This window comes from Amblyomma mixtum, chromosome 8 (assembly GCF_055824585.1).
Source record: "Amblyomma mixtum isolate Tamu chromosome 8, ASM5582458v1, whole genome shotgun sequence".
Lineage (NCBI taxonomy): Eukaryota > Metazoa > Arthropoda > Arachnida > Ixodida > Ixodidae > Amblyomma > Amblyomma mixtum.
This window is the reverse complement of record NC_143019.1, coordinates 79,230,936-79,302,516: the sequence shown is the minus strand read 5'-3', so window position 1 is coordinate 79,302,516 and position 71,581 is coordinate 79,230,936. Positions and strand designations below refer to the sequence as shown.

The 71,581-nt window shown below is 46.1% G+C and overlaps 3 protein-coding genes across 3 annotated transcripts in view; all 3 read left to right on the top strand.

Moving 5' to 3' along the window:
- LOC149333141 (aspartic protease 4-like) overlaps positions 1 to 2,823 on the top strand; it is a 14,034-nt gene extending 11,211 nt beyond the window's left edge. Inside the window, exons 6-7 of the mRNA XM_089557656.1 lie at positions 905 to 1,003; positions 2,653 to 2,823. Coding sequence (XP_089413782.1) covers positions 905 to 1,003; positions 2,653 to 2,823 — 270 coding nt within the window. The remainder of the gene's footprint in view (positions 1 to 904; positions 1,004 to 2,652) is intronic.
- A 7,287-nt stretch (positions 2,824 to 10,110) lies between these two features.
- On the top strand, positions 10,111 to 22,458 carry LOC149333140 (uncharacterized). Its single transcript, XM_089557655.1, has 3 exons — positions 10,111 to 10,189; positions 15,899 to 16,368; positions 20,059 to 22,458. The coding sequence occupies exons 1-3, from the start codon at positions 10,111 to 10,113 to the stop codon at positions 22,456 to 22,458; spliced, it is 2,949 nt and encodes a 982-aa protein (XP_089413781.1).
- A 6,924-nt stretch (positions 22,459 to 29,382) lies between these two features.
- On the top strand, positions 29,383 to 58,891 carry LOC149333139 (lysosomal aspartic protease-like). The gene is made up of 8 exons (XM_089557654.1): positions 29,383 to 29,420; positions 32,757 to 32,850; positions 35,225 to 35,339; positions 38,316 to 38,476; positions 49,455 to 49,717; positions 52,402 to 52,546; positions 55,942 to 56,040; positions 58,718 to 58,891. Exons 1-8 carry the CDS (start codon positions 29,383 to 29,385, stop codon positions 58,889 to 58,891), a joined length of 1,089 nt encoding a protein of 362 aa, XP_089413780.1.
- Positions 58,892 to 71,581: the final 12,690 nt, after the last annotated feature.

Here is a 71,581-nt window from a genome sequence, read left to right as displayed (position 1 = left end):
GGCCTTGCGCAGCTGTATTGCAAACGCGCGGAAAGGGTATCCTCCCTCCACCCACACACGTGCACGCCTGCAAAACTGCGCGTCCCCTATCTACGCGCGCCGCTGGCAGTAGGGGCTGACGATAAGATTTTGCATGCAGTTTCTTTCAGGCGGTGTTGTCTGAAGTGCTTTTGCACGTCCAACTAATTTTAACTACCTTATAACCTTAACATGGCATGTGTGTGTGCTGAATCTCATGCGGCGGAGGTGTGGAACGCCGAGCTCAGCTGCGAAAATGTCGAAAGGTTGGTTGGTTTATGGGGTTTAACGTCCCAAAGCGACTAAGGCTATGAGAGACGCCGTAGTGGAGGGCTCCGGAAATTTCGACCACCTGGGGTTCTTTAACGTGCACTGACATCGTACAGTACACGGGCCTCCAGAATTTCTGCTCCAAAGAAATTCAAGCGCCGCGGCCGGTATCGAACCCACGTCTTTCGGGTCAGCAGCCGAGCACCATAGCCACTGAGCCACCGCGGCGGCTAAAATGTCGAAAGGTGTCCACTTTTAGCGTTTATGTCACTCTATGGGTCCGGCTCCTAGCACAGTGGTCGGTTGCTTTTGAAAGATGATAGGTTCGTTGATGGTGTCCTCAGTGCTAGCTGTGCTCTAACTCGTTGATGGGGCTGTATAATTCGATAGCCAGCAAGGACATTCAGATCTCACGCCCTAGTCCGCGGTTGACACCAGGTGACGACAGCACTTGAACGATCAGCAACTCCGGTTTCCTGTAGCCACATGCCATGATGGATAACGGGGAAGGCTCATTCGCTTTCCACTGTCCGTCTATAATTCGAACGCGCACACGTTCATAATCATAGAACCGTCGATAATCATGAAATTAACTTTTTTACTTCCTTTTCTGCAGTGGATGGTTAACTGCGAAAGGATACGGCAGCTTCACGATATCAAATTCTCTATCAACAACCGCATATTCATCCTGAAGCCAGAATACTACATAGTGCAGGTATGTTTGAACTATGCATGCCTTCATTAAAAATGTCGATTATGAAAATATAGGTCACGTCGCCTAACGAGTGCCATTGATAATGCATTTCGAAATGTTCTCACGTTTTTGCCTAAATCTAATGAAATACGTTGTAGCGCCTCCACTACCGAAAACTGAAAGGCGAGTGAAACGTTTTTCTGTTCATAAAAAGGAACCGGCAGTCATTCTACCACATCCCTTTAAATGATGCACAAAGCTGCTCAATGACTAAAATAGAGCACGGTCCGTGTTCTAACTGCAATCACACAAGGAACGGGACCCCTCGAAAGACTCAAAGTGTTCAACAGCTCATTGAAGCAACGGATTCGCTATCAGAGTACTAAAAATCTATTGACAAAACAAGAAATTATCTACTGCAAATAAAATCCTGCATACCGGGATAAAATATGTCGGCAATGCTGCGTTGCTGATCACCCAAAACAACCTACTTTTAAGCCATTGCGCCTGATCGAAGTTGCTACGCAACTACTTTGAATTCAAAGTTACTTAAATACCATGACCCTTCTAAAATTTGTGGGGCCCCTATACCATCGACACCAACACGAGTGTCGCAAGTGACGACGTGTATCTTCGCGTATGCTACGAAAAAAACTGTTTTCCAGCTCAATGAAATAACCACTACGGGAATATGAGCCCTGTGAGATCCTCAGCGGCTAATGCCTCGTTCCCTTTAAAATAAACCGAAGCTGTTCGAGGCCTATCAAGGCTTGTATACTACAAAACAATCCCATTCTTAGCTGAGCGCTCAAAACGTAACCTTATACCAGCCTCTTGAGTTCAACGTACCACTGCAGACAAAATATGCCATCGAGTTTCTACTGAACACCTGAGCCGTTAATAAGAAAGCCTTCACTTTGCTAAAACCACGTTTGTCGCTGTTGCATAAGAATGATCGCTTTAGAAACAATAAGAAAATTAAGGGCACAGCTGCTGCAAACTATACTCTACGCAAACCAGCATCTCAGAACCACTGCCTTCCAAAGTCCATCTGAGATTGTAGTCACTTAAGGGATCGCAGCTTGACAAAGCCAATACCTTGACAAAGTCTTGTGACATCGTATTCCGCGTATCTACCTACGGATGGATTACTTGAGAATCGTGGCGAATGGCATCAGTTCACACAGTATTTCGCGGAAAAGAAGTGGACTGAAAAAACAACAGAATGAGGAAAGGTGCGCGAAACAAAGCAATTTGCATTTGCTTGAAACCTTCACTGTGTATATGAATATTCGTATAGTTTCAGTGAAGATATTGCTCCTCTGCGTAACGACTAACTCCTTGTTGCGCTGCGCATTTGTAGAGCACAAACATGCAAACTATATATTCACACTTATATTCACTATAAAGAACCAGGTCACTAGGAAAGCTTCTTTTAGTATCGGAACAAATTTTCATGCGTTTTTTTTTTCTTTTGCGCCTAAAAGTGCATTGAAATATGAAAATAAATTAGAGCGCGGAAGTGTTATTTGCTATTAAAATTGTTCAGATGCGCCTGAACCATGATAGCGAGATGGACCGGGACACTAACTTGTCCCCGCATGACTGCCAATATCCTGAGCACTGTTTTTTTTTTCTGGTAAGCATCCTATGTCACCTCTCTCTTGCAGCGAGACACACCAAATGGGAAACGCTGCTACAGCGGCTTCATCGAGGCCGTCGAGAAAGGAGGCGTCACTTGGCACCTGGGTCACGTGTTTCTGAGGCGTGTCTACACGGTCCTGGAGTGGCCATCCGGCAGCTCAGAGTTTGGACAGATTGGATTGGCCTACTCGCGGTGACTAAGGAACGCTGTGCCCACTTCGCCGGCTTGCGCTCGCTGCGTGTGGCAACGAATTTGTTCATCGTAGATATTTAGGGGACGCTTTCAAAGGAACAGTGCGTAAGCTTGCACTCGGATCCGAACAAGACTACTTGCTTGAAGTCGAGATGTAAAAAGAAAAGATATCCCCAAGGCCTTCAACTATCAATAATGGCAGGGGGAAAAGTCGCTGAAGTTCCAGCGATAAAAGCATAAGTTTTCTATTATCCTAGTGGGGCGTGTGTTTCGGCGTAACATGTCTTGCGCTTAGCATTTGCTTTCAAACTACCAAACATTGTTTTTGTGAGAAGGAGGGTTCAGTAAAATAATGTAATATATTCAATATCTTTTCTTTTTGCTTGCAACGAAGTGGGACGAGCAAGAGAAACAATTTTACCATTTCTCCAACAACAAACATCTTTTTTTTGTTATCCTCGACTTTCTTCTGGGCAGGGCAGACTTTGAAACCCATAGCTCGTCAACGTTATTCTGTTAAAAAAATTATTAGATTTGAAACGTTGCCGCTGTTTAATTATAATATCAATCATAATATCAGAGTACATGTTTAACTCTTTATTCAGCGCAAAACAACATTCTTCCCATGTGCGCGAATAAATAAAGCGTGTCCAAAATATGTGTGCGTAATATTTTTATTTTGCATTCCAGTAACTTTACCATGAACTTTGCCTTGGCTGTAGTATATATATATAAGGCATATTGGGCGGTTTCAGTTTAACCATCCTTTTCGAGGCTTTGATCAGCTCTTGTGAGCTTTCCTCGTTAACCTTCACGAGTCTGTCTGCATAGTCGAGAAAAAACCCCACTATTAGACACGTACTGCTTTTTATTTATTTTGATTCGTTTCTTCTGTTATCTCCTATACATTTTCAAAGAAATTAGATGGAGTTTATTTTTGTCAAAAGTGCATGTTATCTAACGTTTCTATTGTTGCTTTTGCCGTTTGCTTATGCTGATATCTTTCTTCAATTCTGAATGTGCATGGGAGGCGCTATTTTTATTTTACATGTCGTCTTCACTAACGTACAGTCATGAAGGAAACGTTGCGGGAGAGGGATTCATATGGAAAATTATTAATGCAAGATGATTTATAGGGAAAATGTTGCGACAAACAGAGAATTGCGGCCATAGGAATGTGGCCCTGCACTCCGGATTGTGAGCAAACTGCCCACGTTGCGTGTGGCGATTACATTATAGATTGGTCGCATGAAGAGGTCCGGGAAGAGGAACCTATAATACAACATTTTGGGCGAGTTGGTTACCTACATTCATTATTACAGCGCAAAGACGGCACAGAACAAGAAGGGGACACAACAGAGCTGGCTGTCAACTAAGTTTTATTCGAGACCAGTAGGGTTTTTATACCACTTGGCGATCAGAACGGGAAAACAAACATACAAGAATAGCTGTAGGCACGCGCAAGGGTACAGTAACGGCGGTTATCCGGCACGTGTAAAATTTCACATTCTAGATACTTCATCTCTTTCTGGGACAATGCCACTGATGGTGCGCTTATGCACTCGTCCTGCAGTCTAATAATCATAGCAGCTTCTATTATTTCTCTTGTTAATGTGTCTCGGTGTTTCCCTATGACACTGCATTGCCTCTACATCGGTTCACATTTATCGTCGCTATCATCTTCTGTGCTGCAGTCCCTGCAATGTTTGACAATGTCAGTGACAATGTCGCACGTGTGGCTACCACAGGCCACGTAGCCAAACATTGCAGGGACTGCAGCACAGAAGATGACAGCGACGATAAATGTGAACCGATGTACAGGCAATGCAGTGTCATAAGGAAACACCGAGACACATTAACAAGAGAAATAATAGAAGCTGCTATGATTATTAGACTGCAGGACGAGTGCATAAGCGCACCATCAGTGGCATTGTCCCAGAAAGAGATGAAGTATCTAGAATGTGAAATTTGACACGTGCCGGATAACCGCCGTTACTGTACCCTTGCGCGTGCCTACAGCTATTCTTGTATGTTTGTTTTCCCGTTCTGATCGCCAGGTGGTATAAAAACAATACTGGTCTCGAATAAAACTTAGTTGACAGTCAGCGCTGTTGTGTCCCCTTCTTGTTCTGTGCCGTCTTTGCGCTGTAATAATGAAAGAGGAACCTGTATCGCACAAGCCGCACCAATGGCAGCACCTATCATTGCAGAACAGTGGCGCATCGCGTAATCGCTGCACCACTGCGCCTGGAGTGGCAGGAAAACTGGCAGGGATCTATGAATGTAAACGTAAATAAGAGAATGGGCGATGTCCTGGTGTTAAAAGGAGATGACCAGAACGAAGGCGCCAGGAAAGCAACGATAAAGAAATTGAAAACTAATCTGTTTGCGGTCAATGAGCGCGGTTCGTAACGGCGACCACTCACGCATTTCCATCGTGTCGCCTAAGGAAGCGCTATGAAGTTTTTCTGCGTTACTTCGCTAGCAAGTCCCCTGGTACTGGTTCGGGTGCAGCAACCACGTATGTTTCCTCTTGCATCTATGCTTTCAGTCACTTTGTTAACTTGACCCCGCAGAAAGAATTTTGTTGACGCATCCGCACATCGAAAACTATCGTCAAAAGCAGCGCACTACACCATTGAATCTTGATAACCTGTCTCTTCTTAAACATTGATTGCCAGCATATTTAGATATATATTTTGCTGCGGCACATAATTTGGCGTGGGTAATTTCAATTCGCATACAACAACTTCGCAGTTGACAAAGGTTTGCTTCTCAGCTGTTGGCCGTTCAAGCTTTCAGGAGCAGTGGCGGCATTTGGTCTCTCTGGCCTTCGTAGTGAAAATCTTATAGCCTTGTAGCTTACATCAGCCACTTCGTTAATGGGCTGTGGACCACAGCTTTTACTTCACTGCCCATCCTGCAGGAATTTTCCTTTTAAACATTGACGTCGGAGGCACTCAGTCGCCGTAGGGTATTAGGGACCCGTGTGGCGCTTCTCTTTGTTAAAGAATCAGCTTGGTCGGGCTGTTAAGTTCATACACTTCGGAACGCCCCTACTTATTCTTCATTGTCATCGTGGGGCATTAAGGACCCGTGTGGCGCTCCTTTCTGTTAAATAGTCAGCTCGGTCGGGCTGTTAAGTTCATCCACTTCGAAACGCCCCTACTTATTCTTCATTGAAAATGCATTCAGAATCATTGAATCACAGCAACTTTTCATTTCATTGTTTTTTTAAACGAGCATAGTTCAACTAAAGAGCGGCTGCGCGAGTTCTGAAGGAGTGAAGGCACCTGTTACTGGCAAAAATGCTTTCTTATTTACTGCACGCAGTGTGTGTAACGCAGATCAGAAAACGGGTAGTTACGCATCTTGAACATTCAAGGTGCCTCTATAAGTACCACAACGTCTTTAGCAGACGTTGACCATTTTCTCTGCTATAAAACCGTATTCAATTTCGCGTTGCTCGCCAGCAGAGCTTATTTGGCAGGTTCTCTCGCCCCTTTGTTCCAGTTTGTTGTCCTGGTTAGCCTCCTTGTGTTTCCGTCTTCTCGACCCACTTCGCATTAAGAAGTAAAGGTTACGCCGATATGAAAATCGCTTCTACGAGTATGCCGACTGGAATACGAGCCTGTACATTTCAAAATATAACACCACATGCAGTGAAAGAAGAAACCTAATTTGCGCATAAATTCAGCAAATTGTGACAACCTCCTGACATTCTTGCTGGTTGAGCACGTGAAAAATAAGCTTCTTTCATAACACGAATGTGGTCTTCCTTTGGAGCAGTCTTTCCGTCACTCTTCCTGCAAGCGAATTATCTATAACAGCCATGTCACACCTCCCCGCGTGAATTATAACCATAATCTACACTTCCCGACAAAAGCACAAGCACACGCGCATGGGTGGGAGATCACTGGAACGAGTAAGGCTGGCACCAATACACAATTAAAAACTGCCTATGTGAATTCGACCTGTACCTAAAACAACAAGCCGTTTAACCCCCCTGTGCTGCACGTCTCGTAGAATTGCAATTTTCGTCCGGCAGCTGTTCTCAGTAAACAACGATAAGCATAGCAGCAACAGCTGGGCTAAGGCCTGAATCATGGAACGTGTCGTGACTGGAAAAGCGGTAAAGTGCTTGATGCTTAGACAAAAGACGCGTTTAAAAACAATGGCAAGCGGAGTGCTACACATTTCTGTGAAGGCTGCAATTGCCATGAATCTGCGCAAGAGCAATGAGTGCGCATTTGTCTCGAAAAATTGTCCTTACTGCCTACGTGGCTTCGAGTGCCTGCGGCCACTTCTAGCATTGAAATCATCTCATGCCTTTTAAATTACAGCAAAGGTATTGTACGTGAACGCTACGACATACTTCGTCCAAACGGCCGTGTTGGCTGAAACATGATCTTCAAAGGTGGAACTCGTGACACCTAGAGTGTGCAAAACAGGACAAGAAACGTTTTCGTAAGTAGCATAACTTTCAGTGTTGTAACTGGGACTAAACGTTCCTTAGCAAGGAGTTAGAATTTCCACGACCTGGCGGTGTTAAGCGTGCACTGCCATCGCACAGCACATGAGCGTTTTTGTATATCGCCTCCATCAAAAAGCAGTTGCCACGGCCGGGATTAGAGCTTGCTAAAACGCCGAAAGATACAGCCAGTAATGCAGAGCGCAGGGCTGGAAAATTATTTACGTGCGCAAACGCTTAAAAGTAAAAAAAAAGCCATTAGGGAAAAGAAATCGGAGTCACGGGAGTCAACGTCATTTTGAAGCAAGCATAACACCAAAATGCTCCCGTCTGCAAGGTCCTTCAACTTAAAATTGTAACAAAGACGCTTGCCTGGTTTACTGCTTCTGATAGCGAAAGTACGCAAAAGGAACAGGAATCGGGAAGGAAAGGAACACGAAGCCGTCAACACAAGCGAGCGCTTTACGTCGCATTATCTGTTTCTATCCTGCAGTCTATATAATTTCGCCATCTGTTTTGTCACCCGCATCAACTAAGTCACCTAATTAAAGTCGTTGCATGGCAACAGGCCAACAAGTGTTAGGTACTTCTGTGATGTGAAGAACTGGTGAGATGTCAAACGCATGTGAACATCGGAATATGCGAATCTATAAACTGAAAGAGGCGATGTTTTACTGTGGATCTTGCCCTCAGGCTGTCAAATGTGAAAGCTCAAAACGTGACAAAATCTTTTAGGCGGTATAAAACGCTGATAATTAATATACATCGAGCACTACTATCGAGCCCATCCTATGTGTCTCCCTGTGTCTCTGTCGGTTTAGCGCTATGTGGCAAGTGGACCGTCACCAACTCGCCCAAGCTTCCACTCTGGCTACTATGAAAAGCAAGACGGCACGGCGGAAATACTCTCCTGCCGCTCACAAAATCAGAAACTTGGGGTCGATAACGCCAGAGGAGTATTCCAAACCACAGGTTGTCTTTCCGTCTATGAGGTTGTGAATTGTATGCCAAATTGAGTTAAGCGATACCGTCCTAAGGTGTCAACAGTTTTATTTCCTTAACACACTCTTCGCTAAAGAACTGCAATAAAAGGGTTGTTCCGTCCTGATGTCAAGTGCGTTCACATTAGTCGAGAGAAACTGCATAGCAACAAGTGCCGCGCAAGGATGCCCTTCCCGCAGAAAAAAAGCTCAAACGACTGTCATGGCAGGTTTCTATTATTCGATGGCTGACATCCAGTGTAACAAAGAAGTGGAAATTGGGTAATGAATACTTGAGGTACCCGACATGTTCGTTTAGACTCTTTTACTTTTGACAAGAGATATACTTTTTCTTTTTTTTTTGTACAACGCACAGTTTTTCAAGAGTTTTCTATTTTCGGCCTGCCGATGTTCTACGCCGGATTTATAAAATCTTTATGAGGCGCACACACAAATAGAGTAGAGTGCGACGCATGCACTAACTACTTCCACTTTTAGGAATAAAACACAGAAAAAATGTGCAGCATTCTTCCAGAGGGACAAATTTTGCATAACGGTCATGCCCTTCCATTCTCCGAAAAGAGAAGGTGCATTTTGTGCGTGTGCAAAGCTCTTGCTCACGCGTGTCGTCTGTAGATACAAGAAAGAGCGCACGACCAATTGAATACTCTTCAAAAGTTACAGTTACTGTTAACCCCCACCCCTGAACAAATTCGAAACACAGCCTTCCCCAGTACCTGCATCCAATTCTTTCTTTCGCTGTTAAATCTTCATTTACGATTACTAACCAGTGAGTACAATATTTTTCGGCAGGTACCCTTGAGCCATGCACAAAATTTTTATTGCGCCTAATACTCAATCACTGAAAAAATTCGCAAACATTTATCCTTGACAATAGCAGCAAATTTTAGTCGAATAATACATCATTAAACACGAGTGGTTCCGATCACTGCGACGGCTCCAGAATGAGTGCGGGCGCCAGGTATTGTATGAGCTACGATGATGCAGCATAAGCGCGAGTAATATTCCACTGAAAGCAATTGCATGCAATTTTTGTACATTGGCGTCGAGTCGCCATGAATATCACGCGCTTGCTCGCACCCCTCCGCCCGATGAGCCTGTCTCGTCAGGAGTACTGGCATTGGGCACAGCTGCTTCCATTCGCACTTGAACAAGAATATATCTGAGCTCGGAATTTTGTATGCTAACACACAGGAAACCGTAAACTGCACATGATATGTTCGATTATTGCCGCAGCGGGCAAAAAAATTACATAGAATGTTTACTACAACCGAATCAGCCCGAAACCACGGATTTGTGCCACGTACCAGACAATGTTCTTGTGGCGGGAGCACCGCAGCACGAGACTAAGTAGAGAGAGGCGGGATACGATGCTGTGGGCTGTAGCCCTCACGCTTTTCGGGCATCCAGTCGGCAAGAGACGATTTTGCTTGGGGTCAGAACCACCGGGTTAGTGCCACGTAGAAGACGATGAAGAGCAGGCAGTGCAGCGGGACGGGGCGCTCGCATGCAATCGGCTGAAGCATAAAATCGGAAATGGATGATTGTGCGAGGCTCTGAACCTCCGGAGTAGTACATTCGCACAAAAATATTTCCTGTTCTCCTGAAATCAGCGGAACGAACCAGAAGTGCATTGGAGTCCATCGGTTTTTTAGGTCAGTCAGAACATACAACATACAGCATACAGCAAGCTACTTGGCAGCACCACCTCTCACTGTGCCACGCAATGAGAAAATGATGTTTCCGATTCTGAGAAGAATTATCGTGCATGTCTGTTCCAGGGGTCCCAATTGTCTGCCGGACGTAGCAGGCAGCAAACATGGCAGCACATTGGCTCTGTCTTGCCCTAACGCTTTGCTTCATAACCGTAACGAGAACGAACGTCACGGATAGCCCTGGTAAGGAATGCGCAGTATGTTACACCATTCTTGGGCAAAAAGTTACCACACAAAAGAGGAGAAATAAAAAAAAAAGCAACGAGAGGGTCAAATAGTACTCTCCACTTTATCACACTAACTTGAATTTGGATTGCACCCTTCACTTTTCGCCATCTGAAAAGGTATTTCTATATGCTGCGCATCCAACAGCAGTTTTCTCCCTCATCCATCTAGTTGATGTCTGAGTTATAAGTGCGCACAGCAAGTCGTACCAGAATAACGCTGACACACTCGTATCAGAAAGAAAAGGGCGGAATAGTTAGCGTGCGCGAGAAAACGTAGTTTTCAATTCAGTTTCAGGTTGAGACTCGGCTTCCGAGGCCGAGCAGGCTTCGGCCAAAGATTCGTGAAGTCGGACTTAAGCGCCGCCTTAAGTTTTTAACTCGATAGCGATACTAGATTAATGCCCATGTATGCGCATTTGGTCATTCTCAGTACTACGTTTCATATGTCAGGTGTTACACTGTCAGGGCCGGCGCTCTTCTTTGCGCTGCCTACACCCGCCATAAAAAAGTAGTGTGTTCCCTATGGTCAGCGAGAAACAGTAAATACTTTGGCTGCAGGCTTTTTACGTCCTGCGTTTCTCATGAGCTGTAATAAATGTGCTCTTATTGCTGTCCCTTCCTCGTGCCTTAGACAACTCGGCCTGAAAACAAGAGCTCTGTAACACGCCCCCCTTTATTTTTTTTTTCTTTATTGTGTCACGGATTCTTTCCGTGTAGGGGGCAGAGGTAAAGGCAAAATGCCTGACAGAGCCTCTGCGCCCCCACAGTTCAAGGCAGCATAACGTGTCATTTACACACATATTTGCTAAACATTTTTAGCACACAACAGAAAGCAAAAAAAAAAAAATCAGTTATTTAGATCACATGACTTCACAGCATTAGTTTTTCTTGAACATGGTATATTTTAAAGAGGAAGAAAAGGCATATGCAATAGTTATTATGTAATGACAAAATTGGCTTGCATCAGAAGCCAATCAAAGAAAAGAAAAACCACAATTCATTGGTCCGAAAAATAAATCGCATATGCAGTAAATAGATCAGTACACACAAGCATTTCCGGAAAAAACAAGGTTTGGACTGATGTGTGGGGTACATGCTGAAACAATGGCAAATATATTGTACAACCGAACAGAGAAATAACATAACATAATATAACATAAATAATAGAAATAACATAACATAATGCAACGTAGCTGAGGTTACATGTGTAATCAGGGATGAGCGCAAGTTAACAAAAAGAGAATGCAATGTCACTGCCCACTAATAGCTTTTTACAGTTCTTTTTGAAGTTGTGGAAGGATTGTGTGTATTGTACATTAAAGTGATCACTGCTTAATATGTTAATTGTTTGATAATTCAATTTTTGCCTTCCGTAATTAGTTCTTGTGGCGGGCTTGAGATGGTGTGGTCTACGTATTGGGTATGAAGTGCAACTCTCTACGGGTATTGTGTGCAGCCTATTTTTATAAATCCACTGAAGTAGTTTGAAATAATAAACTTGATCTGCTTTAAGCATGCTGTGTTTAATAAAGAGCGGTTTTGTTCGGAGTCCTCGTTTGTCACCAATATAGTTTTCACACATTCTCAATATTTTCTTTTGTATCATGATTAGTTTGTTCATGCGGACCACCTGCGTACTTTTCACAGCGTTGCACCTGATGTATGAAACGGTGTGTAGTTTACATTCACAGATCGCTGCGAGTCCCCGTACCACTTCTGGCGCAGTTGTGCAGGGATAAGGCCTGCGAAGGCAGCTGCTGCCACCGGTTAGCCCAGTAATACCCAGGTTATTCGTCGCGAGTTATCTTGACGTCGCGCAGAGACGCTTGAGATAGACAAACAGCGGCGAAATCTAAGATCGGGAATTTCAGTACTAGAGCACCGAAAAGTGTTTCTGACGTAAGCTTTGAAAAAAATTGCAATCTCTCGTTGTCGACAGCACTTGAAAACGTGAAATCCTTTGCAGTACTTCATATAGCACTGTGCATGATAGGTCTTAGGTGACGTTGGCCGTCATCTAAGAATCTGCTTCGTCCATGTCAGGCCACTCCCCTTCTCACCACGAAGCACTTCTGAACGCCGACGTTGCTGAAGCGCAGAACGAGCCACAGCCGCGTGCGCTTGGTAGTAATCGACTTGGGTGCTGTTTACCCTTATATGAGTCCTTTCTGAAGAGTATATAAAACAAACATAGAAGAAATAGAGAAGGAGCTCTGGCCAGCAACGCTTTACCGTGCTTAAATCCAATTCAAGATACATGAAAAGAATTGAAACTCTCATAATAAAGATAATACAAAAAAGAGATAAAAGTTATGACACAGGGAAAGTCACAGACAGAGTGAGACGGTCAAAGCACAGTGTGCAGGCACGAATAGAGCCCAATAAAGGAATACTGAGCCTTCCTCTGGGCAGAGCTTCCGCAGGATAAAGGAGAGTAAAGAAGCAAATCAGCGAGTACAGTTAAGAATTGTGCTGCTTATGAAGTGAACCATTTGTTGTAGAACAGCAGAAGCAGCTGGGTTTCTCAGAAGAGAGGGGTAAGTCGATCGTGAATGTCAGTAGAGTAGAGGGAGATTAAAATGGAAATAAAAGTTGCAGTAAGCCAACAATTCAGGAAGCTGTGACAGACGTCTTCACACAACTTCCCACATGAACAAGTGGAGGATGGAGATAGGCCATTTTTTTTTTGATTGATAAAGAATATATCATTCCCAGTGAGTGAAGCAATAAGAGGATTCCGGTGTAGACAAATGGGGAGAATATTGAGTGTATCAGACATCTAATTGAATAACTCTGTACCGCCATTATTCTGACGACAAAAAGTGCACCATAAAAGAAGCGAAGAATGGTGTAAAGGGAACACACGCAGCGGCGTGAACGGATAGAATTGTGTAAACAGCCATATTGCCCGGCGCTGTCAACAGCCTGGTCGGCTAACTCATTACAATAAACTCTAGAGTGACCGCGGATATGAAATAAAAGAAAGGGTCAAGATTACATAAATGCTACATACCTTTCTTAAGGTATAAAAAACGCTGGGTTATTGGACGATATGGAAGACAGGGCCGTCAGCAAAGATAGAGAATCAGCGTAGAAATGAACGTTTGCAGAAGAATAAGCAGGACCAGAAATAGTCCACAAGCTCAGCGACGTAGGCACTAGAGGGTGGTTATAACGAGAGGCGATGAACAAATAAAATACTTTGTGTTCAGCTAGGAGCAACAAATGGAGCAACAGCAAAGTCATCGGTGAAAGCCCCATCGGTGTAAATATGCAGTGCGCATGGAAAACAAAAGGACAAGGCTTTTTAGAACCAAGTTGAACAAAATAAATTTAAATGTCAATGAAGGATGATTAGACTAGCAATTAAATAAAGGTTGAATTTCACGTCGGTTATTAAATCTTTTACCGCATACTAAGGCTACCCAGAATATTAAAAGCATGCACTTTGCAAAAAACTGGTCTAGATAAAGAGGAAATGGAAGAGCATTTGCAAGAATATGAAGAGCAGCGGTTCTTGCAGTATTGTAGGCATCAGTAGAGCAAGAAGCGGAATTCGTTGAAGCGATAGGACGCGATCTCTTAGCCTGGAAAGAGGGCAATGAAAGAATCAAGCTTGGGCGCCATAGGTGATTGTGGGAAGAATAACCCCATAATCAAATTGGCACAAATGACAAGGAAAGCTCGAGAATATAAATGGAATCAACTAAGGAGCTTAGTGGTAGACGCAAGAACTTTTGTTTTCGATTGATTAACATGACGAATGAAACTTAGGTGAGAGTCAAAAAAATTGCTGGCGTTTAGCTCCGGTTAAACCTAGTGTGTGTGCGATAGCTTCATACACATGGTTACACGTGCTCTCCGATTCAGTTTCCACCGACTGACCCGAAGAAGACGTGGCTTCGCTAGCGGCCTGTCGCGGTCGTATCTTCGCTTCTTGATGGCGTCGTGTGGCGAGCCGTTCGTTTCGTTGTTCCGGCGCCTCGGTCACGCGCTTCGCCTTCTTGGCTTCCTGAGCTAGTTGTCGACTCGCCTTATTCCACGCAACAACTGCGGCGTCTGTCGACGTGCACGGCTTCCCGCAGTCGCCGTTGATGTTGGTCGCAGTATAAACGCGGACTTTCCGTTTCTTCACCCATCCTTTATATCAAGAACCGCAGCTTCGCACCCTCTGTTTATAAAGTGCCCGAGCAAAGACGCGCACCTGTAGCTACTGCGCATGCGCGGCGCGCACAGCGAGGCCGCGGAGGCGGCGGCGGCAGCGCCCCAGCTAAGAAGCCGGCGGTGGCGCACCTGTGACGTCACGTGCAGCGCACCTGTAGCGCGGCGCATGTGTAGTAGTGGCTTCGGCTCGGCCCGCTGACTTTGGCTTCACATGGCGTAGTGAAGCTATCGCTTCAAAACAGCTCCTCTAATCATGTGATGTCCGGGGTAGAAGTGAACATAGTTCAAAATCTTCGCCCTGCGAAATGAAACCTTAAATCGGCGGCGCCGCCCAGCCGCGAGTCCGCATAGAGAGCACGCGCCCCCGACCAACTCTACCCTTCTGACACATTCATTCATAAAAGACGCTCTGCCTATGTTCTTTATGTAACTCCACGCTAGGACGAAGGCGAGAGCACGAACTAGGTATTTAAGCCAGCGATGAGCAGATATAATTGCTGTAGCAAGCACAGTGTCTTTGCGCTTCCGCTGGCAACCGGATAACCAACTTGACAGCGGAGCCCTTAAAGGCCAGCAAAATTCGCTTCCACCACCACACTCCCAGTTTCTTTAGCCCTCGCCATGCTGATTACCAGTATGACGGGCAGTTTCGTAATGTTCATTCCATTTTTGAGTTTGGTTCACCAGAGTTTCCGGAGAATGTTCGCTCCAGGTTGACGGGCATAAGAACTAAACGTAGCACATGCTAGAATCTGAAGCTTGGCTGCATTGCCTTTAAGATTTCGGTCCTGTAACAGCCTAGAAGTGTTAAGAAAATTGTAAATAAATAAATTACGAAGTGCTTAGGCTTCACGGCGCCAGGCACTAAATTTATCCCGACTTGTAACTGTGCTGCTGCCGGTATTTTGCTAATGGCCTCTACTATACATTGCAGTGTAAACCTATAGGCTACATGACAGCCTTGCATAGCAGGAAGATCACAACAGGCTGATGGTCATCGGCCTGATACTGCATACGTGAGCGGCATGGGTTACGTAACCGCAGGCTTGATCGGTCATACGGCCGGATGTTGGTGGTATATAATGTGAATCACGCTGGGAGGGCTTCAATTAAAAAGCTTTGCTCTATGAAATACATAACAAACCAATTTTGTTTCCTGTCGCAACATTACTGTCTGCATATCCCGCGGTCCTGCTCGACTGACTGCCCTTACGGCGCCTCTGGGTGTTTCCGCCAATAAGGAGGGCTATGGATGCAAACAAGCAAACAAATGTGTATCTGGATAAAATTAGCAAGCGCTCAGGGAAATTTTCGCGGCATTAAATTTTAACCGAAGATCGAGGGGTGTACGCCAATTCAGCTCCCGAAAGTATACACCTAATATAGTAAGTCGTTATGGTATGGCATTGAATGCGACACCCCATAGTATTACGGCTTCGTTTTAAAGATGTATTGATGTCTTTCGTAATGACCAATATTGCCAATATTTATTTATTTCTAGGTGCTGGTGTCACCCTTGTTGGCAAGGAAAGCACCATATATTATATATCAGACTTTGGCAATGGAAAGATCGAGTTTCCTGGCGGTTACGAGCAAGGAGTCGGATTTCCAGGGGCCAGCTCAGGAAAACAAACAGTGAAATCTCCGCGGTCATACACAAAACTGAAGCCAGGGCAGCCTGTGTTGTTTATTCCCTTGCCGCCGGCAGCACCTCGGCCTGAAGACATGGCAGCTGGACCTCCTAGCGTTCAGGACACTTCAGACGGAAGAAGAGCAACGAAAAAAGGAGTGGTTTGCTTCGGCGCCGGAGACGCAGAGATGTGCTTGCAAGTGGACCTGGGCACCACCAGGATGCCAGTCGGTGCCAGGCGGCTGAACCAAACGGCGAGGAGTGGTCGAGTGCTCGCCAAGGAAGCTGTCGACGAACCGCGTGCCGTTCCTCAACGAGTGGGGTTTGAGAGATCGTGGAAGGTTCGTAATGCCCACCTTTATCAAAATGCAATAGCTACTCCACCGCATCACGGCCGCCAGCAAGAACTCTTTTCACCTGCAGGTTCGCCTGCTTGCTTGCCACAGCGGAACCTAAATTTTCGTCCTGCTCTGCGTATTCCCTCTCGTGATCCCTGTTCCGTCTATAACCGATGAAGTCATTGTCTGATTTGCGCAGCATAGTTGCTGAAGCAAACATATCGTTTGCGCAATCCCGTACGGTGAAACTACTTTCAATACTTTATATTACGCCTTCATTGAAGTATTTCTGTTTTGGAGCTTTGCTGTGGTCTTAAAAGAACACTACTTGGTACAGCGATCTAAGCGCAAAGAGACCATTATAGCTAAAGAAAAATTATTTGATAACCTAGAATGCACCGAAACACGAAGTAGAGCAAGTGTCGGTATCAATAGCCCATTTTGCGAGGGAATTACGCGCCTTGAAACTTGTTTTTGTGCGAAGGCCAGAGGCTATGTTACAATCATATTGCCTCGAAAATAGAGGCAACCAGTCCTCGGTGTACACGTCACGAGTTTGAGTCGACTGACGGGGAAAAATTTTTAAATTCCATTATCTCAGCCATAAATACGCGTTTTCACACTATACAATGGTTAAAACAAAGGCAAAGACCCAGAGAGTCAATTTCAGTTATATCACTTTCAGTTATATCCCATCACAGAACAGTGATGGGATATAACTGTGCTCAGTCTCCCATTAAAATGACCAATGCCTGCTATACGATCTCAGTACCCGAACGCTAAAAGCTATTCAAAATCCTTTCACTATACGAGTACACTACAGGGGTTTCATAAAATGCCCCCAATGTCGTCTCGGGCCTTTCATCCTTTAATGCAATGCTGCGACAAAAGATCTAAATCTGCCTACATTTGTTACGGAGCTGCGTTAAACCAAACGCCCAAATTTTGTGTAGTAATGAGTTGTAGAATTACGAGTCATCTTCATGCTCTAGATAGTTCTCAGCCCGCTCTGCCAATGGCGCTGCGGGAAGCGCACTGTTGCTTATTTTTTCTAGCCAAACCTAATATATGTAGCCTCTTTACGCGTCTCTGTGATGTTTAAGAAATATATCCCACGTGTGTGTAAGCAATCTTGCCAGCCAGGATTTGGTTAAGGACGACTACATAAAGAAATCGAGACATGATATCCTACAAAAACCAAGAAAGGAAAGGTTGAATTTATTTGGAATCCATTACAAAACACCTAAGTACGATTAAAGAGCTAATGTGCTGGTCTGAGAGCTCGACGAAATACCGATTTCATAAACATCAAGATAACGCGCAGCAGACAGCAGCCAAGCAGACGGCAGCTTGTCTCCTGATTTTGTAAAATATGTTATTGTTGTTATGAGCGGAGAACATTTCAGCGCTTCTAGGAAACCATTCCAATGTCCAGAACCAACGTTGATGCAGTGAGGACTTGAGGTGTTGCTGGGAGTCGCCAAGAATGCTTATAACTACCGAACTCTGAGCGGAAACGCAAATCAGGGGTGAGGAGTTTATGCTTTCGCAGACAAACTGATTTACTGCAACCAATATTCTTCCGGGAAACTAAACGCACATGGATTAAGATTATTCCGGTTTTGAATCAACCCGTGGTGCGCAGCAATTTATTCTCCGAGGCCTCCAGCGTACGGGTGCAGCGGTTCGTCCAAACAGGGTGAAGGCTGGGATGAAAATAACTCTACTTATTAGCTGATAGAACACTTCACTTTTCGGTTGGAGCCGGGCACGCTGTCCCCTAAACCTTTCTTTGTTTACCAAGAGGCTTCCGCGAACATTTTAAAAAACAACAATGGAATAACAACAAAAACGAAAGGGACACTCCTACAGGACCAACATGGCAGATTTAAAACTCTTTAAGGCTTCTCAAACGTTACGCTCAAAGAGCCCCTGCGGTATAAAACTTGTGTTCTGCTGTTCAACAAATTGGGATATACACCCCCGAAAAAAATTGTAGGCGACAATTAAGCTCCGCTTTAACGGTATGACGTGATAGCGCAATCCGTTCATTTAGCTATAACCAAAAGGTCATTCTCCGCTTTACCATCTTAGATCGCTGGGAGTCCTCCCACCCCTCCTGGCGCCGTGGTGCAGCGGTTAAGCGATGCGCCAATACCGTGAGATGGCAGGTGCTCCGAGCAGTGGGCCTTGTAAGGCCCAAGCTGCTCTTCCTGAGCGATCAATCATTATTTCAACCATCACCTGCCACTGTGGGCAGTTTGCTCAGAATCTGAAGACTGACATGCCTGAATAGTAGACTTGTCTGACGGGGCTCCCCAGCAGTGTACCGCACTGGGACTTTCATTAAAAGATGTACAGAAAAACGTCCTCCGAATAAAATAAAGAGAATATATAAAAATTTAAATTAGTGGTACCAACAATAGGTGGACAACCCCCCCGCAAAGAAATTGCTAGATAATTGCAGAATATCCCATGGCTTCTATTGTGGGAATATGCGGGGACAGTCTTTCGCTCCGATCTCCCACTCCACGGATGCAGCGTTTCCGCTCGCTAACCACGGAGTGTGTGTGGGGGGGGGGGGGGAGACTGCCCCCTCATATTTCCACAACGGCGTCCCTCGTTCGGCTCCAGTTTAGGCCGTTGAGCCTCGTTTGAGGTCTAGGCCGTGAACTCCGAGCTCGCGGTATCACACACCACTCGTTGCCGTTCTCACGGCTGCGCAGCGGAAAAAGCGAATGAGGACACAACACAGAACAGGACGACTTGCCCGCAGCAAAACGTTTCTCCCAAAACGGGTTCTCCCAAAATCACTGGCTGCTTGATCTTCGACCCTTGCCGTCTGGCTTGGTCGTGCGGCTGATGGGGCAAGATGACGACAACAAAGAAGGAAGATTTGAGGTATTCACCTGACGTCCTCTCGCTGTCTCGGCTCGCTGTTGTTTCCCTCCGGCCGCAGCCGGTCCCCGCCGATCTCAGCGCACTTGCCCATTGTCACTTTCGGCCAATCAGCGACCGCTTCGGCGGCGCCTGGCGGTGCGCGCTTGCGACCAGTTGGGGGAACAGGGCAGCGCAGCGCTCTCGAGGGGGAGATCTGGTTGCTTGTCCGCGATGAGGGAGGAAAGCGTCCGCTTTCCCTCGTCTCCCCGGCGCGCCTCGCCGGCGTCAACGGCCTACTCAGAACACCCACACCACAAAAAGAAACACAATATGCTACAGAAGCGGCCACTTCGCCAATTGCGGAGTGGCGTATGTAGCAGCGCTGTATTTCGTAACTGTTTTAATTATAAAAAAATCCCGCTTCGAAGTGCACCGCGATGTTGTCATCTTACAGTGCAGAACGGTACACTCCAGGATAACGCGTAGCTCATAACCCAATGAATACCACACCGGGGAAGGTAAAATCAGTGTCTTAAAGCTGATGAATTTTGGAATTTATAGTGGGTACCAGCTGCGCTGAGGTTTGCTACAAAAATAATAAAGTCGGAAATTGGGTACGCGCTATATCGTTGAGATCTATTTCCTTCCCATAAACCATGATTTAGACTCACGTGGTTTGGAAACATCGCACGAGATTTTCGTGCTTAGCAATCATTGCGTAATTGTTCTCTGCAATTTTTCTTGAATCGGAAAGAGACACAAAGTATTTCTATGTCCTAATTTTTCTGTCTTTCCCATTTCTTTCTGGTCCAGGATTCCCTGAAGGAAACATTCTGGCCGAGCCTACCCCAGAAACCTCAGGAAAGCCGCTCGGAAGTGGAAAGTGCACCGTCCGTCTTCAAAGAAATAATAGACGTGCTCTCGTTCAAAAACCTAACATTCTGGCGCAACAGCAGGTGGATGGAAGTAATGAACGGTACAGGGCTAGGCGCCAGCACAGAAGCACAAATTACTCGCGAGTACAAAGCAATGCTGCAGAAACCTGCTGAAGAAGATTCAGAGAAACAGCTTACCGAAGATATACTCTTCTTACACAAACTACTGCAGCTCACTAAATGGCCTGTAGAGCGTAAATGGCGGGGTTTCGTAGACGGTTGCAAATACCTGGTTCCGAGAAAACGTGTAAGAAATCCTCAGCAGCCGGTTTTAAAGGAGGAGCAAGATGGTATTAGGCAGACTAAGGAGCGCCATAAAGGAGCTATATCTAAGCGTACTTTGCTGAGAGATTCTCCAACGGAAATAGACGAGTCAAATGAACAGCCAGAGCTTATGAATGACGCTAAGAAGTCGAACATACACAATGTCCGTAGACAAAATCTCTTGTGGTCAGTGCATGGCCACCTTCCTTCGGAATCCCGATACAGGTATGCTGGCTTGAAAGAGTACCAGAAAATGGTAAGAGACAACAAAAATTCTCATTGGGGGCGTCGACGTCCACCAGGTGTCTATGAAAGAGCCGCTTCATACTGGGCCGATGTCCCTGCTGGCTCTCAGTTTGACATGTTCGGAGCCTACGCGGTAAGTAACATGCATTCAAGGATGCCACCTGAAAACTTTCGTCGTCGTCAGCGCCGTCAGAGGAATCCGAGCGGGGTGAAGGCTGGATACAGAGCTGCTAAAGGCCGCCATTCGTACTATCAATTCAGCGACGAAGTCTTAAATCATATTCCGACACGAAGACATCTCCCTGATGATGACAGCTACCGAGATGCTCGTCAGCCGTTAAAACAGCGTCGGCGTCACCGAAGCGGAAGGAAACGAAAATATGCGCCAGCAACGAAACGAATGCACATTCAGGTGTATCAGCAGCCGCCTTTAACTGAACTCGTCATGAACCGGAACGTCCTCGGCATGTCGCCAATGAGGTTAGTCCTCTTTGCGGAAACCGCTCGTCTCAGCAACCTCCCTATAGACGTTAGATGGGACGTGCTCACAATGGGTTTTAAACTATTCAGCAACGAGAGTACACTCACTGAGAAAGATATAAAGGACATTGTTGGAAAGTTTCCAGAACCGGCTCTTAACACCACATTTCACGATATCATGAACAACATGATCCTCGTCGACCTGATTACCTTCAACCGCTCTGGCGATTACTACGCGTGGCTGAAACTGAAAGATCTTCAGCCGCCTATCAGCGCCTCCCTCGACAAAAGCAGACGAGTGCAGAGAAGGCTGAAAAGCAGTCCTTCGGTCCGTGATGCCTTGCACGCGCGGTACGACAGTGATCTGAAAGTTCTGATATTATTCAAGCTCACCATTCTCAAGATGAATCGTTCCTACAATAATGAAACCGACAGCCTCCTCTCTAGGAACGTAACTGAATGTATAACGGCCGATAAGGTAAAAAATATCCTTGACACTGTGCGAAAAGAAAACGTATCGTCTGCTGCTATAACCCTGGAATACTCGAAACAGCTGAACACAACGATTACCTCTTGCGTCTCTTTCCTACACGACCTTAGCGGTGCCTCAGCGGAGTGGGCCAAAGGCCTTCCGCGATTTGACTCGCGCCATATGAATGACAGCAAGACTCTCGGGCTTGAAGTGGACAAGTTGATTGACAAGATGAAAGAACTGAATCGAAGTGATGCCATCAAGCGCGCCATGAACGAGCTCGTCTTTCTCAAACTCCTTACAGTAACCAACACCTCCGTTTTCGAAGCGCCTTGGAGGGAGCTCCTTGTTACGAAATGGTCAAACGACTCGGGGAAAGAAGCTGCCAAGGCCACGAGTTTTTCACCGCTGACGGTTAGCCTGTTGCGCGGTTTCGTTTATAGCGGTATCCACTCTTACGCTGATTTCTTGATCCAACAGATGACGAAGATACCCGAAAAGGCATCTTTCGTCAAGGAAGCCTTTTTGAGCCAGTCGAAGCATCTGGTAACTACGAACGCACCGATGGCAGAGAAAAAACAGAGCCGCATTCCAGCCTTAGCATATCAGCAGGAAATCAATGCGAGCATCCCCGTGACCCATACAGAGGGTTTGGTGTCTCCGCTGAGTGAGAAGATTGAAACACAATCGAGGTCGTCAACGAGCCTTTCTGCTGATGTGACAACTCGTGCCCTAATTACGAGCACGTACCAGAATGCTTCTGCAAGCCAAATGCATGCAAGTACAGCTTCAGTTTCAAAAGTAAGCGAAGGATAGCGAGACTCTCAAAGTACAGGAGGAACCAGAAGCAGTAAGAAGACAATGAAAAATTCAACCACGGGTTAACTGACGAGACAACGTAAGAAAAAGATAATGCAAGAGAAACAGCAAAGCTAACCGAGCCCAGCTATGTCCAAAAGTATTTATTGGGCATCCGGCATTCAACGTTGAATTACCACGAAGTTTATCGCAAAAGTGCTGCAAGAAATTAAATAAAGAAAAGCCAAAATTGAGAAAATCTGTATGTATATTTATTTCATTTCAGAAAACAAAAACCGTTATATCTAAAATACTCCAGAAAAACATGGAAAGACCCGCAGATGAGTGGAGCAACCGCGCTGTAAAATCAGATAAATGCTTTTAAAAGGTTTCCTAGTCTAGTAAGACGATAGTGTTCTTTCCATGGTTATGGCTTTAAACAAACACGCACAGAACGTAACCGCAACAGACAGCACAATTCAATACCGCTTGAAGCAGAAGGTGAAAAAGTATTTCTCGTTACATTCTTTCTGCACATTGTTCAATGTGACAAAGAGCAACCATGGAGCGAATCAGTGTAACCATGAAGCAAGTCTTAAAACAAATTAACAGACTAAAACCATGCGTCACAACCAAATCTTATTATTTCTTCGTTGTATGGAAACTTATTCTGCGTCCTAAAATATGTTTTGCTTATTAAACAAAACAGAGGTTCGCTTGCTCTTGGCCCTTTACTGCATGACATTATGTGCAGCCTACGCCAAACTCAGAGCTCTCGAACAGCGCTCTGCTTTGCAGTCGAACCAACACCTTCATCCAACTGCTTTTCTGCAGAGGCACGGTTTGCATTGTTGTAGAGTCAGGTATACCTGCAAATCAGTTCGGCACATGCACCTTAATGATAAATAACGCGCTGCTCTCTAATATCAGAATTCTTAGGTACGGACTGCTCGAGCGCTCTATACAAGGATAATGCCGTCTGTGCAAGCCTCGCTAACTTATCTGACCACATGATCTTTAGTCTCAAGCAGAACTAATATGTCCAACTGAAGTGCGCATTTCTTCCTAATTAAATCCACCGACTAGTGTCCATGTGCCTAGCTATATATAAAATGTTCACGTCAACATCCTGCGTAGTCTCTCGCATTCATCGCCATTCCACTTGATTTATGGCACTCAGCCTAGCAAGACTCCATGAAACTCAAATTTTATTAGTTTAAAACATCACTTATACTTGATACATTTGGGCATGAAGTAAACTGACTTTCAGGCAGGAGCTGATTTTGAGCGATAAATGGTCAAAACGTCTCGCAATGTAAGCAATGATGCAAAACTATCGATATAACTATTTATGTTATTGATAGCTTAGGGAGTATTGAAATATAAGCGTTTAAAAAATGTCGATATTACTACAGGCAGTACCACCGATAATAATACCGATATCGATATATTGTTACGAAGAAGACGAAGCTGGCAATGGCGCGGGATGGACCGCTCGCGCTGTAGGCAAGCGGCCATTAAATCATCTCTTATCCATGGTTCATCACGCCTCATTCTTCGGCTGGTCGCCACGTTACATTTGGCGTGAGGTGCTGGGGTCCCTTCATCGCCATCCTGGTCACGGAGCTTCGGCGTCCCGGGCCTGCCGTGGACGTCGGCCGTGAGAACCTGGTCCGCCCCGCACGGCCATGCCCCAGCCTGCCCGACATGAACCGACCTCGCCCCTCAACCCAGCCCCGTCCCCCGCCCGGACCACAAGACACGACGACCCAAAACCCGACCGACCCAAGATCCTGCCCACACATAAGGCCACCGCCCCCCTGCCCCTGCCGTTCGGTGCGTCCAAGGACCTCGGCCGTCAGCTCCTGGCACCCTACGGCCCGGATGCTTCGTGGACCGGGACTCATCCGCCTATCATCTCATACACCGTGGCTGCCAGCACTTCATCACCTTGCCACTTCTTTTCTGCAATGAACGCCATCGCTGATTCACGCATCCCTTCGTCCACGTCTTCCTCAGGTTACGATCGGGACGATCGCTCGGTGGCCCCGCGTAATGTTACGAAGAAGACGAAGCTGGCAGGGGCGCGGGACGGAGCGCTCGCGCTAGGCCAGCGGCCATTAAATCATCGGAGTGAGGAGGCGTGTACACGCGTCTTGTCTCCTTGTCTTCAACATCAGCCTGACAATGCCCACTGCAGAGCAAAGCTCTCTCCCATGTCTCTCCAATTAACCCTGTCTTTACCCTGGCTAGCCCTGGCTAGCCTCACTTCGTCGCTTGCTCCGCAGCCACTGGGGACCGAGGGCCGAGGGCTAATTGCTTTGTTCACAGAAGGTTGTTGCGAAGTACTGCACCAGGGTGGCCAAATCCTGCTCTGGTGAGCAAGTGCGTCAGGCCGCACCACAGGCCTGGTTATGGAATTCCATCAGCAAGGGGATTTTTTTTAACGCGATGGAGGTTTGCGCAGCGCCGAGATTCGAGCCTCGGTCCTCTTGCACGCGAGGCGGATGCTCTAACTTGCAGAAATTCGTGCTTTTGGCGTAGGATTTGGCGGCCTCTGCGAGAGCATCCGAATTCGAGGGCTCGGCTGCCCGATTGTTTAGGTTTCGGGCAAAACAGTCAACCTCTTCGTTCCCAGAGTTCCCCGTGCGTGTAGCGTACGCACACTAAGCTTACAGTGTGGTGGAGATAGTAGCCGCGGAGGATGTATGCGGCAGCGAGACAAATTGAGGCAAAAAATTTTGAATAGCTCGTTTAGAGTCACTGAGAACCGTGCGTGCGCGGGGATCTGCGACGTCCAGCGTGATCGAGACCTTTTTGGAAGCTCTTCGACCGCTTCGACCGCTTGGTTGTCGAGGTTGCAGTAGTCTTGATGTGGTTGGGGGCAGCGTGGACTTCCGACACCGTGATGCTACTTTGAGCAAAGATGGCGCATTTTTGCGTTTCCTCCCCCAGAAATGAAACAAAAACAAATAACAACCCTCCTTACATTTCTGAGGATTCACCTTCCATGACACCAATTTTTCGGCTGACCAGCGCTAACGACGGTTTGCTAACGCATTCTGAGCCAACCTTAGCAATATGATACGCTTCGACTAACTCTCTTACTAAAGGATTTTTAGCGCAATGGGGACACAACACAAGAAAGACGACAACACGGGTGCTATTATGTCTGAAAACCAACTAGCTCAGCAGTTAACCCTCTTAATGTATAATTCTCTTACTTTTTGATCTGTACGCTTGAAAGTAACAGACGCCTAAATGAAGCAATGGGGCGCATTCGTGTTTGGCTTGTCTGCAGTCCAGAGCCGAATTTGAACCCGCTGCCTTGTCCAATGGATAGCAGAAACCGATTCACCCAGACGTCCTTCCTTCTATAGTGCTGTTAAAAAGTTAGTACACGTCAGTTCCTCTCGCCCATCGTCCGGCTGTTTGCTACCCGTCCTAAGCCGCATCAACGTGTACTTCGGATAAGTGAGGTGAAGAAGAACCTGATCTTTATTTTCTCGTTACAGCAAAGCAAATTGCGCATGCATTTAAACACCAGTAAGCAGTAAGTGAGTTCTATAATATTTGTATCATTGGGCACCGGAAGACTGTGCAGGCATTCTTTTGTAACGATGCAGCGTATCGAAGAAAAAAAGTAGCATGGGGAAGCTACGGCTTAGCTCTGTTAATTCAGCTGGAAGGAGCCATAGGAGTCCAAACTTGATATCAGCTCTAGCGGTCACTGAGTTTGAGAGATAACTCTACTCATTCCAGAACTGGAGTTCCAGTCCTAGGGATCCGCATGACATTGAAGTGACCTTCTGACTTACCAGTTTCATAGCGAAAGCCTTATGTCAGATGCATAAGCATACTTTGGCTATGGCCAATGCGATAGGGTCTCCGAATAAGACCCAAGTCGTTGCCAAAATGTGGCCCATTCCAGCCTCAAAATTTGGTGCACCCTACCCCCCGAAATTTGACCTTTGATGTGGACCAAAACAAATTTGGCCCAAGTCAAATTGTGGCCCAGGTCACTTCCAAATTTTCTCCGCCTCAAGCTCGGAAATCATTTTTTTTTTTCACTTTCAAGAAAAAAAACCTATGGCCAGCCTATTTTGAATGCGCTTACTACAGTGGTGACCTCCAGCTGTGTCCCGGTTCCCTCCCAAATCTGGCCCACCCAACCCCCGAAATTCGACCTTTAATTTGGACCAATATCAGTTTCCAGCCTAAATAAAATGTGCTTAATTCGATAGCGACCTACAAATCTGACACAAGTCATTGCCAAAATTTGGGCCCTCTGCCCCGAAAGTTACCTACTTGAGTTTGGACGAAAATCGATGCCGGGGCTAATTAGAATGAGCTTCATACGATGATGGCCTCGAAATTTCACCTGGAAAACTGCCAAAATTTGGCGCACCTATGGCTAAAACTTGCGAAAACAGAGTACGTAACATGAACCAAACCACATGCAGTAGAAGTAAGCAACAAGTCAAGCCAGAGGTAAGATACAACAAATTACAGTAGAAGCAAGAGCAGCTATCGCAGGCCATCCGGTTCAAACTCCACTAATTTTTCCATCCACTGATGAGCAATGTTTCTGTTGGTCCAGATACTTGTCCCTAGAACCATTGCCGCTGTTAATTTGAAGGAGATGCTGGGTATGACCACGATGACTAACGACTCTATTTTGCCCTTGTCAACGCTTTTTTGTTTCCACTTCAGGGGCGTCACAAAGCGGGCTGGTTGCACCGGCGGTTATGTCGCATCATGTCCTTTCCCCGGCTTTGCACTGTAAAAGAAATAAGAGTTCAAACGATGCCATTTACTTCAATACTAGCAATAAACAATCTTGACGACAGTGTTAGGGGCTTATAATAAGTCTGCAAAACTGCTTGGAAATCGCTGCGCTTGGTAGTGGCACTTTGCTGACTGCGGTCGTGTTGACCAATAGCTAGTACCTGAATTGAACAGCTGGATATAAGGAGAAAATACTTCCTAGGCATTTTTTTAACTCTACCTCTTTACTGCTTCTCTCGGTCTTAGTGTGCCCAGTAACGCCTACATTTAGTCGTCACTAATTGGTGCCGGGTGTATGGTCTTGCCTGTCCCACGCGGGCTCTCCGGCGAACGCTGGTTAAATCCAGGCGGCACGGAGAAGGTCATATGACTCGTGCGCCACGAATTTTCACGTACCAGCAGTCTGCTGCGGGTGCGGCACTGCAGCGCAATCTTAAAAAGGTACACTGGATGGCTAAAATTTGTCAAGATACAGTTCGCAGCGCAATGGTGGGTTGTAAATCTAAATGTTAATATGGCTATTACAAAAGGCCAGATACACAATTCTAAATCCAACCAAGCGCCTAACTGCACTAGTAAAAAGTAAGATCTAATAACTTGATAACATAGCTTATTATTTACCATAATTAACATGGTTTCTGAAGAGCGCCACCACTGCTTTGACTACACGAAATAGTGTACATTTAAGACCTAGTGGTGGGTTTTTCTGCGGTGCACGATACTGTGTTTCATGAGTACGCGGCTCTGGCTCATCGCGTGTTTTGCTTGCAATCGTTTAACTCCGTCCCTTGAAATTTAGCGTAGTGTTGAACTTGAAACATATCGTCTTGAACTTTAGCGCGCAGTAGCTTCGTCTGCAACTCCTGTTTTTTAGGCATAGGCCGGTCATATCACACGTGCTACCTAAGCGCAGAGCTGAAACATGATGTACAAAATTAAGTAATGCTCAGAATAATCAATAAAGAGGCTACTAAGCGCGTCCTACCCAAGGCGACAAGAGATTTCAAAGGCGGTGGCGTTCCGAATACTTTCTAGAAAAGCACTGGCTCTCCTCGCTAATTAAGGTTCTTCCGCTAGACTTTCTGAGATTCAGTTTGAAATGGTTTGTGCGAAAGAAGTATTTAGTACCACTTTCTGCACTCTAAACAGAAATGATAAAAAAGAGTAAGTTATCCTCTAGCGCACTCAATTTTGTAGAGTGTGCTAACAGTTGACACCGTTTTACTCAGAAGGTTTTAATCAGTAGGTTGCGTCTTTGTATCGCGTCCGGGTCACCACGATCTGGAGGTCGCCCAGGAGGTGACGGCTGCCACATTTATTAGAGGGCTACCGGAGAAAAGATTGCGACAGAGCAGCGGCAGCAGCGTCCGGCTGAGGCCAAGGTCCCAGCCCGTTCTTTAGCGCGTTGTTGCTGTTGCTGCAAGCGACACTTCGTCATCTTCGGTATTTCGCCTCTGCTGGCCTCACGGGTCGCTACCCTCTCATATAGGAGTTCTTGTGTTCAGAGTATGCATCATCGCAGGCATGAGTGCCGTACAGATGCAATTAGGGAATACTCGAGTTTTCACTACAAGGGATAGCCTTGTCTATCGCTCCACGTGCCATTCCACGGCACGTGGAGCATATCTAGTTAGTGGTGAGGTGCCTATGTCAGCCGCACGCTAGCGCAGAAAAAAGATACACCACAGCCTCGTAGCGTTGGCAGTGCGGCGAGCATCGTCAGCAGTGGCGATTGCGGACTGGCTAATTGCAAGGTTTCCGCTAGCCCGCGCACACATCGCACTCGGTTTCCTCGGTGCCGCTAGCTGAACCCCGGGCCTTTAGACCGGTGGTAAAGATGAACGCTGTGCGGTTGCATCCGATGATGCTCGTTGGCGTCGTTCTGGTTTTTTGTGTCGTCCAGTACTCAAGGTAGGGTAACCGTGGTCATATACTGCTCTTCTTTGTCGATTTGTCACTTTTTACAGCAACAATTTCAGCTTTGCCAGTAAGGTCTTTTTTGAGTAACGTAGCATCATCGTGTTTTTCATACGTAGTACTCGAAAACCTTGTCCGCTGCCTGCTGGCAGAAGTGTTGGCTAGCAAGTACCAGCACTAGGGGATCTGCGGGTGGAAACAGGGTATCCGACAGAGTTTGCAGGTGCCTGCAGTGATATGGCCCAGGTCGATCTGCAGTACGTGGCCATTACAGAGTGAGACCAGGAAATCATTATCCAGCCATTGTCTTATATTTGAACCTGCAAAGTGCAATACATTTGAGTGCTTCTCGCGTTCAGTGGAATGACAGGCTACCTTGACTGCTGGAAGCATGCGCGTGCCAAAGTGCAGTTGAGCGAAAAATGTCCTTGTCTTAAAGCGGCGGCGGAATGGTCTCACGATGCAAAATGAGGCTTAGTATAGTCAAAATGTCATGCAGGGACGTCAGTGGGGAAGTAACGCTGCCAACTGTCCATAGATTGAGGCAACAAAACAATAAAAAGGTGCTTTCAAAACTACCTGCTAAAGCCTCTAGGAAGAGCACTAGTACTGCTCAGTGCATACGTTGGGTTTATTTATGGAAATACGGGTTAGACGCATCGTTCAGAGAATAGCTGTAATATGCAAGTGGTCTCTGGGTATTACGGACGCGTACAGGCGTCGGTTGAAATCTGCAAAGGGACTTATTTCCACTTTTAAGGGCATAGAGTGCTTTTATGTTGCTTGAAAGTATGTGGACTCGTTGTACCAGTGCGGCCGGTTGTTGCTAATTCAAGGCTTTAATTTTGGAACTTCACACCTAGGCACACCTTCCACTGGGTCGCACAGCTTTTGGCACGGTTGTTTGCGCAGCACCCACCTTGGAAACAGCGGTGGACGCTCGGGGAATGCATGCAGTGTCGTTTTTCTCGTCTTCATTGCCGCTCAGCCATTGCGTCAGGCACTTTTATTTGGCATCTAGACGCCAGATGCGTGATCCTAGAGAAAGTAGGCCTTCAGCCGTCGAAGCAAAACGGCTCCTTAAAGGAAATCCTGGAGCGCCTTGCCGATTGAGGAAGAGAGAATGATGGGAAAAGTTTGTAGAGCTAGGCTCACCCGTTCAGTGCACGAAGCAGCTGAAGCTGGCATAGCTTTCGTTTCGGTCATAGCCCTGCATTCTACCGTCGATCCACCTTCGGTTGCGCATTCCCTCACATATGTCATAATTTGATCTTTCCATCCTTTCCGTCCTCGTAAAAAGAGCAAAATATGTCATAGGTGAGGGAATGCGCAAAGAAGTGTGGTTCGACTATCCCTTCCGTTCTTCCATCCTGCTGTGCTCGGCTGCTGATCCGAAGGACGTGGGTTCGATGCCAGCTGCGGCGGTCGCATTTCGATGGAGGCGAAATTCTAGAGGCCGTGTACTGTGCGATGTAAAGGCACGTTAAAAAACCCCGGGTGGTCGAAATTTCCGAAGCCCTTCACTGCGACGTCTCTCGTAGCGTGAATCGCTTTGGGACACTAAACCCCATAAACCAACCTTCCATCTTACTCCTTTCCTCTTCCGTGACAACTGCAGCATCATCCACTTGCTGAATTCAAGGTTACTCTTTCATTTGCGTGGTAGCCACCATCTGGTTGCCCACCATGCCGCAGTTGCCATGACGTCTTAAGGCGGCGTCACCTTCGCCTCCCACCCCCTCTTTTTCTCTTTCCTCTCTCACTTTCATTGTCCATTCTCTCCAGTAAAAGTTGAGAGGGGATTTCACTTCGCCTGCCACTGTTGGCTTGCGGCGAGCATTGAGTCAAATTTTATTGAATTAAATTACTTAAAATGACTTTAGTTAGCCGGTTAATTATTGCAATTCGCCAATTAGGGGCTACCGGCTCAGGCTCTGATTCCAAGGTAGCACGCAGAGCTCTATAACAGAACCAAGGCTGAAACAGCTTGTTCAGTGAAAAATACTGCACTGGTGGTATATTGATCAGAATTATTGATCAGATATTCTTCAGAATATTGGTCAAAATTACGGGAAGCGTATGTGAAGGAGCATCACCGTAAAGGATGGTATGAGATCACCCGTATTCATTCTAGAGTGCGCATGTGATCTGCACATATCCGGGAGCACCCTGAGAACTGCTTAAGCTACGCACTGGATAAATAGAGGCCGCTCCAGTGGCAAATACTGCGCGACAGGAGCCGGAATAATTTACAGCTAAGTATCGCGGAACTGCACTCCAAAGGCTTTACCTTTCCGCGAAAGTTTCTGTACAGCTAGTCACTTCTTGAAAAGTATCGCGCGTGCTTCGACTTGGAGGCCCAGCGGCGCCGACGCGAAGCAGAACGGCAATTGGGATAGAGAATGAGCTTGCACAGTTGTCATGCCTCCCCCCCCCTTTCCCCCTGCGAAACAAGTTTTATGATCTTGTTTTCAGAGCGCTTGTTTCGTGTTCTATCTACTGCTTTTTTGTGGCTCTGGGTTGGTGCAAACGCTTAACGCTCCAAGCTCGATACAAGGTGCGAAGTCGTTTGCGTGTAGCATCTCCAGGGCGTTTGTTTTACCTAAATACACCGATATCGGGGAGCCTTCTACAGTTAGCTTACCGTAAGTAACAACTGCAACTCGTTTCTTGGGCACGTTAGGTTGTTTGTAGAAAATGTGCGCTCTCTACAGGAAACATCCACACTATATGGAGGGGATAAAATGATAACCCATAGTTTCTTAGAGCTCAGATGCATAAAAGACGATTATGGGCAGGTGTTCTCTCACACCAAGCCCAATACCCTAACGGACGACGCTCAGTCTATCAACAGGTGTTGTGGGCATGCCCGTGCATTCGCATGCTTTCTCGACTTCCTCGTCTCCCGACGCAACAGCACCGGGCAGCGGATGTTCCCATGATGCTTTTAAAAAAGTGGGCGGCAGCACACAATCTGCACTCCTACAATTCGTTTGAAACGGAGTCTCTTATATGACGCTGCTATTCTTTCTTTTTTTCATCAAATGAAACTATTGTTATGGGTTCTAGTGGTGCTAGTGACGCTAGAGACAGATAGAATATTATCTTGGTATCCGTGTTTCGATATCTTTACTATCCCTAACGGTTTATTAATACACAGTTTGAGCCCTCGACTGGAAGGCTCGGGCAGCATTCTGTGTAGCCATCGAAAGAACATTAAGGACTGTTGAAAAGGGTATAACGTAGAAGAACTCACCTTCTGGCTACTAAAATACATTAATTCCTTATGTTTTGACTCTTTGTAGTCAAATATGATACTTCCTATATGGCGATAATCACCTTCATTAAATTACAGAATCTGCCGGTAGATGGCAGCACAGTAAAAAACGAAATGCATGCTTCTCAATACCTTTGAAGAGCCCTTTTCTGCGGCGTAAAAAGGGGGATGTATGTGTCCCATTGCCCTATAAAGGCTTAAGTCTTGTCATAGAGAGCTGGAATCCTGGCCATGAATAACTGTAATTTAGGCCTCTTGATTCCTGTGTACGATGTGTGTTCAGAGAGCATTTGAGATTGAAATGAATTTCGCGCCTTTTGAAATTTCTTTCTAGTTGCTGGAACGCAAGTGAAGAAAGCCTTGACACCGCACCAAAGGCCCCACTCCAGGCCGGCACGTTCTCGGTGCCACTCGTCAACTACAACAACGTAAGTGGAGTATCGAGATTTACTCATAAATCACTTGTCTAGACGTACCCTTTTATCGAAGGCATGACGGGTAAGTTTGTATTGAGCTGATATTTTTACCGTTGATTGTTCATCGTATTTAGTCTAGGCTGTAGGACTCGGTTTCAAACGAAAATGCGTTGCTTTTTCCAGGAAGAGGTTTATTCAAGAACATTTATGAAACGTTACCTAGCAACATGAACAGTAACAGCAAGATGAAAGATTCTTCCTGATATTTTATAGGGCCACTGAAGACCACCGCGCCCCGTTGTCCGGTACCGGTAGATAAATGTTTTAAGCTGAAATATTTTTACTGAAGAATAAGAGCTCCTTGTACAAGTTTCCAAGGTGGGTAATTAGGAAGAGGGTAACTTACTCAAAATGAAAAACCCAACTGTGAGTGATAAATGCTGGTAGCCACGCATTCTACATTCACGTCGGTCTTCTTCCACATATTTGTTGCAGTGCTCTCCCCTATACATCAGTGGCTTTGGTTTTAAGTTACGAACGCCAAGGTCGCTGGATCGAATCCTGTTTTGGCGGCCGTATTTAGATGAAAGCGGAATACAAAAATGTCCGCGTGCTTAGTGATGTCCGCGCACGTTAAAGAGCCCTAGGTGGTCTAATTTCATGCGCAGCCCTGCAGTACGACATCCATCGTAACCCATACGTCGCGTCAGAATGTGGATCCTTGCAATTAAAAAATTTTAACTTCTGAAACAACGTTTTCTAATTTTCCTCTTGAACATTTCCGACGAGTTCGGCTGCTTTGAGAATTTTTTTTTTTTAATTTACAGTAGCATGCAGAAGCCGTTGCCGTTCAGACGAGCTCTATGGCGCTTCTGCATGCAATCTGTTTTGGGTCAGAGGTTCTGAGAATTACGGCTCTCTAATCATCGTGCCAAATCAGCCGATGAGTCCGTACTGTCATTGAGTACGTGCATGCATACTGTGATCTTACCAGGCATGAAGGGTGACTGATGACAGTGATAATTATTCATGCCTTCCCTCTTTTTGGCAGTGTGGTGAATGTTCACGCCTTTGTTTTGAAGAAGTCACACCAACTCCCCTAAGGCACGCAAAGTGCTATCAGGGTGACGAACAACACCCGTTGATTCGCGCCCTTTCCCCACTTAATATCTAGGAAGAGGGGTTCATGCAAGAAAAGATGTCCTTAAAATGCATCCTCCAACCATCTGGCACTGGTGTGGCAGTGTGTGGCGTCTGTAAAGGTATCTTCTAGATTAGCCAGAGGGCCTGCTCGGGGGTTCAAATCCATCTGTATAAGAAAGTTGTTTCTTCGTTATGCGTGAATTCTGTTCGAAAAACCGCGCGAGCTTCGGCATCGCCATCGCCACTATTTCTGATAGATGTCTGATTCGGTTTTGCAAAGAATATTAGCTAAAGTATTCAGTGCATTGAACAGCCGAGCCCCAGGTCCTTCGGCAGAAAAAAAAATATTTTATAAAATGATACCGAATATTTCTATAATCTAGAGTGAGGTTTCAGCTTTTTGGAACTATTGAGAATGGGAACCCCACCCTGTCTCACTGTTGGGGCTGGGTCATCTCAGCCTGCTGCCATTGTTGCGCAGAGCTGAGCGAAAAAACGGTCGAGTCGACGGTGAGTCAACGGAACGTTTATGTACAGTATGTACAAGGGCTTTACATAATCGGCACAAGGGACGAGAGCACAACGGGCTAGCACAAAGGAGTAGGGCGATGCCACGGAAGAGCGTCTCTCTGGCGTGATGACTCGTCTGCAACCCGTCTACTCCACCGGCTCAGCGCGGTTCTGTTTTAGTAGCCTCCGGTGACGGTTGCACCAGCCAGCCGTTCTAACCCTACAATCATGTCACGGCACTGTCCACTTTTCGAATTAGACGAATGGCCGAGAAGAGCTGTGCCGTTGAAAGTTCGAAGCCTGAAAACGGTGCCAGCGAAGCGTCGTATGAGTCTCGAGCCGACGCTAGCGAAGGGAGAGATAACGGACTAAGCCGGGCGAGCCAGGATGAATCATGTTGCAAGCCGCGACATGTCTGCTAGTCCGGGGTTGCTTTGAACAATGGCGGGCGCACGGCGCTTATTTCCACGATGGCCAGGGGAATGTGTGCTCAAGCATAACAGCATGTAATTCAACATAACTGACGACCCAGAGTTCGTTAAGTACAAAGGACAAGAACAAAGCATATAGATACCATCCTCGAAATTCTTTTCTTAACCTGCCAATAAATATGCATGGGCACAAAATGTATAAATACCTCTCCGAGACGCGGCTACCAGTTAGCCCATATTTCATCAGTTAGCCCATATGTCATTTTTGATGCTGCGCATCAAAAATCTTCCTGTGTTCTCAGTTGCAGTACTATGGCGCCATGAGAGTCGGCACACCATGGCAGACTTTCAAGGTTGTTTTCGACACTTCCCACCTTACCTGGGTACCATCGATAAAGTGTGAAGACGAGCTCTGTCGTAAGTACCATTACGCATGCTAAAGCATTACTTGAAGCAACAATGTTAGAGCTCCACGGCAGCGGCGGCCAAAGTCTCCTAAACCGCTACTCTCAGTTCTCTGGCTTTCATCTTTATAGCACTGCGAAGCCTATGTAATAGAGAAATTATTGAAATTAAAACCTATCAGTAACTGTTTTGTGGAATACATTTCGAGCAAATTTGTATAATTAAAAATAAATACTGTTGCGAAAGTTACATTTTCCGCATGCAACATAGGCAGTTCTTGTCCAGCTAACTTTCCAGTGGGATTTGCATCTTGACCGCAATAGGCAAATATAACAATATTTTTATTCATTCTAAGGCATTTCTTGTCACATGAGGGGCGTGTACAGGAGCTGTCGGCAGAGCGTATCCACACTGTAATGCAATCATTGTAGAGGTAATGATTAGAATACCTAATTAAATAAATAAGTTATTAAAATTTATGTATAATTATGTCGCGCAAATGAATAATGAATGAATAATAATTAGCTGATTGAGACAAAAATCAGCTCCATTAGTGAATTCACGCATTCGCTGGTAATATACTGGAATTTATGAATTTGTAATTACAAAATTTGTTAAAGAAACAACTAAACTCAATTACATTCCATTAAGTCACAAATTATTAACTATTTGCATAATTGCCGAGTTAGATAGTTAACCTGTAAAGAGGAACACGGGTAGCCGCGCCGCCAGTGCACCGGCGCACAATGGTGCGCACGGCGCGAAATCGTTGGGTATATGACTGGAGCTCTGACAGCCATTCTGGCTAGCTGTCTTTAGGCTGTCTCCCTGCAAATTCTGCTACAATTTGGTGGAGCTGTGGTGAGTACAGCCTTTGGCCTACGTCCTGGAGCTTCGCAACAGAATCATCGCGTGAGCTATGTCCACCTACGCAAGCCATTCTTTTGCCCCTTCGCCCACGCCCGTCGTTTGCCCCGGCGCTCTCCGGCAGCAAGACGCAGCCATCTTTGGCGGGTCCGATGGCTGCGACGTGTAGGATTGCCTTGCCTCCTACGAGCGGGTAAGCGGCCACAACCAGTGGGACGAAGACAAGAAGCTGAACAACGTGGTATTTTATCTGTCAGACGTGGCCAGCCTAGGGCACAAAAACCATGAAGGTGTCTTGCCACCTTGTCGGCCTTTAAACATTCCTTTTCTGATGTTTTCGCAGCTTTCTCGGCCTGTGTTCTAACATTTGCTTATTAATAAACAAAAAATCAGTTACACGTAATTAGGTCAGCAAAAGGTTTAATCAACTTAGTTATTAATAACTGATCGATCCGTTAAGTTCAATTAGTGAATAACTCCCTACACTGATCGCTAATTTACTCCAATTGACGAATTTCCAGATTACTTAACTAGATAATAATCAATTAAATAATTTGTAAGGTTCTTTGCGCACAAATAAAACAGGGGATTGAATTCACAGCCGGCGACGCAAAACGGTGAGCAGAACGGCGGGCCGCACAAAAGACAGCCACTCCGACCAGTGCGATCTCGTGCAACGCGGCGGCGCTTCGTTGTTCGCAGTCGTTTTCCTAGGCGGCATCAGATGCGGCTTTCATGGTTCACTACAATTGCCCCAGGAATGAAGTGGCGCCGCTCTGGCTACCTTTAGCGAGGGTTACTAAACTCTGGTTACTAAAAACCGCCCACTAACATTTGCTGGAGGGCCTCTCATTGAGAGTATATAATCTTCAACCTTGAGTGCGAAAAAGGTCGGATTTATTGAGGATATCAGTCTGGCATGTTTTTTGAGAGCATTGTAATGCCTTATTCTCCGTCCTATTACTTGCTCCTAGCAGAGGGTCGATGGAAGCCGTTTGCTGTAATCACTGGCGAGTGTGGTCCCCGACTGTTCCACATTTTGGCGAGGTATGCATATTTTATAGTGTATGTGGATGGTCACCTTCGGTGCAGGAAAGCACTACTGTAGCGTTTGTGCATGATGCTAAAGAGACGTCAGAAAAAAATTGCATTCAAGGCACTGCTTTCTATTTTTTTTGGGGGGGAGGGGGCAATGTACTAGTTTTCATACATCATCAACTATTCAGTAATGCATCATGTATTTAAGATGCATACGGTGAAATTAATGAGAATCTCAACAATAGGACACAAATTGCGTCGTAATCAGAAACTCTGTAGACAATATTCATCAGCAATTCATCAGAAACGTAACTCAGATGACATAAGATGTACTTGATGGAGGTTATGTCGAAATTAATTGGTTTTATCAAAAAGTTAGCACACAATTTTGTAAGAGAAATTCAATCGTTTGAATGTAAATGCAAACGACACCACTTTCTCATTTTCTCTGTTTCACTTCCACCTTTCTGCATTCCCCGACAGCGCGGTTTGCGTGCCCACCCAGATGCGAGACAATTACTGCGCCATTCCCTTTCCTCAAAATCCAATTTTCAACAAAATGAGTTCGAATGTCTCTTTTCTCACGGCGCATGGTCGACGCCGTAGGCTCTTGCATTTGACTGCTTGAGAGCGGAGGTGCGTCTCAGGGAAATTCGACGGCGAAAACACAAGGGAAAAGCTATGCCTACCCGCGGCGGTGGCTCAGTGGTTAGGGCGCTCGGCTACTATGCCGAAGTTCCCATGTTCCCTGGCCGCGTTTCGATGCAAGCGAGATGCGAAAGGCGCCCTTGTGCTGTGCGTTGTCGATGAGGTCGAAGTTATTAGCCCTTACTTATTAGCCCTCTACTACGCCACCTCTTTCTTCCTTTCTTCTTTCACTTCCTCCGTTATGCCGTCCCTTACAGCACAATCGGGTGTCCAGCGAAATGTAAGACGGTTACTGCGCCACTTACTTCCCTCAAAGCCAATTTTCCAAGATATGCCCTGTTGCACCACTACCAGCAAGCCAACAAAAATGTCAACTTTATTGATAATTTTTTCCTGGTTTAAAGTGTCCCGCATAATTTCTTTCATGTGACCCAGGAACTCGAGCAAGATTTGATGCCTCCCGGTCCTCCAGCTTCGGCGGGTCTTTCTACGGAGTTGAATGGTTTTTTGGCAACGCCACCATCTTCGGATGGATGCTGAAGGACAAAATACAACTCGGAAATGGGCCAGCCATAGGTGATTCCTATGTCTGCGAGGTATGAGCTACTCTTCATTCAAGTAAATACCAAGTAGTTTTGCAAAGTGTCTCTAGCAGTTTTTACCAGAAAAATCAGTGAACAGAGTAATGGGCGGGTTGTACCGTACGTGCTAAAAGGACAGGTTGAAGAACAACAATGTACTATAACTGACTTCATTCGATCACTTTGAAGTAATGTGTGCGACAGCCTTAGGATTACGTATAAGAACAATTGATTTTAATTGTTGCACTGCAATTATTAATATATTGAAAGTAATGGGAGAATAATATATCGAAAGATGTGTAATAGTGGCCCGAAAACAGATCTTTATTATGGCAGGAAGAAAATGTCAGGTTGTTGATGGAACTATGTAGGCGAAGGATGACACTGGCGGGAGCGTAATTTGTTGTTGCTGGAGTCTCAATAGTCAATACTTCATAATGGAAATCGGGAGAAAGGCTGCAATGCGTGCTCGTGACAGCAGGAGGCCTACTGGTAAGGGTTCATTAACATCGTGGCTGGCAGCGAAATTGTACGCTGCATCAAAAACCATTGATTTCGGAAGAAGATTTAATCTGCAGTTTTTCTGTACTGTAAAGTGTTTAAACAAGCTTTCAAGTGTCGATGAAAACTTTGCATTTAGTCCAGCTGTAAAGCGCTAGTGTGTTAGGTTAGTGCATCAATATGTTTGCAGTAGGTCATTGGCGCAAACGGTAGAGCGAGCGCCGAGGGCGTCCTACAGCAGTCAGACGGAGGTGGTTAAAGCCTTTCAGAGAGGAGTCTAGGCCACGATAGTTACCGCGGAAGGAGGGGCTATGGCGCGATAGATACAATCTGGCGCACTTCGTGTGCGGCAGATGCAACGAAACACACAGCCCGAGGAAAAGGAACCTCGGCCCTTTTGGCAGCGGACTGGACAGTGCTGCCAGTAATGAACCGAGTACATGTGGAGAAGGAAGGAAGGAAGGGAAAACTTTATTTACAGTAATGGTTTTTCCTGCGGTTTGGGGGCTTCTTCAGAGACGTCTTGGTTCTACCCCCAGGAGCCTTCTCTGTCGAAGTCGTCCGCCTCTAATCAGTGGTCGGTTGCCCTCAGTCCAGGGCTCCGCTGGCCACTGCCGCCCGTTGAGCTCGCTGTACCAGACCTTGTTGGTCTTCGCAGCGGTCGCTGGACAGCAGAGTCTCCCACTGCTCCGCACTCGGGTTTTGTATTTTGGGGACCACGTCTATGTTTTGGCAGGCCCATGTGATGTGGTATAGTGTAGGTTTTTCGTCGCACCAGGGACATTTGTTCGTGTATATCGTAGGGTGCATTTTGTTTAGTATATGTAGGTTTGGGAAAGAGCCTGTTTGTAATTGTCTCCAAGTGACAGCTTCCTCTCTGCTGAGAGATTTGTGCGGTGGGGGATATCGCATTCTTCTGCCTCTATAGTTTTGTAGTATGGCCGAGTATTCCCTGGGTGCTGGCGCGAGTTCCGCGGTCTCGTCGGAAGCTCGGAAAGTAATGTATCCTCGAGCTATCCTGTCGGCCTCTCGATTCCCTGCAACCCCCGTGTGCCCCGGTACCCACACAATTTTGTGCAGGATCTTGTCGTTTTGTTCTTCCCGGTTTTTAATTCTGTCACTCGTTGCGAGGAGTATACGGAGCGCGTGACGACCTATCCTGCCATTCATGTAATTTCGGCAGGCTGTTTGAGAGTCCGTAAGTATTGTTAGTGACCGCCCGGTTCTATAGCCCTCTGCCACCGCTAGAGCAACGGCTACTTCCTCGGACTCCGCAGCTGTGCAGCCTCGGAGAGACGCGCTGGTCATTTCGCGTAAAGACGAATCGACCACCGCCGCTACAGCGATTTTGGTATCTCCTCCTCTCCAAGACGCGTCTGTATACACGGTCGTGGCTTGAGGAGCGTATGTTTTCTCGATGAATTCGGCCCTTGCTTCTCTTGCTTCTCTTCTTAGTCTGGGGTACAACCACTGTCTCCAATATTACAAAACTCCATGTACTACAGAAAAAAGCAGTTCGTGCAATTAACAACATTCCAAATGATGCACACACCAAACCTGTCTTTGAGGCATTACACATTGTAGCTATTGTGCAATTGTACTCTGTCCTGCTGCGCAAAAAGTACACATCAAATATTAATCAAGGAACTGCATTCCTCGCTGATTTGTCTAGACTAACATGCAGAGAACGCCCCTACAATACGCGCATCGGAGACAACTGGTATTTACCGCGAACGCGAACTAACTACGGCAGACAAATGCTGTCCTACAATATCCCGTCCATTTTAAACAATTTGTGAAAAACTGTCATTAGTGAAGAGTAATAGCATATAGTTTCTTTCTTTAGTGTACTAACTCAGCCTGCTTTTATGCCTTCCCTCTTTACGTGATATGTTTGATGGTTATGTGTTTTTTGATGCCCTGAACGTGTTCATTTTCGATACAATGTGCTTTTGTTTTAAATATGTCACAGGCATAACATATAATGTACCGTTGTGTGATTGTGAGTTTTTGTGCACAATGTAGTTGCTGTAGGGGGCGGGGACCTCCGTCAAGCCTCTATAGGCTTTTTGTCCCCGCTCCCCACATCCTTGATGTGAAAATAAACCTGATTGATTGATTCTGCCTCGATGGAGGTTGGGATCCATGTTTTTTGGTATTGGCGCTACCTTGAGGGTCTTGCGAAGCTCGTCGGGGATCGTTGCCGTCCTCGACATTTCTCGCATCTGCTTGCGGTATCCGAGCCTCTGCAGGAGCGCTCTTCCTGTCGTTGTTTGCAACAGCCTGAGTTTTTGCGACTCAAGCTGCGCCTCTCGTAGCTCCTCAAAGGTGTTGTGTAATCCCAGGGCCATGAGTTTTTCTGTAGACGTGTTGCGTGGTAGTCGGAGCGCTGTCTTATACGCTTTGCGTAGCAGGGCATCCGCTTGTTGTATTTCATTTTTGTTGAGGCACTGGTAGGGTAGGCTGTACGTGATTCGACTAACTACTAGGCTTCTGACTAGTTTTAGTGTGTCTTCTTCACGCATGCCATACGCCTGTTGGTGATGCGGGTAATCATGCGTGCGACTTGTAGCGTTGTTGCTTTCAGTAGGGTAAAAGTGTGAGTACTGCGCTGGTTGGATTGAACCCACATGCCCAAAATTCTTATTGTTGTCTTTTCGGGTATGGGCGTCCCATCTAGGTAGACGTTGAGTTTTAGGTCCTCGTTGGTTGGGACGGTCCGGTTTTGCTTGCCTCTCCAGACTCTCAGCAGTTCCGATTTGTCGGTCGAGCATGCGAGTCCTCTTTCTGCGAGGTATTGCTCTACACAAGAGGCCGCTTGCTGTAGCCTTTCTTCCTTCTCTCCGAGACAGCCCGTGTTTGTCCAGACTGTTATATCGTCAGCATACATTGCATGCCTGATGCCTTCGATGTTCTGTAGTTTTCGAGCTAGGCCTATCATAGCTATGTTGAAGAGTAGGGGTGAGATAACTGACCCTTGGGGTGTTCCTTTGTTTGGAGTGCGAATTTTTCCCGATCGAAGGTCTCCTATGCCGATGGTGGCAGTTCTATCGGACAGGAAGGCTTTGACGAAGCCGTGGATTCTGCGTCCGCAATCCAGGTTGTCTAGGCCCGTAAGGATCGCTTCGTGGCTGACGTTATCGAATGCCCCCTTGATGTCCAGGGCCATTATGACATTTTCTCCCGTCCGAGGTACGTTTCGCAGGACATCTTCTTGTATTTGGAGGAGAACGTCCTGCGTCGAGAGCTTCGCTCTGAAGCCGAACATGGTATGTGGTACACAGTCGTTGTCTTCCATGTAATTTTGCAGTCTGAAAGTTACAAGCGGTCGTAAAGCTTGCCAAGGCACGACGTGAGTGATATAGGCCTGAGGTTTTCAATTTGTAGGTTTTTACCAGGTTTAGGTATCATTATTACTTCGGCGTGTTTCCAGTCTTCGGGAACCGTCTCCGCCTCCCAATGTTTGTTAAGAAAGGTGACGAACTCTTGTATGAGGTCGTCGCTCAGGTTGCGGATTAAGGCGTTGTCGATTCTGTCCGCCCCGGCTGCTGTGTTTCTGGTGGTGTTTCTTATTGCCGCGTAAACTTCTTCCACAGTTATGGGGCGGTCGAGTTTCTCGTTTTCGGCCCCTCGATACGTTCCTTGGTATCGCGGGGGGTTGTGATCGCCGAAACATTTTTCTCGTGCCTTCTCCAGTAGGGCGATGTCTGATCCCTCGAAGGAGTGGATGAACCGCTGGATGGCTTTATTGTTCTCTGATTTTATTTTGGTCGGATCGATTAGTGCTCTTAAGAGATTCCAGGTTCTGGCCGTGCCTAGAGTTCCCCTAAGTGAGTCGCTGAGTTGTTCCCAATTTTGTTTCGCGAGTTGCATCGCGTATTCTTCCGCCTTTGCCGTAATTTCTGCTATCTTTAGTTTTAGTTTCCTGTTGTGTTTTTGCTTCCGCCATCTTTTGGTGAGACTGCGTCTCGCTTCCCATAGTCTGAGGAGGTGGGCGTCTACTTCAGGCGTTGCTGTCGTTCTCCTTAGACTTTTTGTGCATCGTTGTCGCGTTTCTCTCAGCATGCCGCTCCATTCCTCCAGTGATTGGATACCGCCTTCAGATTTGTTGCAAGCCCCGCGAAACGCGTTCCAGTCAGTGATTTTCGCCTGTCCAATCTGGCGTCTTATGGTGTCGGATGCTATTCGTGTCCGGAGGATAAAGTGATCGCTGCCTAGATTTTCCATCATGTTTTCCCACTGTGACTCCCTGCTGTTCCTTACGAAGGTGAGATCCGGGCATGTGTCCGTGCTCACTCTATTCCCGATTCTCGTGGGGGTCGCAGGATCTGTGATTAGACTGCAGCCAAAGTACATGTGGAGAAAAAAAATACGCGAGGCTCTTATGACTACTACCGAGTTTTGAAGGTAAAAGGGTCAAGTTTTAATTTATATTCTTCTTGCTCTCTAATGGCGCATCTACTCGTTAGCATAGTCGTAAGACAATGCATACACTAGATTGACCTCTCTTCGCCAAGAAGCACCGCCATCTTGTCGCATGTGGGTCGCGTGCTCGAAAGGCAGTCGAAGGGACTTTGGTTCAATTACTTGTACCTTCCGAAACTTTTTTTTTTTTTACTGATGGCGTCAATCGGATTTTCATGGCCACGTTTCCACGCCGACGACGACAACTCCTTGTTTCGACGCTAATGGACCATATAAGGTGCTCACTTAAAAAAGAGTGCTCTTTAAATGCTGTACGACCATGGTAATCAGTCCGTGACTACCCCGTACCCACGCAGAGACTACTGGTATTAAAGGTAAATAGTACCTTGAAAAACCGCGATAATACGCACCCGCATATTGTAACGTACTTGTTGACGAAGGAGGCTTTAATAACAAGTACGAGGACAGACAAGACCACGCAAGCTGGGGCAGCAAGGGCGACAGATTCAACACGGCGCGAGCCCTATTTCATCGTCGTCAGCAGCTATGCGCCACGTGGCAAAGCTAGGTGGCAATATAGTGCGAGGTGTAATTTGGGCATAGGAAAAAAAGAAAAAAAACGTTTTCTTGCGCCTGTAATGCCAGTAAGGAAAGGCAATCAGCACAAAGGCATTTCGGAAGCCGCGCAAGCTGCACGCCCTTCGATTATTTGCATACGCCGGCTTGCAGGGTATGACGCGTGTAGCGCGAACGGTAGGTACAATGACGATACGCTCGCGTCTTCACGCGTACATGCACCTTGAGCTTGCGCAGACCGTTCCCGGCATATGCTCAGGCGCGCACGCTTCGGAAGTGCCCGTAGTCGGGGCCTTAGTGATCGCCAACGCAGGGTGTGCTGCATTCCGAGAGACCCTTGTCAGCGATATCTTTCCATGGAACCACGTCCTTGGTACTAGCGAGCGCGTTTGATATCCAACATTTTTTGAAATAACAATTGGCGAGTTCCCTGCCATCCAACGTTTGCTATCCAGCGTCTGCGATCCAACTGCACAGCGTGGATAATGAGGCCCATGTCCAGCGACAGTAACTGGAAGCTCTCTATATCTCAACCGGACGATGTAGCAGCCCTTGACGCGGTGCCGATGCTTTCGGCAGTTACGAATACTTTCCTTCTGAAGCAGTCGAGTGGTACTGGGCGTCCCAAGGTGTGGTGGGCGTAGTGAAGTTGCGTCGAAATCTAAACTACCAGCCTGCGCTACCGCTAGATAGCGCCTCTTCTCGGTGAAAGCGTGATGTTCATGACGCGCGATAATAACAAAACCGGAACTGTGGATTTTGTCCGAAGATTGTTCGGATCCGCAAGTAATATGGGGTGGACACTTGATAAGCTAAAACCTGAAGAAAAAAACCCTCCGGTATGCGCGGGTTTTATTTTACTTTCAGCTTTAAGAACAGAGTAAAGAATTACACGCGCTCGTGGGGCAAATAAAGTACTTCAAGAGAATTACCTTTTCCCTTACGGTGTTTTTTATATTACGAGCCTTCAGAAACGAACGCAAGTCCCGATGCACCCAGGTTCGGCTCAACCCGTTGCATTTCGGATGTTATGGGTAAACATGAGGTCCGGACAGGTGTCCCTTTGACGGAGTTAACAATTCGAGTTCGATGGACGGGGCCAGTGTAAAGAGTAAGGCTCAGCGTGGCTGCAAGCTCCGCCAACCTGAGCCCCCGCTTTTCTTCATGGTGGAACCCCCTAGCCGACTCGGGCGTTAAAGTCACCTAAAATAAAGAGAGGGTCTTGACCCCCAAGTTTCAGCGCTCGGCTGAAGAGGTCCGCAAAAGAAATACTTGGGCTACATCTATGCAACTTGATTATGCGACGTCCCACTCCCCACTGACTGGAAAGCCGCGTTGTTCACATTCACCCCAAAGACGGCAAAGCAATGAAGACGGAAAACCTTCACCCCATCTCTCTTACCTCCTGTGTGGGCAAACTTATAGAGACAATCGTGCGGGAACGGTTACCCGAGTACCTTGAAACACAACACGTCTTCGCAGATACTTTGCATGTCGCCCAAACAGATCCGCACAGGACGTCCTGCTTCAACTAAGTCGGGAAGTGCTTGACCCCCTCGAGTGCACTCATAATGACAGGGTCGTACTCACTCTCGACCTTAAGGGGGTATTCGACCATATAATCGACGAGATCATTCTTACTCATCTCAGTCAAACCAACTGCGGCCATCATGCCTTCCAATACACCTGAGAATTCCTCACCGACCTCCAATCTTACATCCGCATTCAGGATCACGAACCCGACCCCTTCCAACTGGGTTCCCGCAAGGCGCAGGGCTTTCTCCCATGCTATTCTATTTGCCCCTGATGCACCTGGCAGCGCAGCTGAGCGCTGCTGCAGGCGCGCAGCATGCTCTCTACGCCGACGACGTCACCCTGTTAGCCACACAGTGCTCGCTTGGAGACATTGAGGCCAACCTGCCGCAGGCCGCGACTATAGTGGACCCGCTATGCTCACCGCTGCTGCCTTCAGTGCTCTCCACAAGTCTGTGTACAGCCGCCCCTCACCTAAATGCACTACCAAATTTAGCTTTCCCTTCAGTCAGGTCTAACTGCAGAAACATAAGAAGTCTGAGTAGTGGGGCTCTTTATTCCCCAACATCGCACGCAGACACCAGACTGGCTAAAATCCGCAAGGTGGGGGACCAGGTGGGTCGCATGGTCTGCAAGGTTTCGAACAAATGCGGGGGAATACGAAGTAAGGGTGCCTTGCGGCTGGCAAACGCCTTCGTAACGGAAGCAGCGCCGGTGCGCTCAGGAAAAATTAACGGTGCTTTAGCTTTGGTTAAACTGAGTGAGAAGGGGTAGATTCATGATGTTTTAGCCTGGAAAATACGAAAGAAGCGGTCAACGAATAGCGTAAGAATAGTTTACCAGGCTGAACCATCGTGAAGCTAGAGGCTTCTCACTCGATTTAACCAAAGCTAATGCACCGTTAATTTCTTATACCACCGACTAGCCGCCGCTCCATCTACAGCAAGCTGTTGTAAAGCCGTCAGTCGTCCAGTTAAGCGGTAGTTCCGGTACTGAGCTCTTGTATCCGTTCTGTTCTGTTTTCACCGCGCAATCAAATTATGGACTGAGCTCCTGACTTTTTTCGCCGTGCCCGTGACTAAACAAACAACACGAGACTGTACAAAAAGATGTCAAAGGCAAAGCAACCATGCAGAGACTTGCTTTGTGCCGCTATGTGAAAGCAGAATACCGCTGAAACAATGATCCGTGTTTCCATGTTTACTACACCATCTAATGCTAAGCGACTTGTAGAATGAGAACTAAACTTCAAAATAGAAAACAGAAGCCTGACGCCAGCTGCTGTGGTTTGGGAGAAACAGGAAGCCAACCCACACCGGCCGCTACCTAAATTTTATGTCCAACCACCCTACTAGCCACAATGAATCCGTCGTCTCCTCTCTTCTGCGAAGATCAAAGGCAATCTTCTCCTCCGAAACAGAGAAAAGAGCAGAAGAGGCCGCCGTTCTCGCCGACCTACAGAAGAATGGCTACACACGTGGCTTCATTCAACGCGTTGGTCGCCGTCAGGCTTAGAGGACAGGAGGAACAACAGCCAACAATGAAACAACGAAACGCGCACGAGTGGTGCTTCCATATGCGAGGGGAACCAGCGAGGCACTTGAACGCATTCTGGGAAAATATGGAATCTATGTTGCTCACAAACCTGTTTCGACAATAAGCCGCTTCTTACCACGACCGAAAGACCGCGTCCCGAGAGAAAAAAAAAACCGGGTGTCATTTACAAAATCCCGTGCCCCAAGTGCCCGGCTTCATACGTCGGCGAAACAAAAAACCTTCCCCAAAGAATAACGCAACACAAGAATGACGTCCGGCTAATGGATTCGGAAGCCAACTCTCTCGCCGAACACTGCGAGCACGCCGACCACCCAATAGCCTTCGAGGAGGTGAGCGTCTTGGCCGTGGAGCCAAACCTGTTCAAGATGCGACATGTGGAGTCACGGCATATCCAGCTCACAAAGGCGGCGATGAATAAAACTCCAGGAACGCTCCCCTCTGCGTACGTTAGTAGACTCTGCGACGTGCTAACAAAGGAAGAGCGAAGGCAATACCCCGCCGCTGCTGGCACACTTTAGTCGCCCCTGAAGAAGGGACCGAGTTGGTCGCGTAACGTTGGGCAAAATTAAAAATATTGGTTGGCGTCAGTTTTTCTCTCAACTATCTCAAAAGCCAACCAGACGGACCTCCGTCGAAGATGTTTTCGTTCAAATCATTTTGAGAGAAGTTTTATCGAGAGCACGTTCAGTATAACCGTAAGCTGCGTACCAAGCGGGCTTCCCGCGATAAACCACACCATGCCTACGAAATTCGCGCAGTAAATAGAACACTTGGCGTTTAATATATGAAGAAAGAGGAAAGCTCGAAATCTATGTGAGCGAGCCTCCATCAAAGCATCACAGGCGTGCTGCGTCGGAATCTCGTAGTGCCCTCAGCCATTGAGTGTGCCGAATGGGTGAGCCTGGAAGGATCAGGTGCCGACAATGGGGCTCTGAGAGTTGAGAAGTGCACCACACACTGTGGTTCTAAAATAAAGAAGCAAGCGCTGGTGGACTGGTGAATCGCAAAATGATTGTGAACGTCTACCGACCATCAGCGAAAGTGCACCTATTCTGCAACGTCTATATTCCAGTGACATGGATGGAACTGCCATCTGTGGCAGTGGACTAATTAGCTTACGCCTATTGTGAAGCTGAAGAAAACAACGTTGCTAACCTCAAAAGATGGTGGTGTTTGACAAGCATTTGCTTGATGGGAAATCAGCGGCAGCCGTGGTGTGCCTGAGAGGAAGAGAGAAGTCAGAACATATCATCACAATTAACTTGCAAAGGGGCCCAATCCTAGATCAAGGATGATTCCTTGACAAACCAGTGCGGTGGATGCGTCATAAAGCTGGCCTCAGGAAAGCACACTTCCAATAAAGGCATGCTTTTTCCTGAGATGTGTTTATTGTCTGCGAGGTACGATGGAGAGTTCTGCGATTTCTGTAAGTACCAAAGAATTCTGACTCAAAACCAAGCAAGCAGAACACCTAAATAAAAGCCAATAGCATTAACTTACGCATATTTTGTAGTACTTTATAGCCTATATGTTCTAATCGGCCCCAGAACACAAACTTCCTGTTCCCTTCGTTATCACCGGATGTCCGAAACTCGGAGATGTGTTGCACTTCATAGAAGCTTTCGTGGAAGCGACTGGCTCTAAATATGCAGCTTCAATTCGGAGACACAAAACAAACACTAAAACCTGAAGTCAGCGCCTCCGTGAAAGCTGTGGTTGGTTAAGGCTTAATAACAAAAGCAAAGATGCAGCACTCCTCTTGCTGATGTTGCGGGAGCGAGGCGGTGTGGCCCGCACCCTCCCGACTTGAGCGCTCCGCGCGGCGGCCGTCGGCATGCATCGCTCGTGCTGCCACCACGGAGGCCACGGTCGGCACACTAGCCAATATATTTTAGACGCTACACACGCGAGGCCAGATCAAAGAAAATATTTTTGCACCACCTTGAAACACTTAACGCATGAGAAGTCCCAGAAATAGAGTTATGAATACGCACGGAACCTGCTTCAAAGAGCTTCCTCATATTTCCGAAATATCAAAAAGTCAGGTTTTGAGAGCACTTACAATCGGAGAGTCGGTCTAAAAATAGTGTTGATGGCAAGGGCCATATAAAGCATGCCATTTTTTAAAGCTATGGAATCGCTTTCCTTGCTTTGATAAACAATGCAATATATGTTTCTGCTGCATACCCCGCTGTTTTCTCTAATTCGCTTTCTTTATTTACTGGAGGGTGCTTATTAGCGTTTGCAACTTTTATTTTTTTCCTTTTTATCGAAGGTAGTTTTTCATCGTGTGGGTTCGTGCTGTACGGTTAAAATCGTGCCTGGTCTGCCTGTAACACAACTCGTACTCTCTGTTGCTCAGTCTAATCTTAGAGTCTAAACTTAGATGTGTGCTCTCTAGATGGTTGACTTCGAGCCTCATACTGATGGCTACCGTGGCGTTCCATTCGACGGCATCTTTGGACTCGGACAACCGGAGCTCTCCTTCTTCGAGCATTTGGCAAAGAACAAGTTGATCGCGAAGCCTTGGCTTGGATTCTACTTCAGCAGCAGAGTAGGCGAAGAGGGTGAGGCCCTGTTTGGAGGTGCAAATGAGGCCCACTACAAAGGAACACTGACGTTCGCGGAAGTTGAGGGACGATTCTGGCAGTTCCGGCTGGAAGGGTGAGTGCTTTGTTCTCAATTGCATAAGAGGCATGTACAAAGTCTGTTATGACGTCAGAAACCTTTCTATTCTATTCTGTGACTAGGTTTTGCAATATATTGTGAACACAATTTAGAAGTCATTAGTTGGGGCTTAAAAGAACAGGAAGGGAGTGCCTCACAGTTTCCTTCTTTTTGTTTTCAAAAAGTGTGACAACAGCCGAAAGTGTAGCTCCGCTCTAGGCTTTTATTTTGAACCGTTAGGTTTACGGAGGGACAAACGGCCTACTTATTGCGACAAAACAAGTCTTGTGGTTATGCCGACAGAGAATGATGGCGTTGAAATGGCAACATACTGCACATTTATTCCGAAAACCGCTTTACGCTAGTGGTATCTCTTTTAAACTTTCTTCAGTTAGCATCCTCCTATAGTATATCTTATTTTCTTTGAAAGCATAACCAATCGTTTACAATGCGCTGTGCATCCACATCATGGCACACACCTAAAACTGCTCTTCACAATATCCTTATCAGTTTGAAGTCCTGGCCTTTCAGGAAATAGGACCCGCCAGCCATTTTCTCGCCTTATGAGTAACAATCTGACAATCAGCATGCAAATCAGCTCTTTATTAAGAACCGACACTGCACGCTATGTGCACTACACACGCTAAGTGCAGCGCTAAGTGCACTACATGAAACGAAACGGCGGGTTGTAGCATGTGGCCTACGCTGTCTACAGCGCACTGATAAGGCTACAGCAAAACAACCGTGAGCATCGACCGTGAGCAGCGACCGTGGGCAAAACAAAAACGCACTGGGCGCAGACGGGAACACGCAGCAGGAAATAAGGAATCGAAGCGTAAAAAAAGTTAGGGTGCTCGTAAAATGTCACTTCTCTCTTCTGGCATCATCCTGGTAAGTGGCCGCTTCGTCGTCCGTGTATGAACAGGGTTGGTCAAAAATTCCCAGGTCACACGGTCTGCTTTTCGTTGGTATATTCTGGCATTTAAGCTGGCAATAAAGCTATCAAGGTTATCACAGGTCAGAACGATCTCTCTTCTGCCCTCTACACATATTTTGAGAAATTTAAAGGCGTTGTAACTGCCTTACTCCACTGCTTAAAGGCGTTAGTTTTCACAGCGCAAGGGACAAAGCACGAGAGAAGTTCACAGGCACGGCGCTGTCTCGTCTTTTGTCCCTTGCGCTGTGCAAAATAATCTCACAGCAACTTGCCCAAGCTTCTACAGTATCCGCTGAAAGGAAGACCGCGTGGCCGAGGAACTTTTGACCGGCGCTGTACCTCATGGCGGCGGCTTCTGCTGACCGCCGAAAACATGATCGCGCCCCAGCACTATTCCCGCACGAATCGCTCCTCGCGCTAGCTTTGCGCCTTAACGCCTTAATTAAGACATCGTCGCATCAATAACACGGCAAAGCTCACGTGCAACTGCTGGCTCATCCGCAGCTGCACTAAACACACACGCACCCAGATGGCGGGAATAGACAGCGCGCAGTTAGATTGCCTAAAAAGAGGCCGTAGTGCTCCATAAACTTGAGGAGTAAATGAACTGCATAACACGAAGTTCCCACTGAGGTGCAAGAGTAATTTGTGTGCGCCCATTACCCATTTATGTGGAAACTTTCTAATGCCATAGGTCTGGCTGAACTACTGCTTATTACTGCAGCAAATCTATGGAATGAGTCTGGACAACTACGTATACTTCAGAATAGCTTAAGAACACATTTAGGAAGAAGCAAATGACCTTGTACGAGGGCTTCTTATCTGGGCCGTCCGGTACCATAGGCTAAGTGGCCGTGCTCAGAACTAGAACAGAATGTACTCTGCCGGTAGTTTTAGAGCTGCAAACAGTGGACGCCTTTAAGGACTGTAAACTCCCGGAACAGGAACTGTATCCTGCAAACATTATAATATATGCAAACATTACACATGCGGTGCCAAAGCTAACGTAGGGGACGATAGATGGTATTCCGCTATTTCCTTACCCTTTGAAGCACTGTTATTTCAAAGAATACACGGGCCTTGATTTCCAATAAAATTTCCTTCCTGCAATTCACTTCGCCGCGTTTATAAGCGTACAAAAGTGGCGATCAAATTACGCATTAGTATTAAAATCAGGTAATGTGCATAATTAAACAACGAGCTTTTATCCTGAAATGTTTCTCGGCAGTATAAAATATCAGCCTGTGTCGCTACCTTTCCGAATACTGGCTGTAACAGGGTGAATATCTATGATGCCGTACACCTCATTTCGCACTATCGGCCGCCTATATTAAGAAATATGTAAGTACGCTCTGTAAAACTCTCCTTAGGAAACACATAAATGCTATATAAAGCTGTAATTTATAAGCGCTTGCAGGTATTAAATGTTACTCATCAGCGCAAGTATTATAACTAGAGCACGAAGAATACACGCTTGTCCTCGCTTACGTAAGTTTCAATCTACGTTCTCTCTGCGTCCCGTCTTCATTCGAGCTGTTGGCGAACAGTAAATAAAAACTAATTGGGGCTTCACAGAAAATTTCTTTTGTTGACTGCTTCTTCAGGAATAAGGTCCTTCACATTCTCCGGTCATTGCTGTGTTTGAGAATTATCAGCAATGAGAGCACCTGATAACCAAAATTTTTTGTTTGGTGCTCTACCCAATATATTTTCTGCAATCCCTCTCACAATCCACCCCTTGCAGCATTCAGCTGGGTCGCACAGAGCACTTCTGCTTCGGCGGTTGCCCCGCGAGGCCCTCCCCATCCGACCCCTTCATCGGAGGACCGAAGAGGGAAATCGAACGCATAAACCAGCAGCTCAACGCGCGCAAGAACCCTAAGGGAGAGGTGAGAACTCACACAGTTAACATGAAGAAACTCTTAAGAGCAGTGCACTTTAAGATCCGCCAGAGTGGATAATAACAATCATCTGCATAATCTGCACAGCTTCGTCATCTGAAGGAAACATTCTTTTATACTGTACTTCACTTAGCAGTCTCCTGTTCCACATGACTGCACACCACACCGTAAGCTTTCTAATTTCTTCTTCCAATATTATTCTCTGCCGCCTCCTGGAATTTCCTATTTCTAATGGAACCCAATCCGTTACCCCATATACTCAACTCTTCCGAACTGTCCTCCTCACATTTCCTGCCCCTGATTATTTCCTGTTCTTTGTTCCAGATACACCATCATTACCTCGCGAATGCTTCTTCCACGCAGTTTTCGTCCATTTCTCAACGTTGCTCACATAATAACTTTTCTGCAGCTCGCAGCGTTGTACCTAATTTCAACACTTTTCGTAATCCTTCTTATTACTCCTGCATAGGTGGGGTATCAGTAAGATGCGATCATCATTTAATTTGTTTGTGAGGGACAGTAGTGCGCTCTTAATGACCTTAAAGTACGAGCACAATAAACCCCGCACCATTTTTATTCTCCTATGTCTCTCTCTCTCCAATGATAGGAACGGATCTGCCAATGCACTGACTACGCAGATGTATTCCTTTAGAGCTTACAATACCTCTTTGGTAATTATAAACGCTTGCTTCTTCCCAGACTGCTGGAAATTACCCTAGCGTGCTTGAAAACAATTTTTGATTCCACAATTCAGGCTTCGCAAGTTGCATCCTCAATGATGGTTTCCAGTTTCTTTCTGTAATATAGGCTGCAGTGTAAAATACGAAAAAACGTAGAGTAGAATAAAAACTGCAACAATTCCAAGGCAAGAAATTTCGATATTCCACGAGTTACACGCACTGGAAGAGACGGGGGGGGGGAGAAGCGGTGAAGTTGCATCGCCTACAATCTTTTCGAAAGCTAATGTGTTTTGGTGCTGTGTAGCGAAATTTTGTTCGGGCGCAGCGATGATGGGAAGCTCACTTTTATAATTCTAAACACTAATATCAATATTGCTTACGGGGGTTTACAAGCCGCTGGTTAAATGAGGATAGTAACAGTAAAAGTTCAAATGTTAGCAAGTGAATATTACTTAACTAACGTGCACGTAAGCCTGTTTTAGCTGTGATTTGATGCGCTACACCGCTCTTAATGGAGTGTCGAAAAAGGGCTCTTCTATCCCGAAAAGCCAGTTTTAAAGATTTCAGAATATTTTAGTTGCAATACCCGGTAGGCTTTAGCAAAAAAAAATTCATGCAACCGGCTTTAACCTTCAAGAACAACTACATTTCTACGAATAGTGATGGTTTATGGTTTGGTTTGGTTTATTGGGGTTTAACGTCCCAAAGCGACTGCGGCTATGAGAGACGTCGTAGTGAAGGGCTCCGGAAATTTCCACCACCTGGGGTTCTTTAACGTGCACTGACATCGCACAGCACACGGGCCTCTAGAATTTCTCCTCCAAAGAAATTCAGCCGCCGCGGCCGGGATCGAACCCGCGTCTTTCGGGTCAGCAGCCGAGCGCCGTAACCACTGAGCCACCGCGGCGGGGCCTACGAATAGTGAATGACAACTTGCCTTTGCAGTTCACTTTGTCAAGAATTTTCAAACGGGAGAATTATTGTTCGGGAGAATCCCTTCCAGTGAAAATACATTCCTCTCGCTCTTTAGTAAAATGGCTCATAGATCTTCATTCTCCAAGGTTAACGAAGCCTGCACCTTCGCTACCAATATTACTAAACCAACCCCAATTAGCACCCTATAATTTATTCAAAACGGACAAGTGTCTTGATTTGAAAACTTTTTCATTCGCACAATGCTGAGGTGTCAGAACGAGAACTTGCTGTTGGGTTAGTCGGTTCCGATAGATACTGGATTTTTTTTTGCGCGAATATCGAACAAAACACGAACGCAGACAAAAGAACAAAGTGCCAACATTACGGAGCGCTGCTTCTTGGTGATTAAATTCGTGTTATGTTCAGTTTCTGAGGCTTAAAAATCAAGAATGTATCGGAACGTAGGTACCATTACTCCTCAAGAGATGAATATATTACCCTGGTTGAGGTCGTTAGCACATTGTTCCCACCATACCGTGTATTATATTTGCGCAACCAGTGCACTGACAACTGACGAAATATTGTCCCTTTATTCCACACCTTTATTTCTGTGCTCAGATTGAGTGATAGCATGATCCAAGGATTTTCTGACGTTCCTTTTGAATTGTGTGCCTTTATATCCAAAATACGTTTGTTTTTCGTCATTCAGTTTTCTTAGATATGAAGCTCAGTAATACGCACATCCTAGCAAGATGTGCAGCACAACCTGTTGGTGCCTAGCGCGCAACGTTTCGCGCAGTCGGTGTTCCTGAGTGCCCCTCAGAGTACCGCGCTGCGCTTTTGAGAAACCTGGAGTAGAAGGTTCTTCTCCCGCATGAAGAGGCTGAAGGCGCGGATTGCACAGCACGATTACGTCTCTTCAAAATTTTAGTTTTCAAGGAGCTGTGGATTACTGCAAGGTACTTCTGTATTTAGGCTAGTGATCGATTATTCCGATGCGCAACAAAATCTTTCCCTAAAGAGAACTAAGAGAACTTTCCTGTCGAGCTGGGTCGCGCAGCCCCCCAGCCCTATACTCTGGCAAGGAGAGGTTGTTTTCTTACAGAGAAATCGTGCAGCACTACAGGCTTGCAAGGCTCAGATTCTCCCCTGCGGATAAAACGCTTTCCAAACAGGCCAAAGCCTGACGTAAACTTCAAACTAACACCTATCCAAATCCCCAGTTGTGTAGCTTTTATTTGGAAGGACTCTACTCAGACAAATGCGAACATTGAGATAGCAATGCAGATCAAAATCATACTATCTGGAACTGCCGCAGTCTCTACCCGCGGGTCACTTTACTATGACTGTGATCATTATGTGGGTCTAATGCCAGAGGTCAAGCTCCTCCAGCTGGCTGAAGACGCCGCCGCTTCCCAAGGGATAGTGGCCGTCGTTTTGTTTAAGCGGGGGGCGACTTCGGGTCGCTCCTCTATATCCGCTGGAAATAAAGTTTCACCACCACCACCACCTGCGATAAGAAACGAATGGGTAACGTTTTATTTCCATTGTTAAATCGTTATTAACGAAAAATGAAAGTTTTCCGAAGGAAGATTTGAGAATAGATTGAGTGTTATAATGGAACTGTGTGACATATGAAGAAATTGCTTTCATAAACAACTTAGCGTTTAAAAAGAATTTCTGCGCATGGCTACGTCATCAGCATGAAAGTGTTTTCATTGCATCAGTCCGATTGGAAAACTTACATCAGGTCCTCTGACCAGTCTTCTTTTTTCTTTTCTGGCACAGTATGAGGTGAACTGCAGAGACATAAGACGCCTGCCAGATATCACCTTTACTATTGCCTCCCGTAACTTCGTTCTGAAGCCGAGGGAATACGTAGTACAGGTAAGCATCTGATACTTTTCACATCTCGTGCGCTCTGACAATGTCTGTGTTCAAGGAGTAAGTCATCAGCATTGCGCCTTCTACGCAATAGAAAAGCGCCTCGTTGAGCAGAGGTGCACATTGTATGTCTGTTGCAAAATAGCTCGAAATACTAAACTACGTTCATTGGACCTAAGCCGTGAAAGTAATTTTTGAATTCGACTGCAGTGGTCAGCATGAGAGCGCTCCTGTCGTCCGAGAGCCAGTGTTTGGCGCTCTAGAGATTTGAACCGTCGTGGTGCATGCTGAACAAATAGAGTGCTAAGCGAACAACTATCAATTCACATCCAAATTACAGCTGCCGTGAGGCTGCGCTATTTGCTGGAATAAAAACTGCACATATATCATCATAATCAGCCTCACTACATTACATAACTCAAACGCTCCAGTATTGTGCTGTGCCGCTGACTGCAATTTCATAACTACTTGAAACGTAATAAAAGACTTGGTTGTGGTCGCTTTGGCCAAGACGCAGCGGTGTAAAGTCAGATCATTAAAAAAAAAAGTTGAGAGAAAAGACGGTACGATGGCTTGGGCTGTAGTTTTCTTACACATTTGTCAGACACATGCTGTATCGGTACTCAGTGGCACTTGTAAATTAGCCACAAATGCTTGGTGTGGGGACGGGGTGCACAGGTTTCTGGTCTCATGCGGTAGTAAGCCAACCGTGCATATCTCGAAACCGTCGCCTCGTGCTTGCGGTTTCATACTCCATGTCTGGTCGTTGCGAGACGGGTGATATTGCAGTTTCATACTCCATGTCAGGTCGTTGCGAGACGAATAATAATCACCATATCAAAGGCGAAATTGCATAAAGAAATTGAAGGTGACACTTAATTAAGCTCTGTCGTATCGGTAAGACTTGGTGGCGTTAATTGGGCAATGTCCATATATGCAGAATTTGCCATTTTTTACTTAAGATTCATAGATCCCTATGAGTCACAGTTGACGCAGAGGTGCAGAATCCGCCACATTCCAGCAATAGTAGGGGCTGCCACCGCCGGAGCTTGTGCAGCTCAGCTTGATCTTGCCGACCAGCCTCTTCCAAACAATCAATTTAAATGCCACCTGCCATGGCGGTCAGTTTTCTCGCAATCCGTGGGCAGGTTGTGATGATGCCACAAGGCCCGCCTATGTTGCTTCTCTTGGGATTTTTCGTGGATTTTCAGGAATTAGAGTGCGCAGGGTTCGTTAGTAACAATGGTTCTTCGATTTTCACACAGCAGTGAGCAATGAGTACACAATGTACGGGACGGGCAGAAATGTGTCAATGGGTGTGTTGCTATGCTGCTAAGTACAAGAGCACTCATTCGATATCGGCAACGTTTCCTTCACCTGAATGAAAACAAAACGAGAAATGGAGCCCATACAAACATAATGGCGGTTGAATAAAACTTTCCGGATTCGCATTATTCATCCGGCATCCTCTACAACGATGCGCCGGAGAGGGTGAATTGTTTACATCAGACGCAAAAATCAATCAATCAATCAATCAATCAATCAATCAATCAATCAATCAATCAATCAATCAATCAATCAATCAATCAATCCATCAATCAAACGCACTGCGAGCGTCACAGTGTTGAAAGAAACCCAGGCAAGCAGGTCACCCGTCGTGAGATGCAGCAATGACGCCTGATTCGTTTCTGCGGAATGAATTGTGCGCCCATATGTCGCAAACCTTTTCTGATTTCCAGAAATCACGGTCTCTTTTAACGGTGTCAGCGCGCTAGTTCCATTGCGCGTAATCATACATTTTCAAGTTTTAGAGGATGGCAAGAAGATTCTAAAAAATAGAGAACACTGTCCGATTTTAACGTACCAAAACTTGACACTTAACGTACACCGAACAAGCTAGTAAGTCACCCTTGTCCACACTGTGCTTTGCCTAGTGTCGATTAAAGAAACCATAATCTTACAACCATCTGAACAAGAGTACTTTGCGCAAGGCTCTCATCTGACGAACTTCTGAATAAAAAACGCCTGCCCCGTGTCCCTGTACGAACTACTGAAACACCGACTACGGTACGGGTTTGCTTAATGGAGCACATACTGAGCTGTTGGCATAAATACTTTATCAACTACAGCGCTTTCGTCTCTCTTTTCATCCAATATGTAGCTACCCATTTATGCTTTGCCACTCTTAGAATGCTATTTGTCATCAAAGTTTTTTATCTTAATGTAACGATGTGCTTTTTATGTCTCACTGCCTCTACCTGGAGACATGGATGACAGCAAGGTTAAGTTCTGTTAATATAGCTATCTGTATTCTCCTGTCTTCTTTACAGAAATATCCATAAATACCACTTCTCTGCGAAGTGGCAATTGAACCGCGAATAATATAATCATTAGTCTGCATCTTTCACTAGGCAGCTGGAACAAAGCATAGAAAGAACATTGCTCTCAGTACTTTCGTGAGTATCGTATTCCGAGCCAGGGCGGTTTATTACTGAATCCTCCCCAGCAACGCGGACAATGGGCGAGATGTTTGATATGTGGGCCCCTAATTCACACCGTATAATTTGCCATGGTAGTTTCTTTATTATTTACAACAGTCACTATTTTCAGCACCATGTTTTTTATCGCAAATCAGAATCGTGACGCCTTAATGCCTTGCTACATTTTCACTCTTTTCAAGGTTGACACACCCGTTGGCACACGTTGCTACAGTGGCTTCGCCGAGGCACCGCAGCGGGATCATGTGACGTGGCATCTGGGCCACGCGTTTCTCCGGAACGTGTATACAGTGCTTGAGTCTCCGGCCGGCAATCCCGTTACCCTTGGAAGTGTCGGCTTCGCATACTCTCGCTGAGCACGGGGAACACGGGAGGTGCTTTACCGTCCTCTCTTTGTGGACGAAGTATTTAGTCGCGCTAAGTTGGCACCACGCAGTTTTCTTGCACTGTTGAAAATTTTTTTCTGACTCTCAACCTCTGTCTGTCAATTATTTGGGCAGTTCTAGACTGAACTGTCCGGAGTGAGTAAATTCACGGTCTTTCGCGTTCGGTTTTGTAAGAAATGCACTCAGTTGACAGATGCGGACGACGCAGCATTGGGCGTTTTTTTATCACTTGGCAATCTAAATCTATCCGCGTACGTTTTTCCCCGTAGGTCCGAATAAAACACTTTCCTGGAGTAAGATGGGAATATTGTTTGTTTCTTCTTTTCATTTTCACTTCAAACTGATTCCAACAGCGTTAACTTTCCGGCTTAGTATTTCGCGGCAACCTTACTAGTCGTAATCTGGTGGCCAGGGTTATAGCCGCATTCAAAGAAAACCATGCTTTTTGCTCAATCTAAGACGATAAGAAGGCGCCCTTGCAAAACGAACAGACCTTGGAATATTTTATGATAGAACGTACTAGTCACTACTGTATAAAATTTAGCATAACTGCAAGACCTGAACCACATAATGTTATTAAGACTAACTGAAATTTCTCAAGTTGTGAAGTTGTCTAAAAAAGTAACTAACATTTAGTCTGGGTAACTCTTTGCGGTTCAGCGCAGTAGAAGCAACAATCCGAAGTACTGAAACGTGCAGTCGAACTCTGGACCTTAAACAAAAACCGAAGGGCCCTTCTACCACCGTGCAATGAGGCGACGTAGCCGGGCTTTATAGAGTGAGCACAGGACCATGGTTAAAAGTCATTTTATTCTATTCATTGTATCAATACTGCCATAACAGATCTGTGTTCTCGGTGTTAGCTAACTTTAACAGCACGCTGTATTGGGCGAGTTGAAAGTACTTCATCTTGAAGACCAACGCAAAAGAGAAAAAGGACCAACGACAGAGAAGACGACACAGGCGCTGTCTGGCATATTACGACGCCATTCGCGCCCTACACACACAAAAAGCTATGTTAGCAGATAAAATTACGGCGTTATTTAGGCTAAAGGGTAGACATTTGAAACAGCCCATAGAGATAGAAATATAATTTAACACAACGCTGTATTGGGCGATTTGAAAGTAGGTCATCTTAAAGAGCAGCACAAAGGAAAGGACCAACAACATAGAAGATGACACGGGCGCGGTCTGGCATACCACGACGCAGTTCACTAACTCTAAACACAATTCGTCTCACGTGTTGTACCCACTGCCTCAAATGCCAGAGGCGCTCGCCAAGGCTTAGTACAAGAAGAGTGTTGTATCAGCACTTCGGTAATGAACGCGATAGGGTTTGAATCATATTTAACCACCGAAAAGCGAGAGTTGTGCATCAGCAAACCGAATATCTTACTAATAGCTAATGAAACTGCATTTCTTGAGACATAAAGTGTCGACTGTTTATGATGTGAAATCTTGGTCCAAGAAAGATTCATATATGAGAAATGAACTGCTGCCTTTTGGCTATCACTGCATTCATCTTTTTTTCCCCTGTTGCTTAAAAGCCTAATGCTTACAGCTCGGGCCAATGAATGTTGTTTTTGGGATAATATTACCGTTTTGCCCATTGTGCACGGTACGGCCTAGAAAGCGGTTGAGGGCACGCACTCTCTAAAGCGACCAAAAAAATTAATCCTGTGGTTAGAAAACTTGGATTAAAATTTCAGTACATTGGCATATTTCTATTCCGCTTCAACACAACGAGCCGCTGCGGTGGCTATATGGTTGTGTGGCTCCACAGCTGAACCGAAAAACGCGGTTTCGATACCGGCTGCGGCGGTTTTCGATGGAGACAGAATTCTAGAGGCCTGTGTACTGTGCGATGTGAGTGCACGTCAAAGAACCACAGGCGGGCGAAATTTCCGCAGCCCTTCAGTACGGTTTCTCTCTTAGCCTGAGTCGCTTTGGGACATTAAATTCGATAAACCAACCACCCAGCTTTAACACAATATTACGAAACAATTTTATTGGTTAATTTTTCTATGTTGGACTTGTATCAACCATATATTTTTTCTTGGTTTCTCTCTGATTGTACAGCAAACTCCTCAAAATAGGGATATGCTTTCAAAGAAGATTTTTATGAAGGCATTCAACAGCTGCATGATCACAGGTGTTGAAATGCGTAACACTTTTTTGAACAGATGGACCAAAAGATCACCAGATTTCGCTCCGTAAAGCTCCTAGGATAAAAGTGATTACCAAAGAGCACCGTGCGCTCTTTAACGCGTATTCTTTGTCGTAACTATAGTCGCGCTCATAGTTCGTTTCGGATTCAACAACTGTTAGTTTGCCTCTCGGAGATATATTCTATAGTGTCCTCGTCGCCCCACTCCAAAAACTCTAAGATATAGCTAGTGTCAATAGAAGATCCCTGCCACCGGTTTTAAAAAAGCGCGGCGCCATTTTAAAATCACTGCTGGAATGCTGAATTCGCGTTAAAAGCCAAGCACAATTTTTTGTTCGACGTTTTCCTGGTCCCTTGTGATAAAAATTGAAACTGAAACCGATCGGCAAGCCTACCTTGTCTTTGCCAGTAAAAGCGCAACACTATCTGGCTCAACGAATAGTCGCTCGTCATTGCCAATATTGGTGCTGTAAGAGGTACAGTTGTGGTTTGATGCCCCAGCGGCCAGCGCCGACAAAAGAGAGAAAGAGAAAGGAAGACGAAGCTGACAAATCTCAGTTTTGCAGGCAACTTGTCTTCCATTCTCTTTCTCTCCGTCTTCGGCGCTGATCGCTGGGGCATCAAGCCCCAACTGCCTGTCTTACAGTGCAAAATATCGCGACGAATACCACTAGGTTTTCAATAACCCCCTAGCTTCAAAAGAGCTGTACTCGCCGTGAGCGTTTGCACCAATATTGCCTGTGACGAGTAGAACACGTCATTGGCAATACTGATGCAAAATAACGGGACGAATACAGCTCGTTTGAAGCTAAGGGGTTACTGAAAACCCACTGGTCGTGGAAAAGATCAAAACCTGGTATTTGTTACCGCTGTATGGAAGCAATGGCTATTGCGAAACCACAAACTTTGTTGTACGTGGATATATCTCCACAAGGTGTCTGGGGAGAAGCAATGAAACAACGGTTGAAGCGGTGGCACAACCCGTCACAGGTTCGTCTGCCTTCGTTCTTTTCTTTCTCTTCTTTTCTTTCTTGTACCAACAAACCCAAAAAGCCACGCTACTGAACTATATTTCTTTCACTTGCACGGAAAAAAATGCCAATGCCAAAAACGCGGCGCAAGAGAGCTCGGCACACGACTAGCCTTCTCTTAATACCTACCTCTATTCCCCTATTCCTATCTTTTGCCCAGATCATCGCTCTTGGTTCTTTTCTATTGCAATAGCTCGTGCAGTATCAAGTATTGTTGCGACATTTGCTATGAGTGCTGCAAATAGGCAGTTCTGGGGAACAAACTGAAGCGATAGAATTAGGCAATGGCAAACTAGTTTTATAACTACCCCATGCGAAATATGCTGAGAGGTGTTCTTAAGAAAACGAGCAACAAGGCGGTGATCTGTGCACTGAGGTAAACAGCCAGCATCATTCGTCTCCAGTTCCTAATGAATTAACTAGGCTCAGTGAACTCACTCAACTCAAGGACCATGAGCCGTTCTCGTTAAGCTGTCACGCGGAGGCATGAGCTCATGCTACTTCTAACTTACCGTATTCCTTTCTAAAATAACCTTAAAGCGTTTAGTGTTTATTTGGTGAGTATTGCAGTGGGGAGTTTGCTGTTTTGTTGGCTGATTCAAAGCAAAGGATGAAAAGAAAAGTGACAATAACATAAGGACTCCTCAGTAGAAGGGCGCCAAGACGCGCATGTTCGCAAAGCTGTATCAAGCCCACGTGCGTCGGGGGCGTTATCTCCTCACTGCACTCAACTCTGCGGTTGCGATACGAGAAAGGGTCAACCTTCGCCGGAGTTTTCTTCTTTTACTCCCTTAGTCCCCTTATCAGTTATTTAACTCTGCTGTCTGGCATGCGCTGCCAGCGATTTTAAGACGCTTCACGCACGCTACAGCCAGTAGTCAGTTGTCAAGAACAGTCACGCCACACATTCGTGCATTACTCGCAAGTTATATATACGGAACTGTGTCCAACGTCATTTGTAATGCTCACGGAGCGAAAAAGCACCGGTGAAATCTGTAGAGCGTGTAGACTGCTACACTGCAGGAAGGCATGCGTGCTGACCCATGTTTCCCCCCCGAAGGAATTCGTTGTCTCGCTCCTCTTCTGTGGTCAAAGACATCCGTAGCCAAATGTGCTATCAGACCTCTTCCATGGCAAAGGTATCGCCTGTTCCTTTCGAAGGCGATCGAGTTGTCAGTGATTGACATTAATATTTCTGCATTGTTTCGCTGACGTCAACGTCAGTGTGGTATGTCAAAGAAACGCAGCGTCAAAAATTTAGCACAGGGTAGTAAAAAGCAAAAGCGGCCATTCCATCTCTTGCACAGGTTGATGGAGACTTTCGCGCCGCCGTCGCACACATGCGGATTGGCGCGAAACAGTAGTCATGCGCCCACCCCGTTGATTTGATACATTGAGACATCTCCCACTCTCACGGCTATTTTTGTGCACAGGGTACACTCAAAATTTCCAGTAACTCGAAGAGGGCCGCGAACCGTTCGCCGCCAATGTGCGCGTGCAGGAAGGTCTTCTATGCTGCTGTCTGCTACCGCGATTTTCGTTTGGTTGCTTTACGTGTCTGCCATCGGAACGACGTTACTCAAGGTGACGATTTAAAAACCCGCATAGTTGGCGGAGATTAAATCGACAATATCGTTAACGAGCACTTGGACGAAATTGAAAGCGAAAATTTTTAGCACCGTTTAAGCAGCACGTTGTGCGCTTTGGCAGGTCTTAGAAGTGTAGCTTTGTGCGGTTACTGCTTCGGCCGCTTAGGCGAGCGCGGCTTCGGCCGCTTATCTGTTTTTTGAGCAGCGTCCGCTCCGGCGGACGCAGTTGTTGCTGCGACGAGAGAGAGAGAGAGAAAAACTTTATTATGGCAACTGTGTTTAGACCCCCCTTGGGTCCCTGGACCACCGCACGGTCCCACTCTATGTCGGAACGTTCATGTGGTGTTTGTCCATGACGTCGGCACCCCGAAGCACCGCAGCAAGCTGCGATGGCGGGTCCGGAGACGAGAGCACGACCTCACAGTCCTCCCAGCTTGATAACGCGGTCTGTCCCTGCGGGGGAGGATCAGCAGGGCAGCCGAAAAGGATGTGGGAGAGTGTGGCGTGAGGGACGCCGCACAGGGTGCATGCAGGGGAGGTGCCACAGTAGTGGGATAGCAGCTGAGGGGATGAGAGAGAGCGGGTCTGGAGGCGTCTCCAGAGGATCTGTTGGGAATGGGTAACGGAGGGGTGTGGAGGAGGGTAAGTCCGACGGTCCAAGCGGGGCATTTGCGTGAGCTCTGCAAAGGTGTGCGCCCGTTCTCTCGAGAAACCTGGATCGAGGCCGTCCTGAGCCCGGCAAATCAAACCTCGGGCCAATTTATCGGCAGCCTCGTTTCCTGGATTCGCAGAGTGAGCCGGCACCCACTGGAGCTCTACCCTGCGTGGTAAGTTTTTGGTGGGGGTGTTCAACAACTCCCAAGCAGGGGCGTGAATCCTGCCTCTCGCGAAGTTGAACAGAGCCGTTTTGGAATCGCTAAAGATGTAGTTTGCATTGGAATGTACAAGGGCTAGGGCAATGGCGGTTTCCTCTGCCTCCTCAGGCGTACAGCCCGAGGGAAGGCGGTGTGTGAGGGGCTGTGCTAGGGCTGGATTGCAACAAACAGCTACAGCTTCATGAGTTGTGCACGCGGCGTCTACCCAAATGGCGTCCTGGGCTTGTCCATAATACTTGTGTAGGGCCTTAGCGCGAGCCATGCGGCGAGGGATGTGGTACTGGGGATGAACGTTCCGGGGGAAGGGGTTTCACAACGAGGGGGGTATGAATGTGTCGAGGAATAGCTATAAGGGATGTCTGATTAGCGGGAATGTTGATGTGAAGGGAAGCGAGGATATGCCTGCCAGTTGCGCTCGCGGCAAGTCTCAGATACTGTGTCTGGAGGTGCGCGTCTACTAGTTCCTGAAAGGTGTTATGCATGCCTAGTTCAAGGAGCTTGGCTGTGCTAGTGCTGCGGGGTAAGTTTAAGGCTGCCTTGGTTGCTAGACGAATCATGGCAATCACTCGCTCTGTTTCCATGCGGTTTAGCTTAAGATATGGGGTGGCGTATAAAATGCGGCTAAGTGTAAAAGCATGCACTACTTTCATGCTGTCCGCTTCGTCTAAACCTTTGTGCAGGGAGGATACGCGGCGTAGAAGTTGCAACACAGATTGCATGGAGGCCTTGAGTGTTTTAAGGGTATGATCGTTGCGTCCTGAATCCTGCAAGTAAAGGCCAAGGATACGGAGGGTGGGGGTGACGGGGATAGGGGTTCCTTGTAAAGCGATTTGAATGGGCGAGTTAGCTGCAGATTTCGGTCTTATGAGGAGAAGCGCGGATTTAGAGGGGGAGCAATCGAGGCCAATAGATGACGCATGAGCAGAGATGGTGTCAGCTGCTAATTGAATAGTTTTCTCAATTTCTCCATCAGATACATGAGTGGTCCATGCGGTAATATCATCAGCGTACAAGGTATACCTTAGGTGTGGGATGAGAGCGAGTTTATGAGCTAGGGGGATGAGAGCAATATTAAAGAAAAGAGGGGAGAGGACCGCGCCTTGGGGGGTTCCAAGTTCGCCGAGTGTATAAGGTGGTGTGCTTCGCAGTGTCTATTCGGTGAAGTTGTATCAAAGACGGAATGCACAAGGGAAGCTCCTTAATCATTTATGTAACGTGCAGTGCAGAACAAAAAAAGATATAAAGCAGAACAAGCGAAACGAATGCCGTGCGCACGAGTATTACTAGCATTACGTAAGCACCAGTGTAGCTACGTGTTGTTTTCGTTATGTCTGCGCAAACAGGGGCTTCAGAGTGAAAAGGAGCGAGGAGTTAACAGCATGAAGCAGTAGAATCCACTGTGCGGCTTTACTTTGTGCTGCACTTTAATGTTCTTTTAGATTTAATACAATCCTTCCCGCATTGTATCCAGTAGAGAGGTTGAAAAATATGTAGTAGGTTCAGAACTATCCCTTTTCAATACCTCAATAAGGTTCAGAAAAGAAAATTTTAGCGCGCAAACTTACATTGCTTTTTTGCATACAAGGTCTGGGTCTAAATTCAAGGCAGTAATATTTCCTGCAAAGCCTAGGTGAATTCAGTTGGGAGTTTACAACTGGTGCTTCCAAAGTGCCTTTCAAAGATTGAGAGTGTTATATAAACATGTGTAGGTGCTATTGTAAAACAATGTTTTCTCAGCAATCTCTTTGGGATGGGTGATAGAGGCCTGCCGAAAAAGAATCAAGGATGTTATAGCTAAAGCGTTCGCATGACAGGATGTCTTGCGGGCGCAGTGTCCACACTGTTAGCATAGAATGATGCACTGTCACAAACAATAAAAGAAACAACAAAGAAATTTTCGTCATCTAATACAACGTAAAAGATATAAGGGCAGAGATAGCTACACAGCTACGAAAAACTAAGCTCAGCGCTTTCCTAGGGGCTTGAGCATCCGCTTAATATGCGAGAGGTGCGGTGTTCGATTCCCAGTGCACTTGTGTGCCGACCGGTGATGCAGTGGGTACAAGCTTCAACTGGTCTCTCTGCACCTTTTGAAGGAATGCTTGGAAAATGATTCTTCGACACCACCTGAAGTAGACGAAAACACCTTGTGCCATGGCGCGCTTTGGCCACAGGTGACATTGCACTATTAAAATGCATAAGCATCTTCATGATCACAAGCGCAAAATTATTGCTTCTAAACTGAAGAAACTATTTAAAGGCATTCTTAAATTATTCCTCGCAATCTGAAATACTGCCGCTGCTTTCTTTTGGTGTTTGAAAAATGCATGTGAAACAGGTGAAAATGTCCATTAGCGTCGTCGTTGGTTTACCTGTCTGCCAATTCCTTCCTACGCCATATTATTTGAGAGGAGTAATCTAGGATGCTCACGACGAATAAAGCCGCAATGAATATTGCGGTGCTTCGAGGACAACTGACCACAAACGGCTATGAGCTGAAGAAACGTTAAAAATATTTTGTTGCTCTTTTTATGACGCGGCTTCGGATGAAGAGGACCGAATCACGCTTTCTTCAATTGAGCTATGTAAATTTCAACGAATTTTACTATTGACCCCATGACCATTGTAACGCACGAAGAATCCTTTCACTAATTCCATGCTCATACCCGATTTTGGATTTTTCAGTGGCACTACCATAGAAATCGCCACTGAAGAGAATAGCACGTTATCATGGACTATAGCAAACGGGAACAATGTAAGCGACGTTTTTAATGACACACAGAGCACTTATGCGTCACGGCAGCCGTCAGTGCAGTACTCAACATTCCCCGTGCCACTCATCAACTACAACAATGTAAGTTCAATACAATTTGCCCCACAGTTGTTACTCATTGTTAAGGCTGCTATATTTTCTGAATGCGTAAAAAAATAACATGAAGAGAAGATTGAGCGAATAAGAATGATGCCGTAATTCTCAATCTAACGTCCACCTAATTCTTGCGATATTTAGCAAAATGGAGCGCTTTCTCCCAGGAGGTCCGTATTTAAATTGAGGGTTCTTAATTTTGCAGTATTAGTTTTGAGGGCAAGCCGTACTTCATATGAAATATTTTCTGTAATTTAACGTTTCTCCGGTTGTTTATAAATGGTGGCTTACATCTGCCTTGTAGCACTGCGCTGAATATTAAACACCCCAGCGGCTCATCCGCCAACATGAGCCTCTATCTAAGGTACAAGATTGACGACCTCAATGTCCGTCATCGGAACGCGCACATTCAGTTTTTGCAGCGAAAAATATATGTCACGGCGAATGTGTGCAGTAAAAAAATTACAAAGGGCACTTAGACTACTTACGCGCCGTGTAGCAGAAAGTTTTTTCTTTATATTCCACCCAGAAATCCAGTGCAATGCATTGTTAATGTACCCCAATCACCATAATGAAGTCTAAACCAGTGTAATCCACGCCGAATTTCGCGTAACACAGCGGAATACAGGTCCAATCCACCGCAATCTGTCCTAATCCGACCTAATTTATTGTAACTCACTCTAATTCTACTGGAATCTGCTATTATTCCCCTGCAGTCCAACTTAGAAACCCTACTGCAACCTAAAGTGATGCAATTTACATTTATTGCAACATAATATTACGTAATCTACGCTTAATGCTCCACACTCCACCAGAATCCGCTTGTAATCTGCAGCAATTCACTGTAATCCAGCTTAATAAAAACAACAGCGACTTAATCCAATCTAATCCTCTCTTATTCACCACAATCCACCGTAATGCAACTTAATTCCCCCCAACGAGGCTGACGACACGGCGAGTTGGTACTGATTCATTTTAAGACCACCCGGAAGACATAACATAGGGGAACAAAAAAGCACAAGACCAGGCTGGCCAGCTGCCTCGTATGCTCTTCTTTCCTCTGTATTGTGTCTTCCGCCTGGTTTTAAGATGAATAAATTCGCCTTACTGCAACTTAATCCAGTTTAAATTACTTTTATTGCACTACAATCCATTGTAATCTAACTGATTTCCGCTGGTCGAACTTAATTTAATTTTATTCGCTCTTATTGCACCTTTCATCCTAATCCACCCTGCTGCAGTTTAATTCAATGTAAACAATTTTTAATGCACCACAGTCTACCCTAATCCAACCTAATTCAATTTAACTCATTCATAATCATCCCATAATCCTAATCCATTCCAGGTAATTCCCTCTTTGTATATCGAAAGCCGCGTAAATCCCCCCGTAGTACACCACAACTAACCGTAATTCAACTTAAACCTACGTACTTACCTAGAACCGCTTGCCGTGGACAGCACTTTTTTTGTACCATGTCCATTCACAAACACTTTTCTTGTAATGAGGCTAATAACGCTTTTGCCTCAAATAGCAAGCGAGTACAGGAAGGCATGGTGAAAGCTGCGAGGGAGAGAGCGTTGCCACTACGAAGTGTTCCGCCTGATTTCGATGTAGAAGCGGCGGTAGCTGCCTCTCTACTTTCGTCGGAAGGCACGTAGGAAGGTGGTGTTCATGACGCGATTCCGAGCGTCCTGTTCGCGATCGAGAGCGCGAGTGCTTGGCGAACGTGCGCAAAATCAAGCGGGCCGCACATACGACCCGCCCTCAGGTTAACTAATTCAGCAGCAGGTCGTAAAAATTGTCATTACATTTTACTTATTGTTTAGACATTTTCTTTTATTTATTTTATTTTATGTGCAAAAGAAAAGTTCAATGACGAAAGTATATCTAAGTAAAGTTAAACCAGCGCAAAACACGGGATGAAATAAGAAAACAACACACACCGCGCTGACTAGCAAGTCAAGTTTAATCCGGGAGGAGTCAAATATATACCCATAAAAAGAGCGATAACAAAGCACAATAAAGGGCAACATGACAGACAACTCGATGCAAGAGATGCATCATTATCGAATAGCAGCATAGGAGACTTCTTTCTAGATCATGTGAACAGATGGCTTGCTGACACAATTCTGGCCCCTCTGCTGAATGATCAGTGCCACTAAAACCTCCCTTTTTCTTGGTTTTGTTTTTCTTGATCACGCTCGTGCGGTGCAGGATAGGCCAACAAGTTTTTCAGGGAAAGTCCTTACAGTGTACAGCTAGACTGATGCCTGTGCCCACCCGATTTATGTGTTCTGGCGTGCTTGCTTAACCTGGTGCTGAGACAACGACCCGGTCGCCCTAGGTATGTTTTACCAGATGATAGTTGATAGATAGTTTTACCAGATGATGACAATGATGTTTTACCAGATGACAGGACACCCTCATCGACAATCGCTCTATGGTTCGTGTCACATGAGGATGGTAAGGGTCCGTCATTGTTCACACGCCGGCATAAGGCACTCAGCTTGTTCGGGGCAGAAAGAAACTACTGGGATGCCAGCGCGTCCCTAAAAAAACTTGCAGGCCTTTTCTTCCCCGCCCGAGCGTGATCAAGGAATGCAAAACCAAGAAAAACAGTGAAGTTTTCAAGGCATTGAATATACAGCAGAGGGGTCAAAATTGTGTCAGCATGCAATTCGTTCATCTGATCGAGAAAGAAGTCACCTATTCTCCTGTTGACTCAATAATGGTGCATCTCTTACATCGAGTTTTCTGTCATTTGTCATCTGACTTGTTTTGTTTTGCTTTATTATCTTTCTGGGCATATATTTCGCTGCTTGCGGAATGAACGTAAGTTGTTTGCTCGTTGTGTGTCATTTTCATCCTTCGTCACGTGTTTTGCGCTGGTTTACCAATCTTTAGAATGTCGCACGAACTTGCCTGAGCTTCTGCCTTCACACAGTATATCTAAGCAAGAGAAAACAATGGTTCGATATTAGTGCGCGAAGTGAACAAAAAGAAGACAACGGCATGTGGACAATCCGAATTTTGGGACCGTGGTGCATGGTCGCACAGCGCCTAATCTCTTTAGTAAAACCGCTGAGCTTAGTGAATGCTCTCACCTCCATGTGTGCGATCAATGTTGGTTACAATGTCAAGTGGCCTTGAGCTGCGCATTACCATTCTTTCAAAGAGTTGCAGAGTAGAACAGGCCCGAGGTACCTATATCACCAGCTTGTCGCAAATGCACCCTTCCATCTTTGACTGTGTTCCACCGACCCCCAGGGAACCCGAAATAAAAATAAAGCATAAAATAGCTTACTGACGACAGCGAGGCCGTTATCTTCTCACCTAACATAAAGCACTCATCGTATGCTTCCTCACAGCGTTGACACGTGCTGTTCTGTTTTGCGCACATTTCCTTCTTATTATTTGTCTGGACTGCCAGCTAGCAGGCGCAGCTGCTGTCCAATACGTCATGCAAGCACAGCACCTTTCGTAAATTAGTTTTCTAAAAACCGCCGTGAATAAAACATTACGAGAAAACCATGCAAGAGTCGCCACGCAGTAGTTGTGTCCTTCAGAGCGCAGTGTCCTGCATCATGCTTCAACCCAAACGCCGTAAGCCTGAGCGGCGTACTCGACAGTTCTAAACGTCTCGGCTCCAGCCTTTTCTTTTTTTTTTTTTTGAACTCGCCTCAGACGGTAGGAGGAGTCAATAAACGCGCGGAGTGCCTTTAAGGCAGTCGCATGGCGGCTTCGTATTCGCTTTTATTTCCTTTTTTTAGGTTTCCTTGAATAAATAGGTCCACTCAGAGACTACATAGCTGAAAATTATAAATTACAGCTGCAAAAATCAATATACGCGCCGACTCTCTGCTTTTGCCGATCGCTGCGTATCACTCCGCCGATGGCAGAGCGACAAGCCGGCACTGTACTGGTTGAAAGGTTGGCTGACCCCTCCTGCCGTCTGCGGTGAATTCAAAACAGGCGGGAGCCGTGACTTTAATATGATTTAAGTTATGAAAATCGGCCGCATAGGACATTAATTCGAAGTTTTTAAGAATGCTCGGAACGTGCAGATCGCGCTCCCGTGGTAAAAAGACGAGTTTCGATTCCTCTTTAGTGCACCTAAAAGGTTGATCCTGC

Excerpts from the sequence above, each read along its gene's own strand:
- LOC149333140 (XM_089557655.1), top strand. The coding sequence starts at position 10,111 with ATGGCAGCACATTGGCTCTGTCTTGCCCTAACGCTTTGCTTCATAACC. Across the intron at positions 10,190-15,898 it reads GAACGTCACGGATAGCCCTG|GTGCTGGTGTCACCCTTGTT; the intron begins GTAAGGAATGCG and ends ATTTATTTCTAG. Across the intron at positions 16,369-20,058 it reads GGTTTGAGAGATCGTGGAAG|GATTCCCTGAAGGAAACATT; the intron begins GTTCGTAATGCC and ends TTTCTGGTCCAG.
- LOC149333139 (XM_089557654.1), top strand. The coding sequence starts at position 29,383 with ATGGCCCAGGTCGATCTGCAGTACGTGGCCATTACAGA. Across the intron at positions 29,421-32,756 it reads CAGTACGTGGCCATTACAGA|TTGCTGGAACGCAAGTGAAG; the intron begins GTGAGACCAGGA and ends ATTTCTTTCTAG. Across the intron at positions 38,477-49,454 it reads GTGATTCCTATGTCTGCGAG|ATGGTTGACTTCGAGCCTCA; the intron begins GTATGAGCTACT and ends TGTGCTCTCTAG.